Source organism: Pinus tabuliformis, chromosome 6 (genome assembly GCF_031772625.1).
Source record: "Pinus tabuliformis cultivar Carrire ecotype Pingquan chromosome 6, CPIR1, whole genome shotgun sequence".
Classification (NCBI taxonomy): Eukaryota; Viridiplantae; Streptophyta; class Pinopsida; order Pinales; family Pinaceae; genus Pinus; species Pinus tabuliformis.
The window spans coordinates 474151095-474223183 of NC_142292.1; the positions used below are offsets into that span (position 1 = coordinate 474151095).

Below are 72089 nucleotides of genomic sequence, written 5' to 3' on the forward strand. Positions count from 1 at the left end.
AAGGAAAAGATAAGGCTCCAAGGGAAACATCGAAAGCTAGAAAAGGTTAAAAAAGGGGGGGAAGGAAAAGCAAGACTAGGAAGAAAGGGCAGGGATCCAACAGCTACTGATCTTCCAGTCGTCATCTGTATTAAGATTGTTAGGCCTTCTTTCAATTTCAATAGCTTCCCTGAATTTACAGTGATGGAACTGCACAACCTTGGCAATAACCTTGGCCTCCTCTATACAAACCTGATGCTTGGTCTTTTCCGCATGCTTTGCTAACTCTGAAGACTTGGTTCTCCCATGTCTTAGGTCAGCTGCATGTTCTCTGATCCTCTGATGGATGGAGCACATTGTTTCCATGATATAGGGGTCCCACAATAACAAGGGATCAAGTAGACACCCTTCATGTCTTTAGGGTCAATGGGATCTTTCACCGATCGGAGGGATTTACGAATGGTGTTGAGGGGCCTAAAGGTTGAGGGAATATCATACTTCTTAAGGATCCGAGCAATCTTGTATGTGGTTCCCTGGACATAGGGAAGATGGACACCTAGTCGGCGTTCTTTAGGTTCTTTTTTAATTAAGGAATTTTTAGAGGCTTTAAGGAAAGCCTTCTGACCTAGGCGCCTAGTATAGCCATTCTCCACAAAGACATTAAGGAGATGGGATCTCTCCTTATCGATGCTCTTATTATCAGAAATCCTAAGGGCACGAGTAGGGAGGGTGTTGAGGACACCCATATTTTGAGCAGGGAAATGATGGGAATCGACATGAAGATATTGCTCAGTATGCGTTTTCTTCTAAAACTCTGAGTGGGAGAGTGAACCGTCCTTATTCTTAGATATAAGAATATCTAGGAAAGGGAGGCAACCATTGACCTCTTTTTCCATGGTGAACTTAATGGCAGAGGACTGACAGTTGAGGTGATTGAAGAAGAGATCCAACTCCTCTTGGCCATGGGACCAGATGACATTAGTGTCATCTACATACCTTTTCCACAGCTTGGGAAGGAGATGAGCCGAGGCTAAAGCTTTGGCTTCGAAATCTTCCATAAAAAGATTCGCAACAATAGGGGATAGGGGTGAGCCCATGGCAACACCACAGGTCTGTTCAAAGAACTCACCATCGAAACAAAAGAAATTGGAAGTGAGACAGATCTCAACCAGATGTGCGGTATCCCGATCTGTTAGGTGATAGATCACTTCCAAGGCCTCCTTTATAGGGATACAAGTATAAAGGGAGACCACATCAAAGCTGACGAGAATGTCCTCAGGGTTAAGCTTTATGTCCTTAAGCTCTTTAATGAAGGAAGCAGAGTCTTTCATGAAGGACTCTGTACAGCCAACCAAGGGCTTAAGCTTAAGGGCAAGGAACTTAGCAAGAAAGTAGGTTGGACCACCAATGGTGTTGACGATAAGCCTCAGAGGGGCCCCTTCTTTGTGAATCTTAGGTACCCATAGATCCTAGGAGTAATGGGACTGCTCTCAATGAATTTATGGGATAGGGAACTCACTGAACTACTGGACTTAATGGCGAGAGCCACCGTCCTAGAAATTTTCTTTAGAGGGTTCTTGGGTAGTTTTTATAATTTCCACTATTGTAAAGATGATCTAACATCTTCTTGCGGTAATCATCCTTGTTAAGGATGACCGCAACCCCTCCTTTGTCAGCGTTTAGAACGACGACATCTTTGTTTTGGTTTAAGGATTTAAGGGCAATGATTTTCTCATTGCTGAAGTTCTTTTAAGGGGGCTTAGCCTTTCTAAGAACGATGACACAATCCTACCTAATAGTGTCCTTGATATTATTCGGAAGATCTCTAATCCCGTATTCCACGTCGCAAATAATGTCATCCACCAGGATTTTTCTAGGGGCAAGGGCAGAGTTTAAATCTTTGCCAAGTCTAAAAACAGAAGAAAAAAAAGAAAAACTAGATAAGTTAACAACTTTATTATTTCAGGAGGGAGGGGTAAGAATATTCTGGTCCAAATTCATAACCTCACTGCTATGGTTATAATTGTTATTGATATCAATATCATTGCTAATATTAATGTTATTGTCAATAGATTCTATAGATTCTATGTCCTTGTTTTGATTATTATTATTATAATAGATATAGATATATTCTCATAATTATTATTATTATGGTTAATATATACAATCATTATTATTATCATTGGACAACATATTATCAAGCTTAGGCAAACTACGAGAGGAAACCTGCAGAAAACTTCGACCACGCAAAGAAGAGACCGCACCGTCCCTCAGGTCAGCAACACCAACGCTGCGGGCAAAGGAAAGATACGAGCGACTGCTAACATGCTGAACAGGAGAAGCAGAGGGAGTCGATATCTCAGGAACGCAATCGTAGATTGGGTTTTTATGTTCTTGTATTTTTCATTTGTACTGTAATAAGAAACTAATATGAACGTTAGAGTTATGTAACATCATGGTTGTTGAAATTCTCGTTCCAACCATTTATAGTTGTTTGAGATCGTTATGTCCATAGTTGAGATCCTCGTTTAACCTATTTCTTATTTGATACATAAAACATATTTTATCTCTTAAGTTTATTAAAATAAACTTATTTTTAAAAACTATATAAATTACTTACTTATTAAATAAACAATAGTTAAAAATTAATATTTTCACAGTTCTTTTTATATATAAAACTTTGATTAAACAAATTTACCACGTCAATAATATTATAGCAATTCCCAGATTTAGGTTTTACTCTTTTCCATTCTTTATATTCTTTCTAATAGAAATTTAACAATTTAACGTGTTGAGAGTCATTTTTTTACATTCTAGTACTTATTGTACAGGTTAACGAGAGTAAATTTAACTACTATTAAAATATATTTTTATATCTAATATATTAAATTTTATCCTATATTCTTTATATACATATAACCTTTGCTGCAGCCATCAAAATTGCTGCCTTAGTTGACAAAATTGCATCCAATTACACTTAAATATCATTTAATTCATCCATTAGCGACCATACATATAACAACAATACAAGTGAAATTATTCAATGAATCGGAGGCCGTACAACATCTAATTCAACCAATTAACATTTCCTAACTTGCACATGTATAAGTTGAATTCCATTGGTTTTTTTAAGGCAAAATAAACAATGAATTGCAGGCAATGCCAAAAAAGAACCAATGGAAAAAAAAAAATGCGAAAAAGCAACCCGATAACTAAAGTTAAACATGATTGCCAAAAAAAACATAAAAAACCAATATATAAATACATCATCATATAATTATTTTATTGTCAATTTGAAACAAAAAAAATTAACACAAAACATCATAACAACTAAAGAGGGGGACACTAAAAAAAAAACATGTAAAACCGATTACATTTCTTTGGCAACCTTCAAATACTTACAAATTCATAATATTAAATATTAAATTATTTTATATATTAAAATATATAAAATATCATTTCATAAAAAAATTAAAATCACATAATATACAATATAATATATTTAAGTAATACTAATTTAATATACAATATAATATATTTAAGTAATACTAATTTAAAACTTGTATCTATTTATTAATCAAGGGATTTTATTTTTTTTATATATAAATTTTTTATTATTTAATTATATATAATATATTAAAGACTGAATTTTAAATCACTAAAAAAATTAATATTTTCGTTTTAAATGAATATATATATTATTTATTTAATTTTTTAATTATTTAAAATAAATATAAACTTATTTATAAAATATAAGATTTATTATCTTTTATATGTATTAAATATTATTAATTTTTTAATAACAAACATTAATTCGCTTAAAATTTTTATTTTAAAAAAATTAGGTAAAATTAAATATAAAAACACAAATTTATATAATTGCTGAATTCATTCTAAATCAAAACAGATCCATTATTTTGACATAATACTTCAACTGCACATACCAAAACCATATAACCTAGTATCTTATAAACCTTATAGCCTAATATCTTATAAACCTCTTGTTCACTGTAGTAAAGATGTTTGCCTGAGCCCAAAACTGCTTAATCAACACAATACCATTGATGGAGTTTGGTAAAACGAATTAACTAGAATATCATTTGCATGGATTCTAGATTCCTCCTTGATCACAATAAACCATACCACTACCCTACCAGAAAGAGCAGCGAAACCAACTGCTGTCCCACTGAAGGCTTGTTCACTGTAATAAAGATGTTTGCGTGAGCCCAAAACTGCTTCATCAGCGCAATACCATGGATGGCGTTTGGTAAAACGAATTTACTTGAATATCATTTCCATGGATTCTAGATTCCTCCTTGATCACAATAAACCATTACCCTACCACAAAATTTACATCTTTCTCCAGAAAGAGCAGCGAAACCAACTGCTGTCCCACTGAAGGCTCTAATTCCTGGCAATCTCGGCTAATCTGTACAGAGAAAACACGTTTAGTAAGTCATCCTTGAATACTACTAGAGTTGTCCAGTGAGATTGACAAATAATGAGAAGATATAAACACCTGTACAGGTAAGTTGCCATTGTAGGGATGGACCAAATGTCGGGTCTTTCGAAAGGGTAACTCACATTGCTGCACACAATTTAAGATAAGTTTGTATCAATAATAGAATTATCTAATTTTGAATTTATGTTGATTATGATTTTGGGAATATTTTCGAATATAATGAAAAAAATAAATTAATTATTTAAACTTTATTAACTATCTAGATTTTTAAATATGGCTGAATATAATCGACATAAAAATGCCATAAATAAAAACCTACCTAACATTCCACTGGCTAAAACTGGCTAACCAAATAAAATTAAAAAAATCTACAATAAAAAAAAAATGTCTTAAATAATGAATCCACCATTCCACTTGCTAAGCAGAAAGAAAGAAAATTTAAACTTCAATAAAAATCAATTCTTAAATTTGAAACTTCCCGTTGACCGTTGACCATATGTTTAGCAAAGTGCTCACCACAAAAACTATAATTTCTCTTTTTCTTTTTTAAAGCTATAAATTTACATTCTTCATGTCTTTATTAACCATCTTTACTGGGAAACAACTTTTCTATTCATTTGTTCCTGATTTAGTGAGATCTAACTAAAAACACAGATTCGAAAAAACAACAATTTTCCTGTAACATAGATTGGTCAACTTGGTCTCTCTGCGTCAGTGTTTTCGCCGGCATAAAAAGCAGCACAAGGAAAAAGATAGTTTCTGCCACACATTTACCATCCTCCGATATGGCATTACCTAAGAGTGGACAACAGGGATAGGTTTGGGGCTCAGAAGGAAGAAATGAGCAGGACCTTTAGCTTAGGGATGATAACATGCAAGTAATAGTTAACGTTCAGAAGGTGATGTCGATCATTCATTATATTTGGCACGATACGATTCAGGAATCATACATCAAAATGGAGTCCATCAGCATCGTGCAAGCTTTGTTGGAAAAAAGGACAAATTCTGATAGAATTTTTATCTAGTTAATAAAGATAATTTATAATAAGTTTTGAGGATGTGATTTAATAGTTAAGTGGGGAGGTTTGTGGTTCAATGGTTAAGTAGGGATGTTTTGTTTTTACATTTCAGTTATAAAAGTTGTAATATAAAAAATAAATACAATACAGTGTTTATAAGCGATTGGAGATTGGAGGCGATTGGAGATTGGAGGTTTTCGCAGTTGTTGACATTGTTAGAGATTTCCACACTCACAAAGTGAGTTTGATTATTGTATTAGCCATTGCTATTATTTATACGTCCACGAGCCAAAGAATCAATAGTAATCTCCATCGACTTTTATTGACTATTGATTACCCTGCTGACTAACATTGAGCTTGTTGTCATAAGAACAAGTTTTGTCAACGTCATGAACAAGCATCGGGATTAATACTCTAACATTTCCCCTTAATCATGATGACCTAAACTTTAAAGTCTCTGATGGTCTCAGTGTCAACTAAAGCTTACAACAATACATTAAAAAAAAACTTGATAAAAGGGCTTTCATTTTTTGTTGTTCGTTTCATACAGCACAACCCTCTTCAGTGGACACTCAGTTGCAGGCACTCCTATCTACCAACTGTTGAGAATGCAACAAGATGATGGAGCTTAGTGGAAAGAAGTTGCCTTCTCTAAGTGGGCCCACAGGCTATTTTTGGCGCAAAGTCTATTTTTAGACATATGGATCATGGTCTATGAGTTGCAGTATGTTATTTGTGGATGATTGGTCATGTTGGTAAAAATTGATGGACTTCTATTTTTAGACATATGGGCAGGTCTCTATTTTTAGACTGTCAGGATAAAAATAGAACAGTCGAATATTATTGTCTCATAATAATATTTGGACTACAAACATTATCTCATCCTCTTAGAGCACTTCAGTTTGAGCTACAGATGTGGCACATGCAGCGGTCAGAAGGAAATACGCTTTCTTTGTGGGTCAGTTGAGCTATTGCATGCAGAACTTCAGTTAGAACTCATGTGGTTGAGTTTGGTGGAGTTAATTGTCGAGTTGATGGAGTTGTGTTCAGTTTGACTTGGTTGAACTAGTTGTATTTTAGTCTAACTAAAGAATACACTAGTGATGAGTTTTGTGAATTAAATATTAATTAATTCACTAATTATTAACTCATAAAGCAACTGAAGAATACATAAATTAACTCAGTGCATGTACAGTTCAATGGAGACAGGTATTAGAGGTTGAGATTGCTATCACTTGTGACTATAGTTGTGCACAAGATCTTGCACAATCAATGGGATTGAGTTATGCCAATGAGGACTGCGCAGTGTGGGCCAATACCAAGTAAATTATAGCCTGTGCTCATGTGATTTTCACTTGGGATTGTGCAGTGGAGGCAGGCAAAGCAGCGGAGGAGATTTGAACTTGTGACTTGTTCGGATCTGAGCTAGTTTTGTGTGTAAAAAGTGGAGATAGTATTGAGTACTTGTGAGGAGTATTGTACTATGTATTGTTACATGTTCTCAATCATTATAATATATAGATAGTGTGGGGTTTTCAGCTGTATGCTTTCCCTGGGTTACATACTGTGTTAATGTGTGCATGCGATTGATGTTTCATTGTTTTTAATGCTGCTAAATTGATGATCAACGTAGAGGAGATTATGTATTGTGCATGTATTCCGCAATAGTGTATAATTGGGATAATCTCTGTGAATAAGTGTTTATTATTCAAAATTTCTACATGGTATCAGAGTTGTTGATCATCAGATCTATTATTCAGAAAGTGTTTACATTTTATTTCTTCAGGTAGAGTCTGTAATCGGGTCAGGTAACCTCTGGATTCATCCTTCCTTTGGAAGGTGAGATATCCAATAAAATCCCTTACAGTCAATCTCTGTACGAGAAATACTTTGTTCTCACGAATTCTAGATCAGAGGCGGTTGACTTTGGAACTGGTGGAATTCAAATTTGCAGTAGTGTTTTCTTCGTATCAACGTGGCAATGTCTTTCAACGGATTGTGATTGGAGTATGCTCTTGAGGGCAGCTCAAACTATATTGCATGGAAGGACATGATGGAGGCACTGTTAGATGATAATGGGCTGAAGGAGTTCATAGAGGCTGAGGTCCCAAAGCCTACTGATACTGCGTAGGTTGATGCTTGGCAAAAGAAGACAACAAAGTGTCGAAGGATTCTGTTGGAGGGCGTGAAGGATCACATTGTGTCCAGCCTGCATGGACAGTGGTGCGTCTTTTCACATGACAGGAGATCGAGATTTTTTTTCTGATCTGGAGGACAAAGATCTTAGAGTGCACATCGAGATGGGCGATGATGGTAGATACAGTGCGACCGGTATCGGTACCATTTCCTTTGAGAGGGAGTCTGGTAAACCCTTCGTATTGAAGGAAGTGATGCATGTTCCAGGATTGAAGAAGAATCTTATCTCTGTGGCGATGTTAGAAGATAAGGGATATGATTTTGTTTTCAGCGAGGGAAAGGCTTTCCTGCGCAGTAAGGCAACTGGAGAAACCCGGAAGATAGGGGTTCGAGTGAGGAACCTCTATCAGTTGCATGTAGATGGTTGTGCAGCAATGGCATGCAAGGCAGAAGGATTGGTGAGCCGGGATGATGGCGAGCTGTGGCACAGGAGATGGGTCACCTTCACCATGGAGCCTTGAAGATACTGCAGCAGATCACTACAGGGCTTCCTAAAGGCACTCTTGCGCAGTCAGATCAGTGCAAGGGGTGTACTTTGGGAAAGTTTGTGAAAGCCACCTTTCACGAGAAGGATAGTCGCTCCATGACGATCCTTGAGAGAATTCACACAGACGTGTGTGGACCTTTCTCAGTAACTTCGACAACAAAGCGCAGGTATTATGTGATTTTTGTTGATGATTTCTCTCGTAAGTGTTGGATCTTCTTCATGTAGAAGAAGAGCGATACGTACTCAAAGTTTTGTGAGTTCAAAGCACTGGTCGAGAAGGAGTCAGGGAAGAAGGTGAAGGCTCTTAGGAGCGACAATGGTGGTGAATACATCTATGGCAAGTTCAAGGATTTCTGCAGTGCAGAAGGGATTCGAAGAGAGATCATAGCTCCCCATAACCTATAGCAGAACGGGGTTGCTGAGCGGAAGAACAGAACGATCGTGGGTGCTGCATGGGCGATGTTGCATGATCAGGGCCTACCCCTTCACTTGTGGGCGGAAGCATGCAATACAGCAGTATATGTGTAGAACCGTTGTCCTCACAGGATACTTGGCATGAGTATACCCGAGGAGGGTTATTCTGGTAAGAAGCCTGATCTTTCTCATTTGAGGATTTTTGGTGCTAACGTTTACATGCATGTGACGAAGGATGCCAGGAAGAAGTTGGAGCCGACTGCAGAGGTTGGGATATTTGTGGGGTACACTGATACATCCCAAAACTATCGTGTGTATTTGCTAGACAGTGGTAAGACTGTTGTGCGACGGGATATAAAATTTCAGGAGGAGAAAGCCATGAAGTGTTCGCTTGAGAGGGAGCCACACTTGCATGCAGATGAGGAGCTATTAGTTCCTAAGGATGAGCTTCAGGACGTGGATCAGCCACAAGATGAAGTTCATGGAGTGGAAGAGACCACTCATGCAGCACCAACCATCAGAGGGCGAAAGCGCTTGACAGAAGCTGAACGACTGGCTCAAGATGCAGAGAAAGTTATAGGACCACCTACAACCCAACGCAGGTAGAGAAAGTCACCCTAGCGGTACAATGGATACATGGCTCTTGTGAGCAAATGTGTTGTGACTGAGCCATCCTCTTTCGAGGAAGCTGTGGAGGATCCCACATGGGTAGACGCCATGGTGGAAGAGTATGATTCGATTGTCAGAAACAGTGCATGGGAGATTGTTCCTAGACTGGAAGGGAAATGAGTGGTGGGTTCAAGATGGATCTACAAAGTTAAGCAGGCAGTTGATGGGAGTGTGGAGAAGTACAAAGCAAGATTTGTTGCCCGAGGCTTTTCACAGATAGAGGAGATCGATTATGAGGAGACCTTTGCACCTGTCGCAAGGTATTCTTCCATACGAATGATTCTTACTCTCTCAGCACGGATGGGATGGCACATTCATCAGATGGATGTGAAGACTACATTCCTCAATGGAGTCACTGAGGAGGAGGTGTACATAGAGCAGGCCGAAGGTTTTTAGATCTTCAGTAGCGAGTCGCATGTGTGCAGGCTCAAGAGAGCGTTGTATGGGTTGGAAAAAGCACCACGTGCTTGGTACACACGGATATACAGTTATTTCACCGGACTTGGATTCTCCAAGAGTGAAGCGGATCCTAACCTATACTAGATTGTGGTGGACGGTAAGTTGCTTATCATTGTACTTTATGTAGATGATTTTATTCTAACAGGTGATGAGTTGTTGATACTTTCATGCAAGGATGATCTTGCTAAGGAGTTTGAAATGAAGGACTTGGGCCTCCTTCATTATTTCCTGGGATTGGAAATCTGGCAGCGCAATGATGAACTATTTGTTTCTCAGGGTAAGTATGCTGGGGAGATACTAGAGAAGTTGAACATGCATGGATGCAAGCCTGTTGATACTCCTCTTCCTGGAGGTTGGAGGAAGGAGGATGCCACTTCAGTAGAAGAAGTGGATGCCACTGTTTATCAACAGTTGGTGGGGTCGCTTATGTATCTAGTCAATACACGACCCGATATATGCTATGCTGTTAACCAGCTTTCACAAGCTATGGTTAAGCCAACCAAGCTCTTTTGGAAGGCAGGCAAGCATGTATTGCGTTATTTGAGAGGCACATCGGGATATGGATTGTGGTATAGACAGGAGGATGAGGTGAAGCTATGTGGCTTCACAGATGCAGATTGGGCAGCGAGCCCAACGGACAGAAAGAGCACATCAGGAGGGGTCTTCAGTATCAGGTCAACAACAGTTTCTTGGTACAATAGGAAGCAGAGATCCATGGCACTCAGTTCAGCAGAGGTCGAGTATATGGCAGCAAGTTTGGCTGCATGCGAGGCTATATGGATGAGGAAGATTCTGGTCGGGTTGTGTGGCTCTTACTTGGAGCCTACTGTGATTTACTGTGATAACCAGAGTTGCATTAAAATCTCAGCTAATCCTATATTTCATGACATATCTAAGCACATTGACATCAGGTACCATCATATCAAAGATTGTGTGCAGCGGAGAATCGTGTTACTTTCATACATTACAACGGAGGATGAGGATGTTGATATCTTGACGAAGGCGCTCACTAAGAGAAAATTCGAATACCACCGAGGCAGGATAGGGGTTGCTGATAATCCATATCTTGTTGAGAGGGAGTGTTGAGAATGCAACAAGATGATGGAGCTTAGTGGAAAGAATTCGCCTTCACTAAGTGGGCCCGCAGGCTATTTTTGGCGCAAAGTCTATTTTTAGACATATGGATCATGGTCTATGAGTTGCAGTATGTTATTTGTGGATGATTGGTCATGTTGGTATAAATAGATGGACTTCTATTTTTAGACATATGGGCAGGTTTCTATTTTTAGACTGCTAGGCTAAAAATAGAACAGTCGAATATTATTGTCTCATAATAATATTTGGACTATAAACATTAGCTTATCCTATTGGAGCACTTCAATTTGAGCTACAGATGTGGCACATGCAGCTGTCAGAAGGAAATATGCTTTCTTTGTGGGTCAGTTGAGCTATTACATGCAGGATTTCAGTTAGAACTCATGTGGTTGAGTTTGGTGGAGTTGATGAAGTTGTGTTCAGTTTGACTTGGTTGAACTAGATGTATTTTAGTATAACTAAAGAATACACTAGTGATGAGTTGTGTGAATTAAATGTTAATTAATTCACTAATTATTAACTCATAAAGCAACTGAAGAATACATCAGTTAACTTAGTGCATATACAATTCAGTGGAGACAGGTGTTAGAGGTTGAGATTGCTATCAGTTGTGACTATAGTTGTGCATGAGATCTTGCACAATCAATGGGATTGAGTTATGCTAATGAGGAATGCGCAGTGTGGGCCAATACCAAGTAAATTATAGCCCGTGCTCACGTGATTTTCGCTTGGGATTGTGCAGTGGAGGCAGGCAAAGCGACGGAGGAGATTTGAACCTGTGACTTGTTTGGATCTGAGCTAGTTTTATGTGTAACAGGTGGAGATAATACTGAGTACTTGTGAGGAGTATTGTACTATGTATTGTTACATGTTCTCAATCATTATAATATACAGATAGTGTGGGGTTTTTAGCTGTATGCTTTCCCCGAGTTACATACTGTGTTAATGTGTGCATGCGATTGATGTTTCATTATTTTTAATGCTGCTAAATTGATGATCAACATAGAGGAGATTACGTATTGTGCATGTATTCCGCAATAGTGTATAATCGGGATAATCTCTGTGAATAAGTGTTTATTATTCAAAATTTCTACACCAACACTCCATTGGAAACTCTATGTGATCTACGCCACACAAGCGTCATGGTTGGCACAACCCTCTTCAGTGGACACTCGGTTGCAGACACTCCTATCTGCCAACACTCCACTGGAAACTCTCTGTAATCTACGCCACACAAGCATCACGGTCGACACAACCCTCTTCAACAGACACTTGGTTGCAGACACTCCTATCTGCCAACACTTCGCTGAAAACTCTCTATGATCTACGCCACACAGGCGTCATAGTGGGCACAACCCTCTTCAGTGGACACTCGTTTACATATATTGATATCTGCCAACACTACACTGGAAAATCTTTGCGCCACACAGGGGCCACAGTTGGTACAATCCTCTTCAGCGGGCACTCGGTTGCAAACACTCCTATCTGCGAACACTCCACTACAAACTCTCTATGATCTACGTTGCCCTTCAGGCTCCTTGATTCACATAGCTCACAGGCTCGCTGCTCTGCCAAGGCAAACACTTGGCTCACACTTAGCGGCCTCACAACAGCTCACAACCCAAGCTGTGAGAACATTGAACACAAAAGCGTTACTGGCCTACAACGCCACAGGTTCACAAAAACAGAGGATGCTCTCTTCTACCAGAAAATATTCGACACCAGATCTTAGCATCCTCATCATACAACGCCACACCAAACAAAGGATTATGCATTGGATCACACACTGCAATTGAACATCACAACCTATGGCTGACCTCCATGTGCGAAGAAGCTCCTCAAAAAACCTCAACGCCCACCAAACACAATGAATTACTCCTTTGGAAAACAATTTCCTTGATTGAAAATACAACTCTCTAGTGCATAGGGCCCTATTGCGGATTTAATGAAAGCCACAGTCTCCTTAGCCACACAGAATAGCCTGCCCGCCTTTCTAATCAATAGGCTTCACAATAAATTTCAATGTTGCTATGGACTCTCACGCTCACACTTCAGCTTCTCCTCCTCTCAACACGTCTCTGACGCCTCCACTGAGCTCACACATACCATATCCTAATGCTACAAATTCACAAACAGTGAATTTGGAGCAACTTTGAAAACATCAAGTTTAGAGCAATGTCAATTTAAAGTTAACTGTTTAGCAGCGCTAACGTTGGTCGCTTCTCTAGGTGGCTCCTCATGGCTCCAGCGCTTTCATCACAACTTCAAAAAGAGCTTTCTTCACAACCTCAACACTACACATTTTTAATTTAAGAACCAAAGGTTCTCTCCACGTAATGGGCCTCTGCCTCCACTGCAATTAAACACAGAGATTCAACCACTTGACATAATTACTCTGCTTCCACCCTCACAACCCTCACAAATCTCGGCCCTCTGGAGTTGCAGTGACACAAACATCACACAGCTCCAGCGCACAACGCCCACTTAAAACAGCTCTTAGGGCTCCACATAGCTCAGTGCTCACACTCTCACAACACATTCAATTGGCCGTTAAAATTTTCACGCTGCACCAGTCATCCAAAACGCACTAAGGGTTCTCCTCCAAATGCATAACTAGGCAAACTAGATATTCCTGTTGACAGACGCTCCTTCGCCTTGGGCACAACGTTCTCTCGCTTCAATGCTGCGACAACTTCTCCACACACGAAGATCTACCCACAAATAAGCTTGACCTTGTGGGCCACTGCAACCTCTTTCAATCACAAAACTAATCACACACAGATCCTCTCTCCTCTTACTCACGGCTAATGCTCCTTTGGCATGCATAGCAGCTAACACTTGGCCATGTGACGAAGCATAACATCTCTACAACTAGGCATCACGACTTTCCAACTTGAGAGTACTCAACTCAATGGCTTTTCCATACGCTGTGAGTTCTCTAGACCGTTCTTCCACATTGGCTTCATGTTTACCCACCGCCACACCACAGAGCCCTCATGACTCCTCACACCTTACAACAGGAAGATCTACGACCCTTCTCCAGCATCGTCCATGTAGTGAGTCTTGTGATGCATTTTCAATGTCTGCAGATTCTTGAAAGCATTGTCACAACCGTTGTAGGCACACTTAAAGGGCCGCCTATTTTGGATCAGATCAATTGGCACAATCGCGATTTGACGATCCTCTTGATCCTCGTCGTCCCCACCCACCTTGGGACTCTGCGTGGATTTCCGTTGTGCCTGGATCTTCTTGCAGGTCGTTGTTTCCCTGCTACTCTACGGGTGGTTGGAACCCTACTTTAGACTGATAGTTCAGAAACCCATCCTCGGAAGTGAGGCATATGTCCTCGAACCATGATGAGGCATCTGCAAAAAGTGCAGGTCATCCTCCATGTTTTGCTGGGATATGAGGTTCTTGAGTGTGGAAACCAAGCTGGGATGCATCGTGGGCACGTTAAAGGCTCTATGTTGACTCACATGCCAACTCTTCAACAGAACACCGAGCCCTCAACTCTTCACTCCACCGAGCTTACTTAAACATTGCTCCGATACCATGTTAGAGGACTCATCGAGTGAGCTAGATTATTGCATTAGCCATCACTATTATTTATACATCCATGAGCCAGAGAATCTCCACTGACTCTTACCGACTATTGATTACCCCGCGGACTAATAGTGAGCTCGTCGTCATAAGAACAGGGTTTGTCGGCGTCGTGAATAAGCGTTGAGATTAATACTGTAACAAAGTGGGGAGGTTTTTAGTTCAATAGATAAGTGAGGACGCTTGGTCTTCACACCTAATTGATAAAAATTGTAATATAAAACATAATTAAAATAAATAAATATAATACAGTACTTATAAGTAGTTGGAGATCAAACAGTTGTTGATATTGTTAGAAATTTCCAAAATATTTAGGATAGACCACAAGTTTTTAGTCCCTAATAATGGATAAAGTAAAAATAATTACTTATAAAATGAACTAAATTCTCTTTAAAAAATCTCTCACCATACATACTTACATACTTGTGAATGATAGAGTGATTATTTTTAAATAAAAAATTAAAAAAATAACAAATTCTCTTCGAGAAATCTCTAACAATACATACTTGTGCATAATTCAATGATTATTTTTAAATAAAAAATTCAAAAAAATAACAGTACGAGTGTACTTTTCACATCCTCGCAAGATTGTTTTGTTTAATGCAATAGAAAAACTGCGCCTGACTGTTTAATGTATTGTACGTGCATGAATCACTGTATAAATGCAACTCCCTTCGTTGATTAGTTTGTCCACATGTAGAACCAATAGCCTCGACCTGGGTGATTCTTTTAGACGCTACATTTACGCGAACGAATTCATTAATTAGACTCGTAAATCTTGAGAGTGAATCAGCTTCTCGTTCATTTGACATTATTAAATTAGGTTCCATGGTTTATGAAACTGAAGTGTGATGTTACAATTGCAATTTTTTAAGTTTATTCCCAATGAACTTCAAATGATAATTCCAATAAAAATATATTTTAACATTCAAAAGTCATGTTATGTTTTAAGTAGCTATAAATAGTGTAGTTGTTAAACATTCAAAAGTCATGTTATGTTTTAAGTAACTATAAATAGTGTAGTTGTTTAGGTTAGGCAATTAAAAATAATATTAATTATTAAATATATGTTAAGAAAATAATAATTATTAGATATATGTTAAAATGCAAGTTAATATAATATTTTTAATTTATTAGGAGGGAAGTCAAATTGGTTACAAGGATTTTATAGTATATGTTGGGCAAGTGAATTAGTTAACAAAGGTAGTAGCTTCAAACTCTAAAATCAAGAAAATTTGATATGACCTATGTAATAAGAGGCTAATTTCGAATCACTTAGTAAATGCTTTTTTTAATCTTTTTATGGTATGGACTTCATTTGGATTTCATGTTGTGTATGCACTTAAACATGGTTCTATGAATATTTTGAGATTTCTAGGTGACAAGGGTGGTTTCTAAAAAGAAAACATTGTTGCTTTCCTTTCTCAAATCTTGATTTACCCCCTCTTCCTATGTAGAAGAGTCCTTACTCTCTCTCTGATTTTCATAATTATATTTTTAATAATCTCATTTTTTTTGTTTGAGATTTTTGCATAACATTTCGGTTAGGATGTTCAACTCTTCAATTTTATAATACTGTTGTGCTTTAAAATTTAAGTGAGTAGTGAAACCTTATCGTTAAAACCTTATAATTCTTAAAGCAAAAAAGATTGTTTCTATAACAATAACAATAATTTTATGCATAAGATCAATATAAAGTTGATTTGTTTTTCATTCTATTTAACATTAAATTTTCTATTTAACATAATAACATATTTAGAAGAATATATTAAAAATCACTATCCATATTAACAACTTTTTAGGTAGAAATAATATTTTTTATAATAATTTTTATTACCAATTATTTTTTCATAAAAAACAAATATTAAATAGAAAAATAAGTACATATTATTGGTAAAAGTATTATAAAAAAATGTAAATATTATAAAAAATATTATCTTTATTATATTTTTTTTTTGTTGTTTTGACCCAAAAACATATATCATACCAAGAACATTAATTATACCATGGAAAATATAATTTCAAATATATATATATATATATATATATAACCTATATTTTAAATTTAAATACTTAAAACTATATATATAAAACTAATATTTTATAGATTTATAAATTTATTAAAATTTTATTATTAATATAGTGAAAGATTATATTATATTATCTATTTTAAGATTGCTTCCAATTCTTTCGTGCAGTGTTTTAGTTTTTTTAAAACTTAGTTGTATATTGTAAGCCATTTAAGAAATATATATATATATATTTTATAGAGTATTTTAAAATTTTAAAATATTATTTTTATAAAATTAATTTAGATTTATTTTAACTCTTGAAAGTGTTTAACGTGATCAAATATTTCAAGGTGTAAAATTCTTTTTTGAGTGTAAACATGAGGAAAGATTTGCACTTTGACGGATTTGATCCTTCTCAGTGCTTGATAAATTTGGGGTTAAAATGGGTCTAGGTTGGTTTCAGTGGCACATGATGACACAAAATTTGTTGAACATTTAATTACTCTGATATTTTAAATATGTTTAAGATTAAATTGGTCACTTTAATTTTTAATTGTGTTCAATTACCTCGGTTTGTTGAGATGATAGAGACTATTAATAAATTTAACGATGAAAAATGATGAAGTAAAAATTTTGAATGCACGGTGACAATGCAACAATGTTGAATTGAATAATGAAGTCAATTATAAATAGTCTTCATTGTGATCAATTTCAAACTATTTCCTTCTTTCTTATTATCACCCCTATTAGTTTGTCATCTTTTCACATGTATGAAAAGGGCAGTTGAAATTGTAGATGCTTCAAATCTTTAGCTCGAGCTATTATAGTAGATGCCATACATTATCTCTCTTGCTCTCCAACATTAACAGTAAATTTCTTTGAAGTCAATCATTGAGACATATGGAATGTTAAATCCCATGTAAGTGTCAATAGTAGTTGTTTTGGTTGTAAATACGTTGTCATTGATGGAAAAGGAAAATCATTGATGATGTTGTCATTGATGGCAAAGGAAAAGAAATGATAACATTGTCATTGATGGAAAAAGCAAAGCATTGATGGCAAAGGCAACAAAGATGATAAGTGGTGTCAATGGTGGTGTATCTAGATCAAAGATACTACAATGGAAAAAGCAAAGAATACTGCAAGAAGAAAGAAGATCAACACACATATGGCCAAGGTGCTGCAAATCTCAGATGTTTGCAAGAAGAATGGTGAATAAAATTGTGTAGCTAATTTGTTAAGGCGTGTAGACTTTGGAGCCATCTCTTGTACAATATATCATCTCAAATACAGTTGAGACCCACTCAAATGGATAGAGCTCTGAAACATATTTTCAGTGGTATATGGGAGATCAGAAATGACCTCTTCGACTAAAAGTTATGACTAGTCAAATGAAGGATCCCCAACATCAAAGATTGCAGAGTTAAACTAGAGAAGAACCCCTTGGAACAAGAAAGTTTAGCATGTTTCCAAACATGGTAAATTCTTTAGCGAAGTAGCAAAATATAAGGATCAGGCGGATGTGGCTTGACAATAAAGCGACGGAAAAAATTTCCATTGGTCGTCGATGGAGCCCGTTAACATACATCCCTGGAAAATACTTCCCAGGAAGAAACTAAGAAGTGTGCATGGGTGATAAAGCCAGGAAGTCGAGAGTTGGGGAGCTAGGCAAACAGGAAGCTAGGAAGTTGGTAAGCTGAGAGTCAAAAGTCTAGAACTGGAGGAAAAGTGTGTAGCGCGGAAGCTAGGGCAGTTGCAGACTAGAAGGTACTTCCCTGGAAGAAAAGTATGCAACGCAAAGTTGGGGAGTTGGGAGATGAAAATCCAGGAAGTTGGGGGTAGTCGCAAAAACATAGGAGGACTTTCCTAGAAGAAAAAATCCTTGATGGCATGGAATACATAACCTGGAAGTAACTCCCAGTAGGATCTCAGAAGGCACTTACCTGGAAGAAAAATCCTGAAAAGAAAAAATCTTGGAAGGCTCTACCCAAGTGGAAAAACAAAGGGCCAAAAAGAGAAATAGCCAGGATGATGAGCCTAGGGAACAGGAAAGATGGCTGACAAGTGACAGTCCTTCAGGTGAAAGAGAACATGCCTAGGTCATGGTTTTGCGGTGTCTTATGTTTAATGAACCGAGGGCCTTCGAGATAATTACAAGGTAAAACACCACATTCAGATTGAAAAAGGCTTAACTCCTTCGCATGAGCAGGTCAACAACTATAAAGTACTTTGGGGCTAATATAAAGAAATTGCGGGCTATGGATGTATAGTCTTGATTTTTATTAAAATAATTTAAGCCATGGGCCCAAGAACATATATAGTGGAGGATCACTAAAAGTTAGAACTAAAGAAGGCATGAATGAGTCGGCAACCTAGAATGGAAGAAAAAATAGTGCAATGGCAAATTTGGTAGCTAAGCCAAACTTAGAGATTCGATAGAATTAAAGGACCTTTGCTAAAACCTATAGGAATTCTAGAAAGTAAATTTGAGTAGTTAAGTTCAGTTTCTCAAGCAGAAACATGTAAGGAGAGTATGATGACTTGAAGCGTAGATGCCTATGACTCAATTGAACAGGACAAAGGAAAAAAAATAAGACATTCATGCAAAGATCAACGTGGAAGATAACAAAATTCTTAATTCCAAAAATATCAGTCCAATTTCCTTTATAAGCATAAAAAAGAGTTTGCAAAGTTTGGGGTGTGTCCAAGAGCGCAACCATATTGGTTTTTAGAGCGGGAGGTTGTTGGTGCAACATGATGCATAATGAAAGTATGCATCAAAGGTGAATCAAAGATCAAATTTGATATTAGAAGCAGTGAATTGGTGATATGGTTTGAATGGTGTTTTTGTAGAGGATTTTATGGTGATGTTGCTCGTATAATTGGTGATTTGATCAGTAATTAATGTTTTCTAGTATAGTTGGTGTTTATCAGTAATCAGATATTGTTGAAGATGTTTGTATGGTAGTTTTGGTAAGTAGTTGAGTGTTAAAAATAGCAACAGTAAATTGCAATTTAATTCCTTGAATTCAATTTTGAATTAAATCGAAATTCTATTCTCATAGTAATTTGTAATAGTTAATTAAGTTAAATCAACTTAATTGACTTAGGAAATTTGAGTTGGAAATATATCTAGAGTTATGTAGAGTGATCCCTAAATTTTAAGGGTCCAGGTTGAGTTATTTTGACTTGTAATTAGATAGCTTAGTCTAACTGAGTTATATTCAGTTAAACTAGTTCTAACTATTGGAAGAACTAGTAAGAGGTCTAGTAGTGGGCACAAGCACTAGTGCATCCTTAGTACCACACCAGTTAACTGAAGATTCACTCATAAATAACTCATGCATGTCATTTTAGAGGAAGACCCAGTTGAGATTAGAGTTCAGGAACAATTTACTATCAGTTGTGTAATTTTCCAAGTTGTACAGATGGTGCATGCAATCATTTGAGGGCCTATTGATGGATTGCACAGTTATGGAGAGTGGATTTCCCAATTAAATACGGGTTACTTCTCTTAGGAATTGTGCAAGGAAGTAGGGGCTTGGCAAGCAACAGAATTGGCTAAGTGTTGGATTGAGCTGGCATTAGAGGAGTTTTGAGGTCTAAAATGTGCCTCCTAAGGAAATCATAAAATAATAGTGGAAATAATCAAATGATATTATACTACGTTATCAAATTTTAGAGGAAAAAAGTAAAAACTATTTTTTCAACTCGTATTTTCAACTTATCTCGTTATGGGTTTACTCAAATTTCGACTGGAAATAGTCGTTGGATGCAGAAATTGATTCCTCATCCAAAGATTACCCATGTTGCATAATTTCATTGGACCCTACTACACGAAAAATGGGAAATACATGAAAAACGTGATTGCAATAATGTTGTTTCATGTATTTATCATTTTTTGTGTAGCAGAGTCCATCAAAAGTATGCAACATGGGTACTCTTTGGATGAGGAATTAAATTTTGCATCCAATGAGTACTCCCGCTCGAAATTTGATTAAAACCTTAGGGAGATAAGTTGAAAGTAGGAGTTGAAAAAATTATTTTATTATTTTATTATTTTATAATCTTTTACTTTTTTACTCCAAAAATGGTGAATCATCCCCCATGGTTGACATCATCATTTTAAATCATATGGGTTCTTATAAAGTTTATTTTGGTTGTACATTTTTCTTAGGAGGTCCATTTAGACCTAAAAGTTCCCCTAATGTTTGTGAGGTAGAGAGATAGATTGTACTAGTGCAGAAATTGTTCGGGTTGAACAAGCATTGTATTTTATTCTCATATCTTCTGGTTAATGCAATATAGATAGTCAGGACTTTTAGCAGTTGTTTTTCCAAGAGAAATATTTTGTTATGTTTGCTTGATATTCTTCCTTTTCGACTTATTATTTTCATCGATAAATTTTGGTTTCCGCTGAAGAGTAGAGTAGATTCTTGTCTTGTGTTTTAGCATATCACATAAGTTGTTGAATCTACAGTAAAAATATACATGGCAAAGGAGTTTAAGACAATATAGAAGAGGAGAATTCGAGTTTGTTGTGCAGGTGAAATCGAATTTTCAAGTTCATACTTCAAAGTCAGCAATATGCCATTCTACGACTTGAGACTTGAGGATGCCCTAAAGGGTAGATAAAATTACATAGCTTGGACGGACATGATGGAGGTAGTGTTGGAAGACAATGGCCTCAAGGAATTCATAACTCATGACATTTCTAACTCTCAAAAATCTGATGCTAAAGATCTAGTTAAATGGAGAAAGTGTGTGGCAAAAGCAATAAGGATTATCCTTGAAGGAGTTCAAGATCACATTGTCTCGAGTCTCCACGGTAAGGAAACTCCATACACAATGTGGAAGGAATTGACGGACCTGTTTCAAAATATTAGTGACCATGGGAAGTTGGTATTGAAGGAAAAACTTAGAAAGATCAATATGGAGAAGGGCGACTCAATTCCAAAGTACTTGACCAACTTCACCCATTGTCGGGATGAGCTTGGAAGTGTCGAGATTACTATTGTCGAAGATGATACAGTGAGCTTAGCACTTCTAGGACTTCCCAAGAGCTGGTACAGTTACCAGGACTCAGTTATTTGGAGGGTGAAGCTACTAGATTGGGAGCTATTGTGGTCTGATTTGTTACAAGAAGAGATTCGGTGAAACACTAGAGACAAATCCTCATCAAAAGCTGATGATGAGGAGAATTGTGCCTTAGCGAGTAAGGAAAAGAAAGGTAAGGGGGAGTCATCCCATTCAAAATCAGATTCTTGTCAAGGAGGAAATAAGAAGGACATATTGAAAGTCAAGTGCTTTCACTGTCACGAGCTGGGACATTTTTCCACAAAGTGCCCACTCAAGAAGGCTGGTAAGAAGCCCTCAAGAGGAGCGGTGGGTGAGGCTCTTGACAATGGAGCTTCTTTCCATATGACCAGTAACAAAGAGTTATTCATTAAATTGGAAGAGAAGTATCTCTAGATGCATATCGAGATGGGTGATGATGGGAGGTATAGCACTACTGGCCTCGATACAGTTACCTTTTAGAGGGAGTCGGGTTCTCCCCTCACTTTATGAGATGTTATGTATGTTCCTAGTTTTAAGAAGAACTTGGTATTTGTTTCTATGTTGGAGGATACAGGCTATGATGTGATATTTAGTATGGGAAAGGTATTCCTTCATCACATAGCCATAGGATAGGTGAAGAGGATAGGGGTTTGAGTGAAAAATCTCTACAAGTTAGAGATAGAATATTGTGTTGCCTTGAGCACAAAAGCAAAGAATGTGTAGAGCCATGACATCGGTGAGTTGTGGCACAAGAGGCTAGGTCACTGGCATGATGGCACTTTGAAAATCATGCAAAAAATTTCTACCGGTCTTCCCAAGGGTACACTAGAGCAGGTTGACACATGCAAAGGGTGTACATTGGGAAAGTACACCAAATATTCCTTTCATGAAAAATATAGTCGAGCACAAGTGATCCTCGATCGAGTTCACTCATTTGTGTGTGGACTGTTCTTGATAACATCCATGGCCAAGCACATGTATTATGTTATATTTGTTGATGATTTTTCTCGTAAGTGTTGGATCTTCTTCATGTAGAAGAAAGATAAGATTTTTGCAAGGTTTTGTGAATTTAAAGCACTAGTCGAGAAAGATACTGGAAGGAAGGTTAAATCTCTCAGGAGTGATAAAGGTGGAGAGTATGTGTCGAATGAGTTAAAAAAAAATTGTGCATCAGAATACATTCGATGAGAATTGATAACACCTCATAACCCACATCAAAATGGGGTGGCTAAAAGGTAAAACATAAGCGTAGGAGCGGCATGAGTGATGTTGCATGATTAGGGCATACCACTACACTTGTGGGCTGTAGCATGCAACACAGTTGTTTATTTTTAGAACATAATCCCTCATCAATTTTTTGTTATAAGTACACCAAAAGAGTCCTTTTCAGGGAAGAAACCAGATGTGGGACACTCCAGGAATTTTGGTTCATAAGTCTATTGCCATGTAATCATAGATCCATAGAAGAATCTTGAGCCAACAACATAATTGGGGATATTTTGGGGTACACTGATACACCTCACAACTATCTGGTGTACCTTCCAGCCAATAGGATGACAATGGTTCGCATAGATGTAAAATTCGATGAAGAGAAGGCCATGAGATGTTACCTTGAGAGGGAGCTTCAACTACATGCAGTTGAGGAGCTTCTATCTCCTAAGGAGGAACGATGATGTGGAGAAACCATATGCAGAGGATCAGGGAGTGGAGACACCCACTCATGCAAATTCTTCCAAATATAGGAGAAAGCGCACTAGAGAGGTTTACAGGTTATTGCATGACACTAGAGAGAATGTGGGAGCACCTACATCACAACGCATGTAGAGGAGGTCACCGGAGAGATACATTGGCTACATGGCTCTGATGAGTGGATGGGTAGAGACTGAGCAATCCTCTTTTGGGGAAGAAGTGCAACAACTATTTTGGGTTGATGCCATGGTTGAGGAGTATGACACTATTGTCAAAAACAATGTTTGGGATATGGTCTCAAGACCGATGGACAAGTCAATGGTGAGTTCTAGATGGCTTTACAAGGTAAAGCAAAAAAAAATTGGTAGTGTGGAGAAACACAAGGCCAGGTTTGTGGCTAGAGGTTTTTCACATGTGGAGGGGATTGATTACGATGAGAATTTTTCTCCTGTAGCAAGGTACTCATCAATCAAATCCATTCTAGAACTGTCATCGTAGATGGGATAGAAGATACATCAAATGGATGTAAAGACATCATTCCTCAACAACATGATTGAGGAAGAGGTGTATATTGAGCATCCTGAAGGATTTGAGACCTTCAAAAGAGAGTCACATGTGTACTGACTCAAGTAATCACTGTATGGGCTGAAACAAGCACCATGTGCTGGGTACACTAGGATCGATAACTATTTCACTGGGTTGGGCTTCACCAAAAGTGAAGCAGATGTGAACCTTTACCATATTGTGGTTGAAGGTAAATTGTTGATTATTGTTTTATATGTCGATTATTTGATTTTTACAAGTGATGATAAGTTGATCAAATCTTGAAAAGAGGATCTTGCAAGATAGTTCAAAATGAAGGACTTGGGGCTCATGCACTACTTTCTGGGCATGGAAGTATGGCAAGGTGATGAGGAAATTTTTGTCTCTTAGGGAAAGTATGCCAATGAGATACTCAGAAGGTTCCACATGGAGAGAAGTAAACCCATGAAGACTCCTATAGCAAGTAACTGGAGGGAGGAGGATTCTACTTCTGGTGAAGTAGTGGAGTCTACTATTTACATGAAGCTTGTGTGTTCACTCATGTATTTTATGAACACATGACTGAACATGTGTTACGCAGTAAACCAACTTAGTCAAGCGATGGTTAAGCTGACCAAGTTGTATTGGAAGGAAACCAAACATGTGTTGAGATACCTCTGAGGCACTACTCAGTATGGTTTATGGTACATACATGTAGAGGGAGTGAAGCTTCAAGGCTTCACCGATGCAGATTTGGCAGGGAGTCCATCTGACAAGAAGAGCACATTAGGTGGGATATTCAATATTGGGTCAAAAACTGATCCCTACAAAAGGAAACAGAGATCAGTTGCACTCAATTCAGCAGAAGCAAAGTACATGGATGTTAATCAAGCAACTTGTGAGGCTATCTTGACGAGGAAGATTCTTGTTGGATTGTTTGGTCAGCAGATGGATCCAACTTTGATTTACTTTGACAATCAGAGTTGTATCAAACTCTTTGAGAATCATTTTTTTCATGATCGGTCTAAGCATATTGACATTTTTTATCATCATCTTCGAGATTATGTTAAGAGGATAATTATGTTGTTGGAGTACACTCCCACAGAGGAGCAGAATGCAGATATTTTTGACGAAGGCATTGTCAAGATGAAAATTCGAGTTTCACATAGGCAAGATTAGGGTAGCAGACAATCTTGTTCTTGTTGAGAGAGGGTGTTAAAAATAGCAACAAGAAATTCCAATTTAATTTGTCCTTGAATTAAATTGTGAATTAAATCAAAATTCTATTCTCATAGCAAATTGTAATAGTTAATTAAGTTAAATTGACTTAATTGACTTAGGAAATTCGAGTTTGAAGTCTATCTAGAGTCATGCAGAGTGATCCCTAAATTTTAGGGGCCCAAGTTTAGTTATTTTGAGTTGTAACTATATAACTTAGTCTAACTAAGTTATAGTCAGTTAAACTAGTTCTAACTATTGGTGGAACTAGTAGGAGGTCTAGTAGTGAGGTCGGACACCAGTGCATCCTCAAAACCACACCAATTAACTGAATATTTAATCATAAATAACTTATGCATGTTAATTCAAAGGAAGACCCAGTTGAGATTAGAGTTCAAGGACATTGTGCTATCAATTGTATAATTTTCCAAGTTGTACGAATGGTGCATGAAATCAGTTGAGGGCCTATGAATGGATTGCACAGTTATGGAGAGTGGATATCCCTATTAAATACAGGCTAATTCTCTCAGGAATTGTGTAAGGAAGTAGGGAATTGGAAGGCAACAGAATTGGCTAAGTGTTGGCTTCAGCTAATTTGTGAGGCAGAGAGATAGATTGTACTGGTGAAGGAATTGTTCGGGTTGAAAAAGCATTGTATTTTCTTCTCAGATCTCCTATTTAATGCAGTATAGATAGTCAAGGTTTTTAGAAATTTCTTTCCCTAGAGAAATATTGTGTTATGTGCGATTGGTATTCTTGTTTTTTTGCTTATTGTTTTCATCCATCAATTTTTGTTTCCGCTAAAGAGTAGAGTAGGTTATTATCTTGTGTTTTAGCATATCACGTAAGTTGTTGAATCTACAGTAAAAATCTACATTGAGGTGACAAATTTACTTGTTTATGAAAATAGAAGTGGTCTATTGGTTCTAATTCGAAGATGTATGAAATATGGATCAATGGGGCCAACAAGTGGTAGCTTTCATTCCAAGGGAAAGAGTCCCTTTCAACTGAGGTTGGTAAATAAGTAGGGGAAAGAGTCCCTTTCAAATTTTTTTGATAAAAAAGCGTGGGAAATATTCTCTTTCAAAAACTGTTGATAAATTTGTAGGGGTAGTAGTCCCTTTCAGTGAAAACTAATAAATGAGAAGGGGTAGAAATCCATTTCAGTGAAGATAGATAAACAAGGAGGGATAGAAGTTATTTTCAGTAGCAGTTACTAAACCTACAAGCAGTGGCTTGTAGAGAATTGATGTAATCAAGTTGTAGCTTGTATTTTCCAAAGTAATAAAAGGAAGATTCATTTCTTGTCGTTATGTTGCACATATGCTTGATGGCGATAATGATGTTATGTTTTATACGATTGAGTTGTGATGTTAATTAAAAGAGTGGTTACTAAAGTAATTGAAAAGTATAATTTGTGAAGAGTTTTATGATTTGGTCACACTATTGATTCAACCCACTATTACTAGTGTCCTAGTTTCCTTTTTTTATAACAATTGGTATTAGAGCCACTAGGTTCAAGACTAGTTTATCAACTATAAGGAAGACCAAGGATCATGGAGAAGTAGGACTAGATTACCTAAAATCGAGTTCCATTTTTGAATGGGTCAAATTATATAACTTGTAAGGTAAGAATGAGAATCTACTTGCAATTTATTGATTTGGATGTATGGTTATTTGTAGAGAATGGAGTAATAGATGGTGATGTTGATGCGCAATCTAAGGAAGAAATCTTGAGAGGGTTTTCCATGTCATATATTGAAAAATTAATCTATTGTGATACTGCCAAAGAGATATGGAATGAGTTGCATTCCATCCACGATATAGGCATACAAGTTGCATGTGATGTCAAGGGGCTTCCCTTGGAGGATGGAGTAGTAAAATATTCAAAGAGTATTAAAGACCATGAATCAAAGGATGATTATCTTATATCAAGAGGCCAAGTTATTGATCAACACATAGATGTTTTATAGGATATACAATTTGCAAGTAAGTTGATTTTCTATTGTTATTATAGAAAAAATTTCCATTTATCTTCAAGTTGTTCAATTTCAAGCACTAGTGAAATAGAGAGTTGCTCATCTAGTTGTAATGAAGAAGGAACTACCTTAATAGCAATAGCAAATCTAAACATTGTTCAAGTAGAAAATGGGTGCACCTCTAAAAGAGAACAAGATAGAACATCTCATGTGCCAGGAGAAGAATCCCTAGAGTCAAGGTAACAAACTCTTGAACAAAATGTGAGTGAAATAGACACTAGTGGTGAATAGACTGTATTGGAATATATTGAAGAAAATATCTATTTGGAAAGGAAGCTCATATTAGCCCTTAAGGAGATCAAGAATCTTAGAGCCATCAATATGGAGTTGGAAGTGTAGAATAGAAAATTAAAGGAGCAATTGACCAGGTTTTAGAATTTTGATCCATTGGAAGAGATCCAAACCATCAATTGCCACCCTCATGAGGCCAAGACAATATTGGAAGATGACAGAGACTATTCAACAACATTAAAAGGAGCTACCAAATTTGTTAAAGAAATATCTAACAACACTAAGAATTCAACACAACACTAAGGAAACAAAAGGACTTCTAGGAAACAAGTCAAAGGTATGCAACTCCTCATATGTTTCTGTTGTGGTAACATAAGGTACATTTCCTCTAACTGCCCAGAGAGGAAAAAGAAGTTGTAGCAACATAAGTGGTACAATCTATTTCAAAAATGGCCATGAGTTTCTCAGATAAATTCGAACAACCATGCACAAAGATCCTTATCCCCTCAAAGGAAATATTATCAGTGGTCCAATAGCACTAGGAGAGAGAGTACTAGCCTAAGAAATTGGATGAGCATAAGATTTGGTAAGAATAATTACTTTTTCCCCCTTCATGAATAAACTTGAATGCTACAGGTGTAATAATTATGGGAACAAAGTAGTTGCATGAAAACTTGGAAAGATTCACCTGCTTTCCAGAACAAGTCAAACATAGCAAAGAATCATGTGGAAATCCAATAAAGAATATTGTGTAGGAGTTGTTTCAACACTCATAAGAGAGCCAAAATGAATGGTGTATGGAAGCAACATAGACTATTGTTTGGATTTGAAGATGTTTAATAGAATATTAGTAGAACAGAGCCATAAATTCTTGAGGCGGATGTCTCCCATATAATTTGCAATAAACAGAGACTCCAATCAAACAAAAGGAGCAACAACTTTGCTAGTTCTTCATTGCAGAAGGTAGACACATACAATGAGAAAGAAGAGTAAGAGGTAATTTGCAGATTAGGTTTAATTGGTGCTACCAAGAGGAATAATTAATGGTTTGGTAGGAAGTCACTAAGTCAAGAAATAAGACTATACCATCGCAAGCAATCATCTCATGTTGCTGACCAAACTCCACATGCCCGTGTCTAGAATAAAAAGGGAGATAATATACTCAGGGGGAGTAACTTCCTTGTTACTCTTCATTAAAAAGAAGAGGTTGGCTTAAAGAGAAGCCAGAGAGGTTAGATGAAAGGAGCATAAAGGAAAATCTCTAATATTGCATCTAAAGGTTAAGGGAAGTATGTTATTTTTGTTTTTTTCCTGACTTTATAAAATTGTTGAAGAAGACTAGTGTTGTTGAGTATTGTGTTCTTGTGATTTATTTAATGTTGTTGTTAAATCATATTGAGAGTATAAGTATATATAGATGGTGATGACATAATAGGGATGTGTTTACTCCTAAATATTCCCTATCTTGTGTAAGCATGATCACAGATTCCTAATGTCAATGAAGGAGCATAACCACAAGAGGAGTATACTCAAGTTGAGATTCGAGTATCAATTTATTCCATTAATAATTGGTACCATATTTGGTATCAGATGTTTGTTACTTAAGGAAAAGCATGGAATAAAGAGGCTAATGGTGTTTCTTGCATATTAATGTTGCCTGAATGATCAATTTTTGAGTTGTAGAGATATGGTTTGATTGCTATTTCTTTTAGACTATTCCAATTAGGAATTGGTATCAAACATCAATTTTTTGGAGAGAATGCGTATTGGTGAAAAGAGCATGATCATAGGTGGAGAACACTTAGTTATCAAATGCTCAACAATTGGTATCAATGGCATAAATTTAGCACTTGGTATCAAAGGTACTATCTATTGGTATTAATTGTCATTAATTTTTGTGCAAGTGTGGTGTTCATGTTGTCCATATGAGATTTTCCGTCCAAGTGTTGATGAAATATTCCTTTATTTGAATTATACTATTGTTCATGTTGACTAAAATATATATTGTGAGTGTACTGCCATTAGAAGTCTTTAAACCAAGAATCTATGCCAAGCTATTGATCTAGGCATGCATTTGTGAGAATCCATTTATGCTTATCAAATAAGAACTTCTAAGTGTTGCAATTTGTTATTAATCAATTGACAAGTTGATGGTGTTAATCATGCAGAGGATAGGTATCTATTATTACTAGAGGTCAAGTGTCTATGTCTAGGAGAAGGAACTATTATGAATGTAAGCCTAGCTGAGACTTAAACCATCAAGCGTTAGTTTCCTCATAGCTTAGTTGTACAAGCATGTTTTGCTTTAGCAAGAGATCTTTCTTGACTACTTGAGGCAGAGATTGGGAGTAAGAAATCCTCTCCTCTCAACTCAATCTTCTTCACAAGATAAAAATAAAGTTGCTTAGATCATATCAGAGATACTTGGAGTTTCCAACATAAGAAGAAGTGGTTGACAGGTCCACGTCATCATAAAGACAAAGGGAGGTTGTTCATTGGGGGGGAATGTTGGTATCATTTCCATTGATGTCAAAGGGGGATAGGTTTATAATCAAACAAAATATGGAGTATAACTTTAGACTAAGAGGGATAATTATTGGTGATAAATAAATGGTGAGAAGTATTGGTGATAAATAAAAAGGAGAAGTACACTAGCATAAGTTTATCAGAGAAATAGTACACAAAGGAGCAACATTCAAAGGAGGATAAGGCAAAGAGTACACTTATATTTGCTTGTTCCATTATGATGTTTTATTCTTTGATCATAGTGTTTCCATCAATGTCAGAGGAGGATATTGTTGGAAATATGTTGTCATTGATGGAAAAGGAAAAGCATTGATGATGTTGTCATTTATGGAAAATAAAATCATTGATAGAAAAGGCAACAAAGATGATAAGAGGTGTAAATGGTGATGTATTTAGATCAAAATTACCGCCATGGAAAATGTATAGAAGGCTACAAGAAGAAGGAAGATCAACACATGTATAGCTAAGGTGTTGCAAAGCTCAGATGTTTACAAGCAGAATGGTGAACAATAGTGGTGGAGTTAATTATTTTAAGGTGTTGAGACTTTGGAACAATATCTTGTATGAAAGATCATCTTAGATGCATTTTAGACCCACTTATATGGTTAGCACTCTGAAATAAATTTCTAGTGGTATATAGAAGATAAGAAATGGCCTCCTAGATTAAAAGTTATGGCCAGTCAAAAGAGGGATCCCTAATGTCAAAGGTTGCAAAGTTAAACTCGAGAAGGACCCCTTGGAGCAAGTAAGTTTGGTGCATTGAAAAACATGGTAGAGTTGTTAGTAGAGCAATAAAATCCAAGTATCGAGAAACCTTAGAGGTGTGAGCCTCTCTTATCAACTGCAATTGATCACCTCTAGGAACACATAACATATCCAACATGTAGAGTAACCAATCGAGGAGATGGTAGTCCATCGTGCTATCTCCATCGTGCATGACTCTGAAGCTACAACTGTTGATACACCTCCTTGAATTTCTCATCTTCTAAATATGCCTCTCTGTATGCATCCTGGGTGAATGGATCTATGTGCATAAGAGTCCCCAAAGCTGTGATCTTTGATGCGGGTGACCTTGAAAGCATTTTGACCAACTTGTTTGTGCTTCCCTTTTTATACTTGATCACCAAATGAAACTATTGTAAAAACCCCATCCACTTGTAATGACTAGTCTATTGTAGCTTACTATTGGCCTACAAGTATTGTAACAACTGGTGATCTATGTGGATTATTGTCTCCTTTCCCATCAGATAGTGCTTCCACCTCTTCACAACTTTCACCATGGCATATAGCTCCATATCGTAGATAGGGTAGTTAACGACTGCCCCATGAAATACTTAGAATGGTAGCATACATGTCTTCCTCCCTACATCAAGACAACTCCCATAGAATAGCCACTTACATCTGTCTCCACTTCAAAGAGTCGTTGCAAGTTTGGTAATGCTAGAACTGGTGCTTGGTTGATCTTCTTATTTAGCTCTTTGAAATCCATTTACTAACCTTTTCCCCGCTAAAAACTCTTGCCACTTGCTATTATGGCATGGAGCAGTGCTACTACCGCTGAAAATGAGGCTATGAACTTCTTTAGGTACTTTGTTTCCCCAATGAAACTGCTAGCCTCATAAACATTAGTAAGCACCAACCATTTCATGATGGCCTCCATCTTGGAAGGATTTATGTTCAACTCTCCTCCACTGATCACATACCTTAGATACACCAAGGATTGTTGTGCAAACTCGCACCTCTTGAGGTTTGCTAGCAGTTGGTGCTCCTTCAATGTTTCCAGCACCTGCCTCAAATGTGACATATCCTCCTCCCAGGTAGCACTATATACTAGTTTCCAAATAAACAATAAGAAATGAATATATAAAAGGGCACAATACATCATTCATTAATCTCATAAATGTAGTTGATGCATTACATAGGCCAAATGGCATAACTAGCCACTCATACAAACCTTGTCAAGTATTGAAGGCAGTCTTCCATGTATATTCTTCTTTGAATATAACCGGTGATATCCAAACTTCAATTCCTTCTTGGTGAAGTAATTTGTTTGCTACAACTAATCTACCAGATCATCTATCCTAGGTAGGGGGTATGCGTTCTTGAGCATGATTTTGTTCAATTCCTTGTAATCTATACACATCCACCAATTCTCATCCTTCTTTGGCAAAATAATGATGGGTGACCCAGATGGTGATGTACTTAGTCGAATGACAACTTGTTCTAGCAATTAATGAAACTATTTATTTACCTCACTTTCTTCTATAACAGACTGTCTGTACAACCCATTATTTGGCAATGGGGAGTCTAGCAATAATTGGATCTCATGCACCACTTCTCTCTTAGGTGGTAACCCTTTAGGCTATCGGAACACATCCTTGTATTTCTGTAACAACTCCCCATATATATATATATATATATATACCATGGTTTCCTTGCCTTTTATTGACTCCTTTTCAGAGTGACTTTCTCTTAAAAACAATAAAAATTCTTGTTGTAACTTATCAATTTATTGGCTTGATTGACACTTACTAGTGAGACTTTCGACTTGTCTTTGTGCGCGTTGATGATGAACGATTTTCCATCCTTGACGGGTCGATACCAGTTGGCTCTTCTCATGAATATTGCATCACACATGTACATGTATGGAATCCTAAACACAACTCCACATACATCAAGGGGAATCACATCTAGGTCTACGTCATCAATAAAATCAACACTTCTAACAAATCTAATTTTATGTTGTTTTGTTATCTTCAACTTTACTTCCTTATTTACCTGTGCCAATGGATATGGGTTTGGATGATCATGAACTTCTAGCCCCAACTTCTTGACCAAATTTTCTGCAATGAGATTCACTTGTGATCTCGAGTTAAATAGAGCATCAATCTTTCTCTTCTTGACCTATATCTTTATATGAAAGAGTTTGGTCATTTCTTCCTGTTGCTGAAGGCTGCTCAAACTCATCTCCTTCTGTAATGAAGTACAAATGATCTTCTCATACACATCTAAGCTTCTTTCAACTTGGTTGCTCGAATCAATGGCCACAATATTCTTCTTCTTATTATCTTTCTTATTGTTCTTCAGGTTTAGCTCTAGATGCAAATTCCATCATTTTTTCTTTGTATTGCAAGTGATGTTGTAGCGGTTGCTAGGACATTTGCACTTGGTGTGTTGTGGTTGTCGTCTTCTTATATTTCCCCCTTTTTTCTTCTTCTTTCCCTTCTTAGAAGCTTCTTGTTGCTCCTTATGCTTCAATCCACTTTATTGTGCTCTCTTCAAACCTATGTTCTTCATGTACTATTCCTATACGCAAGCCTCATCCACCGATTTGGGCTTAAACAACATCAATTTCTCACGCAGATGGAAGTGCATAGCCCCCAAATAATTGAGGAGTACATTTGAGTCTTTTGGAGAGATATCCTACATTATAGTCATCTTCCTAAATTCCGTGGTGTACTCCTGCATGGTTTGGCCCAACTTTTGCTTAAAGTAATGCCACTGGATCCACTGGTCCTCCACATAGTCAATGGGATAAAACTGTGACTTAATGAGGTTTTGAAATCCTTTGACTCATTCACTGGTGGTTTGAAAGTGGAATAGGGGATTTCTTATTTTCTTTTCAAAATCAAATGAAACAAAAACTAGGACCATGTTGATGCTTTGCAAGCATGAAAAATGGTTCTTCATAAGCAACATATTTGTTTAGTGTCCCTTCAAGCATGAATTATTTCTTGTGTGCAAGTTAATCATAATGAAAATAACACATATAATTTTTGTAGGTATAGAGAAGAGAAACACTAGGTTTGATGATGGAGTTCACCCCTCCTAGGCTACATCTTCGGGTTTGTTAACATGACTAGACCACTCATATTTCAGTGTAAAAATGAAATGCATAAAGTATGCTGATGGAAATGTGGTTATTGCCCCTTCAAGGAAATGTTCTCCTGCAGCGAAATCCACATAAAAATAACATGATAACCTGCAATCAGCATGTAAACTACAACAATGCAAGGAGTCTTCAACAAAGACCCTAGGCTTCATCTGAAAATGAGAATACATGCCAAAAGAAGGACATAATCCAAGCTTCCCTCAACTTGAAATAGAGAGAAAAATTTCCAAGAGCTGAACCCTGCAAGTATCAGCTACTACAAATGAATTATGAAGGTGAAGAAACCCCTACAAGGTCTTCTTCATGCTCAATACCCCCAGGAAATCCTACCAAACTCTATTTGATCCATACACCTCTTAGACTCCAACTTGAAAATAGGCCATCTATATGTGCTCAAAACATAAAATCGAGGTCACCAATGGATTCAGAGCATCCAAAAACCTCTAGGTAGCCTCTTTTTGAGCTCAATTTGGTGAAAAACTCAAAAATTTATGAGCTACAAGCTCATCCATGAATTTCATAGTTAAGCATCCCACAATTTCAACTTTCTCGCTACTTTCCCTACAAATCTATCCCGAAAACCGCTAACTGATTGACAAATTCACCCTATGTAGGTGCAATTTGTTGGACCATTAACTCGCCCTCTAACTCCTTAGGGCCAAAAATTGTGGACGTATGGGGCAAAGGGTAAAGGAACCACGTGCCCTTCCCGTCAGGCCCCTTTTCCTTCGACGTTAGGTCACATTAGGTGCATATTCCTTGGGGCTTCCCCCCCTCAGCAAGCACCTTTCTGCTAGCTCCTTTTCCACGCGCTGGTGGTCACATAGTGGGTCATACAACCTGGGGATGGCCCCTTGTGGTTGGCCCTCCAAACTATGTCATGCTCCTAGTCATGATGTATGGGCATATGGCGATGTTAATGGCCGCAAACATTGGGCTAGCCCTAGCCCCATGCCCCCCATCCGCGATCTTGTGGCGCAAGGGTGGCCAGTGCTAGTGCTTAGCCCAACTGCTCACCAAATTTGCATTTCATCAAACTTAAATATGACCATTCAACATTCTTTAAAAAAGAAACATGTTGGCGCAATGGTGTTGGCCCTTGGTTGTTTGGTGTGAGGTCTCGGTTTCGATCCACAGGGGTTCTTCTCGGCCTCCAAACAAATTTTGGCCGCCATGAGGATGCCACGTGGCACTCCCTCATTGGGCCACCTCAAGAAAATCATCAACCAATGAAATTCAACCAAATTCAAACCACTAAGATTCTGCCACTTGTCAACCATCCATTGGCCGATGATGGTCGAGTCAACGGTATGGACTACTGACTGGGCATCCTTGCAACTCAAATTCCAAAAAAAATTACTTATTTCCCAAAACGATCATAACATGATTCTGGGAGCATCTGATGTCAGATTTGAGTGAAATGAGTTGCATTGGATTCATATCAGTGAGCTATTCGATTTGGCACTGGTTTTAAGAAGTTATAGGTACTTTCATGTTTAAGCCTAAAATTGATCACCTGATCACACCTCCCCACTAGGAAAGTTTGGACTCCAAAATTTTTACTTCCCTACTTCATATGAAGAGGCTAGAAATCAAAAATACCGAACAACTCAATCCAAATTGCAAAATTTTCAATTGGTGCCCATCAAGCCCCAATAAAAGCACGACAAACTTGGTACATTCACTAAAAATTCCTTGAACATGTGGACTTATAAAAAGCCAATATGTACATCAATGAAAACACCTACTTTTTGAACATAGTGACAATGATGTTCACTTTACAAAAGTACCTAAATAGGTACTGACAACAAGTATTTACAAACAACGTAAAAAACATTTTTACAACAAGTCTACCCAAATCTTGCCTCTCCTAAGCTTTTAGGTTCTTTTCTTGCAAAAGAAAGTCGTTATGTTTGATTCCTATAATTTCATTCATTCTTTTAACCATTACTAGGTGTTTCTCGCACACATATACACAATGGCCATAAGCATAACAAAATGTACAAGGGTATTGATTCCAATTGTATTCAAAATTTCCATGCATTGGAACTTTATACCCGTCTCTGGAGTTGCAACTTCGACGGTTGTCACAAAGTGGTGACATATCATGATCAGATGTTTGATGTAATTCAATCCTTTTGGATCATTCTCCAAACTCTCTTCGGCTATATCCCAATCCTTGTTACTTTGGTCTTTCCTAAACCATAATTGAATTGGTAATGACTTGACCAGTTTTTCCAAGACCTCCACCTTCATATCCCATCTTAGAGAGCAACCTCATACCCATACCCTTGGTATGTTGCTCAAATGCCACAAAGCGGTTACTGATTACCTCTTTAAACTTGTCATGCATCCTTTCTTCTTTTGATGATGACAATGGTGACTAACTTGTAGATGAATCTAACCATCCACTTTTGTCCACTGCCATAGGGTGTGCTTCTTGGATATGCTTGCAAAACTCACATGAATCTTCTTCTACATATGGTCCAAAACCACTATTTGAACCATGAGCACATACTGGCTTCATCTTAGAGGTCTATTTTTCTGGTGCAGGAGGAGCACTTTCTGCAACTTGCTACAACACAAAGTGCACGTGCCTCTTCTCCTCTTTAGTTATCTCCAACATCCTTCTCAACTCTATATTCTCCATCTGAAGAGACATATTTCGCTCTTCAAGCTGTTGAATACTCTTTTTGCTTCCCATCTTGCAACTTGGTCAACTTGTGCTATGATACCAAACTAATCTGAAAGTGGAATAAGTGATCTTTGCCTCTCTTTCCAAAATCAAATGAAACAAAAAAGAGGACTGTGTTGACACTTTGCAAGCACGAAAATGGGTCTTCATAAGCAACATATTTGTTTAGTGTCCCTTCAAGCATGAATTAATTACCACGTGCAAGTTAATCATAATGAACATAACACATAATTCATGTAGGCATAGAGAAGAGAAACACAAGGTTTGATAATAGAGTTCACCCCTCCTGGGCTACATCTTCAAGTCTATCAACATGACTAGACCACTCATATTTCAGTGTAAAAATGAAATACATATAGTAAGTTGATGACCATGTGAGTATTTCCCCTTCAATGAAATGTTCTCCTGTAGAGAAATATCACATAAAAACAACATGATAACCTCCAATCACCATGTAAACTACAAAAATATAAGGAGTCTTCAACAAAGACCCTAGACTTCATCTGAAAGTGAGCATACATACAAAAAGGACATAATCCAAGATTCCCTCAACTTTACTTAGAGAGTAAAATGTCCAAGAAGTCAACCTACAAGTATCAACTACTGTAAATGAATTCTGAAGGTGAAAAAACCCTACAAGGTCTTCTTCATGCTCAATAACTTCAATAAACTCTACCAAACTCTGCTTGATCCATACACCTCTTATCCTCCAACCTACAAAAATGCCATCTAGATATGCTCAAAACATAAAAATGAGGTCACAAATGGATTAATAGCATTCAAAAACCTCCAGGTAGCCTCTTTCTGAGCTCAATTTGGTGAAAAACTCAAAAATTTATGAGCTACAAGCTCATCCATGAACTTGACTGTTAAACATCCCATAATTTCGACTTTCTGGCTAAATTCCCTACAAATCCGCCCCAAAAATTTCTAACTAAGCGACATTTCGCCCTCCGCAGGTGCAATTTTTTGGGCCATTAATTCACCCTCTAACTCCTTAGGATCGAAAATTGTGGAGTATGGGCCACAGGGCCAAGGAATGGGCTAACCGCCCACCCTTCCCACTGGGCCCCTTTTCCTTCGGAACTGGGTCACATTAGGCGCATATGCCCTGGGGTTGGCCCCCCATTAGCAAACACCTTTCAGTTGGCTCCTTTTTCACGTGCTGGTGATAACATAATGGGTCATACAACTTGGGGTTGGCCCCTTGTGACTAGCCCTCCAAACCATGTCGTGCTCCTGGTCATGACATATGGCCATATGACGATGTTAACAACTGTGAGGGTTGGGCTAGGCCCTAGCCCTTAGCCCCCCACCCATGGTCCTATGGCACAACGGTGGCTAGGGCTAGTTCTTAGCCCGATTGATCCCCAAATTTGCATTTCACCAAACTTAAATACGACCATTCAACATTCTTTAAACAAGAAACATGTTGGGGCAATGGTGTTGGCCCTTGGTTGTTTGGCGTGAGGTCTCAGTTTCAGTCCCCAAGGGTGCTTCTCAGCCTGTAAACAAATTTTGGCTGCAATGAGGATGCCACGTGGCAGCCACTAGTTGGCCCACGTGGCACTCCCTTATTGGGCCACCTCAACACAATCATCAACCAATGAAATTCAACCAAATTTGAACCACTAAGATTCTGCCACTTGTTAACGAGCCATTGGCCGATGATGGTCCAATCACACTACCATGTCATGGTCTAGAGAGCAGTATGGATTTTTGAATGGGCATCCCTGCAACTCAAATTCCAAAATTTTTAGTTATTTCCCAAAATGGTCAGAACATGATTCTAGAGCATCTGATGTCAGATTTGAGTGTAATGAGTTGCGTTGGATTCAGATCGACGATCTCTTCGATTTGGATCTGGTTTCAAGAAGTTCTTTTCACTTTCATTTTTTAGCCTAAAATTGATTACCTGATCAACAGGAGGTTCTCCCTCCAACCTCATGGTTTCCATGTGGCTCTCCCACCAAGTCAGTGCATGGCCCTCTAATTTTAGTTGCACGAATGAGATCTTTTTCCCTTCCTCGATCTGATGGACATTGAAATAAACTTCCAGTTGCCACAACTAGTGGTTCAACTTTAGAGCATCGATCTCACTGTGTTATGACTTTATATCGAATTTTTCCTCCATTGACTGTGATTAGTTCATGGCACTTGAACTGGGTTGATCTTTTGCAGGTCCTTTCTTTGACTGATTCTCCATTTCTCCCCAATCTTATGATCCCCGTTCTGATTTGTCCTCTACATTTGAACCCACATCTTCTCCAAATATCCCGGACTTGTTATTGAAGTCCTCCATGAGAAGGCTTACATTCCAGTTGATATCTATGACTTGTTGATCCCACTACATAAACTCGACCTCTGCAGGATCACAAAGTTCGTTTACAGATTCGGCAGCCATGATTAGCGTTTTATGATTTTCGGCCATGCCGATCTAGATCCTTGTAGTCTCCACAAAATACCCAAAGAAACCTTCTTTGATACCAGATCATCCATAAAATGCCATGGATATTCCACTGGATAGTTCGTCACAACTGATCTGATAATATTATATTAAAAATATGAGATTCTACAGTATTACAATTTTATTAAACTTTAAGATCTGTAGATTTAACTGTAATTAGTGCATGCATGCGAATGAAAATTATGCAGAAAAGTAGAGAACGACAAAATAAGCTCACACACACATAAGGCACAAGATATTCTCTCCGGGAAACTCTTTCGGGAGAAAACCTAGCTGGAAGGTGAGGTCACTTCACTCTCTTTCTCTGTCTGGAAATATGACTGCAAGTACAAAGAAGTAATATCTATGGTCCGTGGGCTACTACAGTACACGAATCCTCTCTATTTTCTCTACCTCTTATCTCTCGAGGCTATCTTTGCTCAGCTATGAAACAAAATTATCTCGAAAGAATGGAATGCTTCTTCCTCCTAGTGGCTCGGTTATAACACAGCCCGATAGCCTACTAGAGGTTAATTTTGGCTACATCAACTCTTAACTAGAGTTAAAATATAGACTCTTCTAGAGACTTTTACAACATAATCACGTGGATAGCTCCTTTTCCATGAATAATGAGGATTGACGCGTTATCCTCCCAAACTATAAGTGTGAAAACAGGAAGGTCAACTTCTGAGTGGCACTACTTTTGCATACAAACTCTGATTGATGTGTTTCTTATGTCATTGGAAATATCTCTATGTGTTGAATAACATGAAATAATGTCACTTTAAATAGGAAAATTTGTATCCCAAAAACGTCATTTGATGCCTCAGAACACTCTCTGAAGGTTTCAGACCTCGTTTTACTAAACTACGTCCCGTTGGTAAAAATAGTCTCGTGAGCTGATTCCTCCACCTTTTCCACTCCAAATGCATCAAGATGGATGTCAAGCGATATAATGATCTAATCTATATCACTATTGGGATTCATATCGCAATGTCTTTTTGTCTTCCAATTCCCTTTATTTTGTTATTTCGAAAATTTAGATGGGTTTACCTAATCCCAAAGATTAGGTGTCAACAACTTTGAAGAAGCTAATGAACATGTAGAATGGAGAAATGAAATGAAGGAAGAATGTGATTCCAGAATGAGAAATGATACTTGGTAATTAAGAAAATTTCGTAAAAATAGTACTCATAGAATGTGAATGGTTGTTCAAAACCAAATTTAAATTCGATGGAAGTGTGGATAAATGTAAATCAAGATTGGTTGCTAAAGATTGTTCACAAAAATACGGAATTGATTATGATGAAACATTTGCAGCTATAGCTAAGTTAAATACAATTAGATTGATGATTTCTTTAACTACAAAAAATAAATGGAAACTTCATTAGATGGATGTTAAGTCTACATTTTTAAATGAGGAACTAAAAGAAAAAGTATATCTTGTTCATCCATAAGGTTTTGTTAAAAAGGGTCAAGAACACCTTGTTTGTAAATTAAAGAAAGTTTTATATGGGTAACAAACTACCAAGATCATGGTATGAGAAGATGAATTATTTATTTCTTCAGAAAGGTTTAATGAAAAGTCAAAGTGATCTTAATCTATATATCAAAACAACTTAGAAGAGTCATGTTATTTTGATTTCCCTATATGTTGATGATTTTATAATAACAGGAAATGTTTATAAATTGATTAATGAAGTTAAAGGGCATGTGTGACATGTGTTTGAAATGAAATACCTTGGTGAATTGCATTTTTGTTTAGAGCTTGAGATATAAATAGAAGTTGAACAAACATTGGTTAAACAAAGCTAATCGAAAGGTTCAAAATGGATCAATTTAAATCAATGCTAGTACCTTTAAAAAATAATGTTGAAATATACAATGATGATGGCACAAGAGGGGTGGATGGCACATCATATCATCAATTAGTGGGAAGTTTGAACTATCTTGCTACAACCAGGCTAGACATTACATCTTTAGTCAACATTTTGAGTCTTCTCATGGCCAAGCCTCTTGAAACCCATTGGTAAGTAGCAAAGAGGTTCCTTAGGTATCTTAAGGGGACTGTTGATTATGGCATTAAATATATTGATGCTTTTGAAGTTACGTTGTAAGGTTATTTTTATTCAAATTGGGTCAGGAACCCGAATGACAAAATATCAACTTCAAGCTATGCATTTAGTCTTGGATCTAGGGTCGTGGCATGGAGTAGCAAAAAACAACTAATTATTTCTTTATCTTCAACTAAAGAAAAATATAAAGTTTTGTGTAGTGTTACACATGAAGCAGTTTGTTTGTGGCGAATTCTTGAAGATGTTGGAGAAGTATAGAAGATTCCAACGATTATCAAATGTGATAATCAAAGTTACATCAAATTGGAAAACCATCTCGTGTACCACGCAAGATCAAAACATATGGAAACTCATCAATGTGGTTGACATATTTACAAAGCCTCTATTGACACCTAATCATCAGGATTGGGTGAATAAGTGTAATTGATGTAAATAAATAATAAGAAATATGAATAGTCACTAGGAGATGAAGTGAACAGTCTCTCCCTCATGTATATAATAAAGACCAACCTGGATGAATAGGAACGAATTGATTTTGAGGAGTTACTGCCTGGTCTGACATGGTATCAGAGCCAACTCCCAAAATTAGCTTTTGTGTAACTCCTGGTGTTAGCTTCCTGCCTATTTTGTAGAACTCACACCTCTGCCATGCTCCTGAGGCCTGAACCCATTGTCATATGTGTTTTATATTCCCTCTAAACAGTCGGCCTGCTCAGTGGTATCGCTGGAATCGCAGTGACAGCTGTGGGATATGAACGCACACCTTTCACCCTGTGCGGCTCTGACACTTCCAATTTTTACATTGAGGGAACAACGCAGCAGCAAGGAATGGATATTGTGAGGCTCTGCAACATTGAATGCTGCCATATGCGTGGTTAATACGTTGCCTCTGGTTGTTCATTAACATGTAATACCGCATAGGTCCTAGTTATCGGTGTTGTGGTGCCATTGTGGCTCTGAGTCACACTTTGGAAGTCTCTACGCCCTCCTCGCTGGTCTTTAAGTTTTATTTAGCTATATACTTTGTGGCCATGACTGCTAGTTTATTTTTCAGTGTCTATTTAGTTTATGATGAATTGCCCCGCTGATTCATATGCTGTTCATTTTAATACATGTGATGCCTATTCTTCAACTGGAGAATCCTTCTCAATTCCCAGTAAGGTGAAATAACATGCGCCATACCTCCAAAATCTCCATGCCATATGTTACCATACGCTCCATAAGCTCCATACACTCCATACGCTCGGTCCATACAATCTCCCCCATCCACACAGTACAACCTACAAAATGTAATAATATCCGAGTGGCTGGGCATCATTGGAGCCTCCCAAAGGTTCAGGTTTCAAGGAATGATTATGTGTGGCATCTGTGAAAGGCAGACAAAGCGAATTCGCAGATTATGAAGCAATTTTTTCCATACTCTGGCGCTGATTACTATCTTTTATAACCTACAAAAAAAAAATTTGATGAGGAAGAGATTTGAATTTTTTTTGAGAGCGCATAGCAGATCTGAATATTTCTTTGGGAAATGTTTTATAATAATCAATTTTCATTTATTATTGTTGGGCTTCATCTTTAGCATTAAAGACAAAGATAGTACAAAGCACTATATTGAGAGAATGCAAAGGGACGGATTCTTTTCCAGTTGGTATCACACTGATAGTAAAGTGTTTTGAAGACTCCGCCATATGATTTCACAATACCTCTGATATATACATCAAAACTATATTTTACTACAGTGCATTTTTTTTCTCTTTTAAACAGCAAGTGAAAATTGTTTTACTAGTAGAAGAGTGATTTTTTTCCCATAGTATAGAGATCTTACAATGCATTCAATCATATCTATTGTGGTAATAGTTCTCACTGGCAAGGAGAACTATCCCGAGTGGTCCCGAATGATAAAACACACCCTCATTTTCAATGAGTTGTGGAAAGGAGTGTGTGTTGGAGACGGAGACAAAGAGTCAGAACAACTTACCTCAGACAAAGAGTTCACCATTTGGGGAAATAAGAACAACAAAGCCTATGCATTAATTGCAGCATCTGTAAGTGAAGAGGTGAGTCGCCATATTTCGCCATTTTCAACTGCTTTCGAAGCCTTACAAAAGCTGAAAGAACTCTATGACTCACATTCTGCACTTGAAGTTGTTCAACTCATGATTAAACTCTTCACTTTTGAATTACAAAATAACGATCCTCTTGCTCTTTCATCCGAAGTAAAATCTATAATGCATGATATCAAAACCACTAAGGTTGAATTGGATATTCCTCTTATCGCTTTTCTCAACGCATTTTATCCTACTTACTCCAATTATTTTGAGTCATTGCAAGCAAATGGAAATCTTAAAGATATTACCTTTGACTCTCTTGTGAAAAAATTTGTTGAAAGAGAGAAAGCTTTTGGAAAGAAGACAACCCTTGAATATTCTGAAGAGGCTGTGTACCTTGTTCATAAAGAAAAGAATCTTGCACAAGATTCTTCTTGAGGAAGAGGAAGATATTTCAAAGGTGGGGGGGCAGATACTTTCAAGGAGAAAAGTGAGATTTGCACTGCATACGCTGCAAAAGAAATGGATCACATGATGCCTCTACATGCAGGTTACCTGGGAAAAAATTGAGCAGCAAAGAAACCAACCCAAAGGTAAAACTAATGACACGGACAAAGGTAAAGCACTTGAATCCACTCATTATGTTATGGCACAATGTAATATCAGAGTAAATGAAGATTTATTTAATGCTTCACTTGCTTCTTGGAAAAATGATTGGTTGCTTGATTCAGGAGCAACTTGCCACATGACTGATAGAAAATATTTTTTTGAAGAATTTATTGACAATGTTGATGGAGCAGTATACTTTGCAGACCAATCAAAACTCAATCCATCAGGGCTTGGCACAATCAGGCTCAAATTTCCTGGTCTTCCAGACTTTCTTTTGCATCATGTTTTATATCTCCCACAGCTGAAGAGAAACTTGTTGTCCTTGGTCCACATCCGCCAACAAGGTCACTCCATTCATATGTTTGATGGCAAGCTTGAGGTGAGAAAAGCATCTGACCACTCACTTGTCATGAGGGGGATAGAAGAAGAAAGGCTTCTCAAGCTGCAAGGTACCTCTGCTCGTGCACAACATTTCTCATACAATTCTCATTATGAAGAAGGTACACTTCCATCAAGTTTATTATGGCATGCTATATTTGGACATTTGAACTATGACAACCTTCGCTTGTTGAAGAAAAATGGTGTTGCTGGTTTGCCTACAATTCCTAGGAAACTTAAGCAATGTGATGCTTGTATTCTAGGAAAGCATAAAAAACAGTCTTTTCATGATTCACATTCAAGAGCACATAGAAAACTTGAACTCATTCATTCAGATTTATGTGGTCCAAAGCCTGTTCCTTCTGCAGATGGAAATAAATATATGATGACATTTATTGATGACTACACCAAAATGTGTTGGGTTTATTTATTGAAGAACAAATCTAATGCTTTTCAAACATTCAAGAACTTTCATGCATGGATTGAAAATGATGCACACTCTCATATTGGTTCTATTCGCACTGATAATGGAAAAGAATATACTTCAAATGAATTTGAAAACTATCTTCGCCAACATGGGATTAAACATCAAACAACTGTGCCTTATAATCCCCAACAGAACGGTGTAGCTGAAAGAATGAATAAGACAATCTTAAATATGGTGCGCTCCATGATGTTTTTCAAAAATGTAAAATTGATGTTTTAGGCTGATGCAATTCTATGTGCTGTATATATAAAGAATAGATGTCCATCTAATGTTATTAGAAACAAGACTCCATATGAAATGTGGTATGGGCACCCTCCTTTGGTAAAGAATCTCAGGGTCTTTGGTTCCACCTGTTATGCCTTGGTACCAAAGGTACATAGAAACAAACTTGGTGCAAGAAGTCGTAAGTGTATCTTCCTGGGGTATTCAAACACCTCCAAAGCATACCGTCTCTATGATGAAGTAAATAAAAAGTTTGTTGTATCTAGAGATGTAATCTTTCTTGAATCATCCAAAACTGACAATGTTGTTGAGCGACAACTTGATCACTTGGATAGATTTACAACTGCAAAATCATTTCAAGAATTTGATAATCAGATTCCACATCTTGAAGGGGGGATTCCTATACTAGATCAACCTGTGGAATCTTCTTCTGAATAGCTCTCTCCCGTGCATGAAACTCCAACAACGGATGATACTTTAAGTGATGTGATTGATAGAACTGGGAAACTCAATCTTGATTCAGTCCCAACTCAATCAACAGAGTAGCCTGGACCATCTGAGAAAGGTCCCCCAAAGTGGCTAACAAAGACACTTGAAAGTGTTCATCCTGATGAGGTTGGAAAGACAGGAACTAGAAATTCAAACCGGAAAAATGGAGGTGATGTCGATGACTCTGATTCACCTGTTGATATGGATGTTTCTTATGATTGTGAATTGAATTTGTCTACAAATTTCGAACCAACTTCCTTCAAAGAAGTTGCTTCTCATGATGAATGGAAAGAAGCAATGCAAAAGGAGTATGATGCCTTGATAAAGAATGGCACTTGGAAACTGGTTGATCCTCCATTAGGAACCAAACCAATTGGCTGCAAGTGGGTCTACAAGAACAAGTATAAAGCAGATGGCTCACTTGACAAGCACAAAGCTAGGCTTGTGGAAAAAGGTTTTGCACAGAAGGAAGGGGTCGATTATGAGGAGACTTTTGCCCCCACATCAAAATGGGCTACCATCTGGACACTCTTTGGCCGACCAACTCAGAACGGTTGGAAAGTCCATCAAATGGATGTAAAAACTGCTTTCTTGAATGGAGATCTAAAACAGAATGTTTTTATGTCCCAGCCTGAAGGATTTGCTGTGAAAGGACATGAACATAAAGTATGCAAACTTGTGAAATCCTTGTATGGCCTTCAACAAGCACCGCGAGCTTGATATGAAAAACTAACTGAGCATCTTCTGAAACTCAATTTCAAACATTATGATCTTGATGATGCAACTTTATTTGTCAAGAAAGTTGGAAAAACAGTTGTATATCTTGTGGTATATGTAGATGATCTTTTGATGACAGGGAACAATGAAAGCTACATTGCATCCATAAAGAAGGAATTAAGGAAAGGTTTTGAAATCACTGATTTAGGCTATGTTCATTACTATCTTGGTATTGAAGTAACTCAACATTCGAAGTCCATATTTCTTTCTCAAAAGAAGTACATTGGAGATCCATTGAATAGGTTTGGCATGACAGAATGCAATCCTCTTACTATTCCAATGGAACAAAACTTAAAGCTCACATCCATTGAAGGAAAAAAATTTGAGGATGTAACAAAGTATAGACAGTTTGTAGGAAGTCTCAACTACCTAACTACTACCAGACCCGACATTTCGTTTACTATTGGAATCCTCTCTAGATTTATGCAAAAGCCTTGTGAGGGACATTGGTCTGCTGCAAAAAGAGTTCTAAGGTACTTGAAGGGAACTCAAGACTTTGGAATCAAGTATACACAGGTGGACGACTTCAGCTTGATTGGATACTCTGATTCAGACTTCGATGGAGACAAAGAAACTGAGGTATCTACTTCAAGTTATGCTATGAATCTTGGATCAAGAGTTGTCTCCTAGAGATCACGCAAACAATCAGTTCCAATAGATTCCACACCAGAAGCAGAATATGTGGCAGTAGCTGAGGCAACAAAAGAAATTGTGTGGCTCAGAAAAATTCATGAAGATTTGCAGGTAAAACAAGTACAATTGACTCCACTCATGATTGACAATAACTCGACAATAAAGCTGGCCAAGAACCCAAAGTTCCATGATCGAACGAAGCACATCAATACTAAATATCATCTGATTCGACATCATGTTGAGGCCAAAACAATCCATCTCCACTATTTTTCCAGTAATAAGCAAATTGCAGACATCTTCACCAAAGCGTTTGGAAGAGAAAAGCTTGAATGATTCAGAACGATGTTTGGACTCACCAACATCCCTTCATATTAAGGGGGGGAATGTCGACACCTAATCATCAGGATTGGGTGAATAAGTGTAACTGATGTAAATAAATAATAAGAAATATGAATAGTCACTAGGAGATGAAGTGAACAGTGTCTCCCTCATGTATATAATAAAGACCAACCTGAATGAATAGGAACGAATTTATTTTGAGGAGTTACAGCGTGGTATGATGGCCTCTTGCACGCGCAAAGTATGAATTATTTAGAGTTAAGTTAGGTGTGATAGAAAACACACTTCTCCATTAAGGGGGGGAGTTAGAATAATGGAATATAATGGAGAAATGTCTCGTTAAGATTCTCTGTTTTAAATAGGTTTTAAATCATATTTGTGAGAAGGTTGTTCAAACTCCACGACTCATTTGTAGTCTTATAAATGTATATGTTTTCTAGTTGAATGAAGCAAGTTATGTTAAATTTTTGCCTACTTTCTCATCTCTCTTCTTCACTACTTTGTCTTCCTATATATATATATGAGAAAACATAAAGAATATCAAGATATTCCCTTATAAATATTTACTATGCCACATAGTAATAAAAGCATTTTTGAAATTATTTTTAACATATATTTTATTATTCTATTTTATATTATTGAGAAATTTAAATTTGTATTGCTATCTTATTTATCAATATCTTCTCAGTAAATTTAAAAAATATAATTTAAAAGCAAAAACGAAATTAATATACACATTATAAATTTTAACAGAAAAATTATATATATACACAAAATAAAATTTAAATATATATATATATTTTTCCCTAATTCTGGAATGCACTTAATTTCAGAGTGGCAATAATTTATTATGTTTCCGGTTTTACAAAACAACCTAAAATCAAACTAGTCGTGTATGAGCCACATGTAACACTCTACTAAATGTGATCATGTTGCATGTGAAAAAATTATATTAGATGGTAAATGTATACAAACAGGGGTTAAAATATCAAGCTGCGGTCGTTACGTAACTTATAACTCATTTCTCGCAGAACACTTCTCGCATAACACTGGATGGAAACAAAAAAAAAAACTATCGAGCAAGAAACTGCCTTGAATGTCGGTGAACTTGTATTTGACTCTTAAATCAGGTGAGAGGTTTGGATCAGAATTTTTAATAGAACTTTGTAAAACACGTTTTGCGAAAAACTGTTTTAAAGAAACACGTTTTTTGAAAAACGTTTTCAGTGGGAGGAAAATTCAGTAGAAAATTTTGAAAATTTAAGTTATAATGGTTAATTTTAGTATTTTGTGTAATTTAAAGTGTTTAATGGTGCCAAATCTAATTCAAGCTATAACAAGGGATTTAAACGCTACAACCCCACAGTAAAATTTCTTAAAGAAAATCTAACAAAATTCCAGCCAAAAATTCACCGTGGAGTGAAATTGTGACTCTGTTAGACAACACCTTCACGAAATAAGAAAAACTGGCTAGTTAAATTATATGAAAAGTGACCAAATGTGTGAAAATGTGATCCTGGCAGAACATCCCAAAAGTAGTAATAGAATAAATAATCTACTGCTCACCTTTAGCCATGTTACGGAGAAGTTTTTGCCGAAATTTATAAAATAACCATGTCCATCGTTCCATGTGGCCTGACCAGCAACGCCGCCTATTTTGGACGCCATTGTTGCACATCCCTACCAACGAATTTGGGCATTGAAATGTTAACTGTGTTCGGGATGTTTCTAAACCGCCTCCATATCACTCATGACTAGGTTATACTTACATGGAAATGATGGGCCTGGTTCACAGAGAATATCAGAATTACGTTATCAAATCGATGAAAAGCTTCATTGAGAACACTCTCATTTCTGGGCTGAGTTGCCCACATTCCTCGTTCAACCGAGAGTTGTAAATTTTCTAGATTGTTGCTCTTCATAACAAAATACCTGCATCAAAAAAATGGTAGAAATAAATATCTATATTATTAGAGATGGGCATGTAACAAGTGCACATATAAGTGTTCAACTTGGTCTAAACAAATTTACACAGTAAATTAGAAAATGCAAATGTAGAAAACCTTGAAGTTCCTTGTGGCAGGCTCCAACTTAAGGAATTAGGTATCCTCTTGGTTTGGCCGTATCTGGATTTAATATTATTGGATGCTTTCTGCGTTTTAATGATCTCCAAAACATCTTCCACAGGAGGCGGTGGACCGGGAAGCTTGTTATGCTTGTAACGACAATTAGGTCCATTGGGACAGAAACCAAAGTTATACCTGCATTTATACGAACAGATTAACCTCATTTAGAATTCCCAAACTAATCAACGAACAGATTAACCTCATTTAGAATTCCCAAACTAATCAACGAACAGATTAACCTCATTTAGAATTCCCAAACTAATCAACGAACAGATTAACCTCATTTAGAATTCCCAAACTAATCAAAATAAAGCGAAACGTGTCTTGCAGAAACCTATTATAACTCGTTTAACTTGTTTTAACTTGTTTAAATATTACTTACATGAAGCACTCTTGGGCAACTTCGTCTCTTGCTAAGCAATGCTGGTGATTGGAACACTCTTCGTCTCTAGAGTCATCACTACACAAATTCTGGGACCATTTCCCACATACCATCTGCTTATTGTTTTCTGCTTTTTTGTGAGAATAGTCTGTGGCTACCCGCAAACTCTCATGCTCCATATCACCTTTCTTCTTATTGTTGCCGGCTACAACCCAATCTTATGTCAAGTTTTAACCTCCCTATCAGCGTTCTTGTTATTGTTGCCCGCTACAACTCAAGTCTGCTTATTTCACAAACCAATCTCCTACTATTAACTATGTTACCGTCCGTGTCCGTCCAGCGGTAAATTATGTCACTATCGGTATTTGTAGTATGTACTGTTATATGGAGAGCTCAATTTTGGCGGCCACGATGGGTGAGCGTGGAACTAGATATGCAACCCTCATGCACCATTCAATGCTGATCGTCCATCGCTTGTCCACGATCACATTATTTCATCCATCACGATGGTAATTTTTTGGTTGGAAAATAATGGAAATTTTAACATGATTTAGATAAAATTTGACAACCTTGTTTTGGAAATTTTAATTAGAGTTATATATAGCTTAAAGATTTCTGGCGCCCCCAACAAAATTCAAGGATGCAAAATTACTAATCAAATACTCCGACAATCAATTTAGTGTAAAGAAAAATGGTTTCCGGAATAAATGGCGGCGAAATTGCAACGGCTTCAAAAATTATTCACCTTGCAGAAAAGTACGGTGCCTTACAGGTTTTGCATACGGACCATTAATTCATCTCACTTTATAGTTCATGGTTTCACGCTGGATATTTATTGGAGGGTCACCTCATAGGTCACCGTTTCACTCATGATATTTATTGGAGGGATTGGGATTGTGCACAGTTAGAAAATCATAAATCGTGGGAAAATTTTACGGAGGGAATGGTAAAGGGCAAGGTCACATCTTAATGTAATAGTACAGTGTGTAAGGAGATGGAGAAATTGGTTCCTTGAAACCAATAATATTCTGGGAAGAGTTTTTAGCGTAAAGAAATGGAGAAATTGGTGCCCTGACACTGATAATAGTCTGCTGACTTCGTCCGTATGCGGGCCCTCAATCCTTCCTTTTCGGGGTTCGCTTTCCGACCCGTTCAAATTCTGTCTGGCGGGCCCCCGTCTGTCCCCCTCTAGCGTGTACCTTCCTGTTTTCTCTCCTAAGCCACCCCTTACATTAACTCCTCCCGCTATCCTTCAACAATTTCAAATTGGTTATTTCCTTGCACGAACATTCAGACAGACTCTTCAAGGATAGGAGGAAGAACATTCCCATCAGAGCAGAATCCCCGACCGACCAGTAAGTAATGCCCCTCCCGCTGCACAAATTTCTTCTCTCACTTGAATTGTGTCCTATAGGCTTGTAGAGATGTCGTTCCACAATGGAAGAGTCTTTACCTCTAGACTCTGCTTCGTCGAAAGCTCTAATGGCCTTATGGCGATCCCACTCTAAATCCCAATTTTGTGAAGACATTGGTGTGAAAAGGCATGTGCTCAAAGTCTTGATACACAACAATAAGAACACGTTAGGGAAAAAATAATGATTAATTGCATACTTATTTATGATTTTCGAGCATAACAAACACTTTAGGCAATTTGCTCTTCTTGCTCTTCTAATTCCTTTATGGGCATGCATATTATGTAGTAGAACAGACTAAACTGGCCACTGTAAGACTCATAGCTAGCAATGGGATGCATTCAAAGTAGTATTTTTCAAAGAACAATATCAAATCTAGATCAGACATTACACATGAGATCTTATTTCACTGATGTCTGGATTTTAGTGTATGGATTGATTTATATTACACATTCTAAATAATTTCTCCACGATGGTACTTGAGAATCCTAATCGCTTTACATTTCTCATTCACAAATCATTATATGGAATTGAAATATTGTTTCTTAATTTTTTTAACTTTGACATGCGTCGTTGCCCATGAAAGCCCTTGTTGTATTTGTATGGCATGTATCAGCTGTTTAATCATTTTCAGGTTATGTGGGTTAATCATGTTTTAGATGGTTAATCATTTGCAATCTTTATGCATAACCAGACTCTAGATTACAAGTATGGGGACACCAATATTGTTGCTATTGGTCTTCATGAAATATGGTATGTATGTACACTGGTAGGGCTATCCGTAGGGCGTGAGAAGTATAGATCACAATGTGAGGAACTGAGACTGTTCAGATTATAGCATTGTGTGCATGTGCTTGTCTATTCTTTTCCCTATTAGTATATCACATCAGAAAGGCTATCAAGAAGAGAACATATTAACATTTGTAACAACTTGCTGGTTCTCGACGGAATGGAGCAACATCCTTAAGGAGTTGAGATTAATATATCATATATGGAAATCATATAGGTGTTTTGGAAAGCAATGAAAAATTATAGGGCAGAAAATTACGAGGCTGGTAGTATCGCAGTCATTGATTAGGTGGTAGAATTAATATAGCCAAAACCTCAAGTAGAATGGCCATTGGTTCATGTATGACATGGAATGTTGCAAGCACTGTTAATATGGTTCAAGAAGTTAATGGTGGATCACCTATGATAGCACACGCTGCAAAAATGTTAGATGCAGTAACGATGGGTGACATCTAGTAGAGTATTACACCATACATTCTATTAGATTGTGCATAAGACAACAATTTTATATTGACATTTCAAAGATTTTCTATCAGCTCTTTGAATTTTTCTTCCCATGCTTCTAGTTTGATTATTTTCATACCATTGAGAATTCCAGATGTTACTCTGAATCTTTCACCCTGTGCAATCATGAACTCATCTTGGCATTTCTAGAGGGATTTTTCTAGAGGATTATTTAGAATGATAATGAGAACAATGATTAGAAAACTTGGAACAGTTGCCCATCCAACCAACCCAAAACTCAAAAGGGGTAGTGGTTGATAGCAGGCCCATATTTTCAACAGAAAATCTTTTATGCATTTAACAAGTTTTTGACCTTCTACATTAGTGAAAACAGAGACAAATCAAGACAGGGAAACATGTTTTTTTCTCACAATGCTCTCAACTCAGTGCATTTGCCTATCTATGGAGGGATGCATCCATGCAACCTGTTCTCATGAAGATCTTTGCAGACTCGCAATACACATTATTGCCTAAACAAAAAATTTGATATAACTCAATGGAATTCTAAATAGGCCAAAACATAAGTAATTTCCAATGTAGAGGTGGAATCAGGACATACAATCTGTGCATCTTGTTCAATTATGCAATAAACTAAACCATTCGTTTCTTAAATCCAATCACATTACCTCATGCTTGAATTCTGACTCAGCCAAGTTTTTTTTGAGATATTGAGCAAACTCGAGCAATATGTCTTCGCCTGCAATTTTCACATCCCCATCCAACATGGAGATTGGAAACAAATCAATGGAATATTCTTCTCAATTGAAACTTAAATACTCACATCGTTTTAGGTGGAGATCAGTTACATTTCCCATTGGGAGATCTGGTATATTAATGGCCATCAGTCGTTATCTCACAAGTATCAGTAGGTTGCACCTTCTGATTATCAATACTATTATTTAACCATGATCCCCTAACAACATGGATTCATTTTTCCTTGCAGGTAAAACAATACCTTAGAAAAAATCGCGTGGAAGACATTTCATAGCAAACCTTAAATTTGAATACATCTTCTAGGAAACTACATTTAACTACTCCTCACAAGGAAGCAACAATGTGTAATCATTAACAGACTTGAGGTATGACACAATGATGTTTGAGGTCGAATTATAAAATTTGAATGGTTTCATGGGCTGTAAAAAGGACAAATCTTTCCTAAATCAGTTTAACAACACATACTCTGATAAGGGCTAAATGAACTTGATTTGATACTCATATACATGCATATATCTCTAAAGGATATTATTATACTTGTCAAAAAAATTCTATGTTGCTATATATGTTGTAAAGTATTAGATTCAATACTTATAACAAGGAATGTATTTGTTGACCAGATTAATAATTAGTTATGTCTCCCTCCTTGTTCATGTCTAATTAGTGAGAATATAAAGTATATTTCCTATTTGTATTGATGTTGTTTCGAGAAATAGGGAATTACTAAAGAAGCCATATATTTATATGGGCATGTGATAATGCTACAACCCAAGTATGTGTAGATGACTTGTTTTTGCTAGAGCTGACAGTGACATGCATTGTTTGTGGACAAAATTTAAGAGAGAATGTTGATTTATGCACGTTCCATTTAGGGTTTGAAAAATTAATTTTATTGATGATAAGAGAGGATTTTTGACAGCTCAATTTCATTGAAGAGTAGAGAGTATTGTTGGGAAGTCATAATTGTTGAGGTCTGCTGAGTAGAGAGTGTGTTGGTGCTTCTACTTTGTCCAACTAGAGTTTGTTGTTGATGTTGAGAAGAAGTAGTCGACTTGATAGACTTTATGCTTCTAGGGTTTGATCTCTTGAGTAGAAGCAAAGGTTTTCTCATTGATATAGAGACAAAGTTGTTGCAGCACTACTAAGTTGTTGAGTACTATTGGATTGACTATATAGGGTTTAATCCTTGTGCAGTGAGAGGTTGTGTTGTTGTTGATGTCCTTCTTCCATATTGACAGGGTTAGCAAGTTGTTTTATTTTATTTATATTATCTTCAGTAGAGGTGGATCCAAAAACAAACTTTACATACCTTACTGCTAGAAAATGAGGAAAAGTTTAGGAAGGCCTATTTTTTATGCATGTAACACACCAAAACAAAAAGGACATGTAGGCAAACACAATTGATTGAATGTTATTTTATGTCTCTAAGGAGATGTATAAGACATATTTCGTTGAATTTTTGAATGTATAAGCCAAATAAATGCCTACTTGTCTGATATGAATTTATTGTTGTTTTATTTTCGATGTCTTCTAAGCATAGAGAATGGTGGAAAAGTGGACATTGTGCATCGAAGTGTCTTGTCGTCCAAATCCAGGTCAAGCCACCGTTAAATATGTGCTTCATAATGCGGAAACAAATCATGTGGTGCATAGAAATATAGAAGTGCATGGGAGGACAATGAATAACGAAGCATATTATATTGCCCTTGTTGAGGGCTTAAAATAGGAAAAAAATAATGTTGTGAGCGATATTGTAACTTTTACGAACTCGCAACTCATATGAAATCAGATCAATGACATCTATGAAGTTTGAAAAGAGAATTTAAAACCGCCTCACAAGATAGCAATAATGTGGAGATCTCAGTTTCAATCTTTTAGCATACAATATCATGCAGACATTCATATGATGTCCACTGATATATTGATGGAAGAAATGTCAAGTGTAGATGTAGGTCCCAGAGATGACATCGGGTCACGATTTATTGCAAGAGAAGTCATTAATCAGCATCAGCATAAGTCCCTAATATGTGAATATATGTTATTGTTATCATTTCCCTTGGGGCCAAAATGCCATGGTTTGTTCACTACAGAAGAACCCAATTATATGTTCTTTTTCCGAAACCTACGATCATTGAGGTGTTTTTTATGGGTGACAAGTTTATGAAAAATGTAATATATTCCATGCATATGAAGAAATGTAATATTTGCATGGTTCACGATATAATAGATGAATGTTTTGTATGTTGTAATTATTTTTTGTTGCGTTATTTTACCATGTCTCATGAACGTTTTCAACCTCCAATTTATTATTGTTGTGCAAAGGACAAATATTTTGCACTAGGCATTTCATTATTCAATGTTGTCATAATGATCATGTAGGTAGTATAACTTTATTTCTATGCATTGCTATTTGTCTTTTCGTAGAACATTGGAGAGCTTGAATGATGGAATGTTATAATTGCTTTCATTTTAAAGAAAATTATTCTTCTCATAATTCCATGTAGTTAATGATTTGAGTTTCATATTTATGTTTCAAATTCTTAGTGTGTGTGTCTGTTTCAAATTTTTTCCCTTTGCATTGGTAGGTACATTCTTGGGGCACATATATATGCTAAAAGACTAACAATTTCAACCTTATGTTCTGTAAAATTTCCATTATAAGCAAATGTTGGAAATCTCATTACTCAAGTACTCAGTTACTGGACTGCTGAAATACTTTATTTATATAGAAAATATGAAGTACATGTGCGTACTTCCAACTTATCAAAATATGGAACAATTTTAAGCTCTCCTAACCCTAGCTAGGGAAACCAAGAAAACACTAACAAAAAACCCTCCTGGCTAAGAGTCACACCTAACCAAATTCGGTCAATCCACCGAGAATCCTCAACAACCTAGCATCATCAACCACAATGACATTCATGGCATGAATGTTGGTATGTGGGAGATTAAAGAATCTAAGAAGCTGCATTTTCTCTCACAACTTGTTTGAGAAGCCAATTTGCATGTTGTCTGCAATTTCTGTGATGTCAATGACCCATTCATATATGGATTGAGGGGGATCCATTGAAGAAGTTGTTGGATCTATAAGATAACAATGTAATTTCCATCAGAGAAAAATAATAACATGTGAAGTAATACATGCATCAGAATATGTAGTACATCAATTAGGAGTCTTGTCAAATGCACCTTGACTGATGTGATAAGTAGAGCGATGGTGGGTCGATCTATGTTCTTCAAGTGAAAGCACAATATTGGGATGTTGTAGCTCTGCAAACATTCACACAACACATTAACAACATCAACAACAACCAGTGCACAAAGTTAATAGGAAAGACATAGCAACAAACCTCGAAAATCACCAATTTGTGTGATGTCAGTGACCCAATCATGTTCGGATCAAGGGGGATCCATTGAAGAAGCTATTATATCTATAAGATAACAATGCAATTTCCATCAGAGAAAATAATAACATGTGAAGTAATCCATGCACCATAATACAAAGTACATCAATTAGAAGTCCCATCAAATGCATCTTTATTGATGTGATAAGTAGAGCGATGGTGGGTCTGTCTACGTGCTTCAAGTGAAATCGTAGTATTGGGATGTTGCAACCCTGCAAAATTTTCACACACTACATTAACAACATAAAGAACAACCAATGAACAAAATTAAGAGCAAAGGCATATGAACAAACCTACAAAACCACCAATTTGTGTGATGTCAGTGACCCAATCATGTTCAGATCGAGGGGGATCCATTGAAGAAGTTGTTGTATCTGTAAGATAAAAAAGGAATTTCCATCAGAGCAAATAATAACATGTGAAGTAATACATGCATGAAAATACAAATTAGATCAATTAGGAGTCTCGTCAAATGCACCTTGACTAATGTGATAAGTAGAGCGATGGTGGGTCTATCTACATGCTTCAATTGAAAGAACATTATTGGGATGTTGCAGCCCTTCAAACATCCACACACTACATTAACAACATCATTAACAACCATTGCACAAAATTAAGAGCAAAGACATAGAAACAAACCTAGAAAATCACTAATTTGTGTGATGTCAGTGACCCAATAATGTTCAAATCAAGGGGATCCATTGAAGAAGTTGTTGTGTTTGTAAGATAACAATGAAATTTCCATTAGAGAAAATAATAACATGCAAAGTAATACATGCATCAGAATACAAAGTACATCAATTAGGAGTCCCGTCAAATGCACCTTGACTGATGTGATAAGTAGAGCGATGGTGGGTCTATCTACGTGCTTCAACCGAAAGCATGCAACCCTGCAAACATTCACAAACTACATTAACAACATCAACAACAACCAGCGAAAATTAAGAGCAAAGACATGGCAACAAACCTGGAAAATCACCAATTTGTGTGATGTCAGTGACCGAATCATGTTCGAATCGAGGGGGATCCATTGAAGACGCTGCAGTATCTATAAGATAACAATGAAATTTCCATCAAAGCAAATAATAACATGTGATGTAATACATGCATCAAAATACAAAGTACATCAATTAGGAGTCTCGTCAAATATACCTTGATTGATGTGATAAGTAGAGTGATGGTGGATTTGTCTACATGATTCATCTGAAAGTACAATATTTGGGTGTTGCAGCCCTGCAAACATTCACACACTACATTAACAACATCAACAACAACCAATGCACAAAATTAAGAGCAAATACATAGCAACAAACATGGAAATTATGACATTTTGATCTAAACATATTGATATCATCTCCCTATAGAACTTACTTGGGATAGTAGAGGAAGCATTGTTGGAGCGAGGACGACCATGCTTGTTGAGGTTTTGAAACTAAGATGGTTCATCTTCGGATGAAAGGACATTCAAATTAATATCCAAGATGCCACTTTTTTTCTTCTTTTATTTTTCTTTTTAGGACTAAGGAAACTCTTTTTCCTCTTCAAAGATGACACATAAGCACACAACCCAAGGGTGGAGTCATAATCCATAATATGAAGATCATTAGCATCATCCACAATTTTTTTAGCCAAATCAATCATTTTGTCTTTCTCATAGTATAAGGAGGATTATTCCGAAATAGGTCTAGATAGGCAAACAACTACTCTCTCAAAAAATTAAGTTCTTCAACATTGTCATCATCCATATTAGTTGTTCTAGTATTTGCATCAAGGTTTGGTGCCTCTATACTTATCTCAGGAGGGGCATTCAAAGTATTGGGTGTGGTATCAAGATCCAATAAAGGGTTTGAATCAATTAAGGATGAATGCAAGCAATCTACCTTTACGACATGCTTGCAAATGTTGCCATGAATAGACCATGGGAAATCGCAAGTGATAAAATTTGTATGATGCCATATGATAAGATATTCCTTATCAAGTTTACTTTGACTCCTCACCCAATAAGCATGCGATAGCTCTCATGAGGCCTACAATCATTGTCTATAATTATTCTAGACTTTTCCATTTTTATTTTTTTTCTGCGTAAAGGCTATTTCTATTAAAAAGGAGAAAATATATGTACAAAGAGGTCAAGACCTCAGAGGGGGGCTGAAGCCAGCCCTCAACCAGAAATTCTGATACACACAAAGGCCTTTAACAACCTTTCCGGGATTGGGAGACCTTGAAGCATAATTTATGAGTCCCTAACAGACAAAAGTGTAACCCAGAGCTGTGTTTAACACTACAATACTATCGCTGACTATGGCTTTGCTGATAAACATCTTGCCTTGACAACGATATGCAAAATTAGACCAAAAACAAGGCTTGCTGAGCCATGACCTGTTATAGTTCATAGGACTATAATGGCGCGCACCGATACAAAACCAAGAGCTGAAGCAAAAACAGAGTTGGCAATATCCAGAGACGCATAACAGAAAAAGAAACAGAGCAGAAGAGAAATTGCCATCAGTAGGCATTGACCCAAATTCATTAAACATGTTTAGGAGAGTCGAGAGCATCCTTTTCCACCTGGCTAGGAGAGCCAATCCACGTGACGGTCGCGTTGTCTGCATCTCCTGTGTCGCCGCCACCTGGAGGAGTCTCCAAATTCAGAATGCCGCCAGGAGGATGTTCCGGCTCACCTGCAAGCACATTGCGCTGAGTAGAGTCCACCGGAGGCTGAGGAGCTTCAGGCACATTACCTTCTTCCTGCATGTTGTCACCATTGAACACGACACCAGCCACCTCTCCCTAAAGAACACTATCATCCTGAGACTGAGATGTAGTGGTGTGCGCCGAGCTGCTAGGCTTATCCTCCTCCTCAGGAAGGATTATAGTAATACTGGCTGATAAAACGGGCTTATTGAGCCTACTATGGAATTTGAAGCGGGTTGTTTGGAAGGAGTTGTGCGGGAGAGGCCTAGCATGACCAGAAGGCGGAGAGGACGGGGAGGTAGAGGCTAGAGGAACAATGTTCTGGGGAGCAGGCTAAGAAGCACGACCTCGATTGCCAGTGGTGCCTCCACGGCGAGAAACTCCACGATGACAAACCATTTCCAAATTAACTGAGAGACCAGGGAAGGGAATTCAGCAGGACCAAATGGGAAAGGGCTGAGCGCAGGCGGACCAGGCCAAAATCAGAAACCAGATGAGCTTCCAAGCAGCCTGAACGAAGCAAGGGTGCGGGAAGAATAGCAGACGGAAATAGAAGGAGCCGAGGAGGGCAATTGCATGAACCAGAGACCAAGCCATGGTTAAATCACCTTGCGCTGCCTCTCGAGTTGAGCGCGCATTAAATACCAAATGCGTGACCATAATTCTGTACCCTGAAGAATTCATATCAAATGCGGTGGGTTTGTGGGATCCGCGCCCGCGAGCCAAGTGCAGGGACAGCTGTCGGTGGGGAGTTATTCCTCCATAAATGAACTGCAGTGACACCCGCAACCACGTATTCTAGACTTTTCCATTGATGATTCAAGCTGTATCTATTTCTTGTGGTTGTTTAAATATCCTTCTTTTTTCAGAATTGCCTTGAATCGATAACATGGCTCAACATTTTTTATGAGAGTATATAATAGCCAATCCATCCTACAAGAACATTTATTTCGTCTATAACATAGAAAGGTTGTCTTGAGACAACCGTGGTATGATTCCACAACATTATTTTTCTCCTAGTTTGCATGAGGAAAATCTCGACAATCTTTAACCCACATCCCTTGTTGGAAAAACTCAATTAGTAAATATATCTTTTCCTGATGAAACAAAAAATGTACAAACAGAAGAAATAGTATAAAAACTTACGAACCTTGTCATCGACAACCCAATTCTTGTGGAAATAGTCCAAAAAATTCTCCTCAGTTGCAAATTTGGTGAAAAATCCATTGATTTCATTATCCACTTCATGACTAGAACAATATTTCATGATATGACCAAGTTCATTGAACTTCTCTTTTGGTTTTTCTGAGCTACTGACCAACTGATTTACATTCTTTATCCATGCCCTCCTTATGTGCCAAATACACAAGATCACTTCACATTTGGTGATTCTCCTGCCACATTTAATTCATTTTAAGTGATAAATTTTTAGAATGAATGCAACTTGCAATGTCAAATAAGAATATTGATTAGATATCATTTTTGGGATTCAAATGCGTTAAGTAAGTCATTCATCTATGACCACTTCCATGAGAGGCAGTCGTAACTGACTAATTTCTCAGGATTTTTGAATAGTCCACTTAGCACTCATTGCATCGAGTGATGCTCACAGGGGTGAAGAAGTGGGATTTGAACTAGTGAAATAAATCACATAGCGTCAATCATCACTTCCGGGGCTTGCACTAGGTAACCAGGACTTCCCGGGAGGTCACCCATCCCACATTGCCTCTGGCTCAAGCGCGCTTAACTGTGGAGTTTTCCCCACAATCAAGCCTACTTAGCTTGCTACCCCATTTGCAAAAGCTTAGCAAGTGTTGTGCCTCATGAATCATTCAAGTAGAGTTCCCTTCTCTCTTTTGAATTAAGTATTGGGGGTTTTCGCAGTGCATTATATTAGATATCATTGATGTTACCTCAAAGCAATGATTTCAGCCATAGCATCATCAACTATGAAGGCATTGACCTTCCAATTAGGACAAAGCTGAAAACACCTATGCATGAGGTTCTCCAGCGATAGTGCTATATCTTGTGATGTATTACGTGACATCACCACCCAAGCAACTAGTACCCCACATTGTTGCTCAACAAACATCACTAGCGTGTACAACTGATACATTCAAATTTCATATTAAATAAAATAAAGTTAATTTTAAGTCATTAATCCTATTGAATCATTATAACCAAAATGATTTTATTATAACAATCATTGAAAAAGATACTCACCCCATATTTATTTGTATTGAACGCTGAGTCCATGGCTATCAAGCTTTTATGGGATAAATTGACCATAATTTCCAACATCCATTTAGTTTGTATTTAGCTGTAAAAGGGATCTCTCCACCATTGGGATTCTGGTAGAAGAAGAAATCATTATGGCGTTTTTGATACAAGAGATTCACACTCATTTCATCTTTTCTATGAAGTTGATAATTTTCTTTCGTTAGACGATTATAGATGTTTACAATATCTTTTTCGATTAAGAAAAAATACCTATCTCGAGCTGTAGCATCTATGTTAAGATATTTCTTAATATGCAGTTTACAAATAGAATCAAATTGGCAATTGAAGAAAAAAGAAACTTTGTAAAAAATAAATCTTGTCCCTTGAAAGTCTTGGATTCTTCTTAGCAATATCATCATATAAAGTGTTTTTTTGCCATGACAAGGCCATCCTTACCCATATTCATGATCATTTATGTTGTATGGTATTACTGCTGTGTCGGGATCCTAAACTATAACCTTCATGATAAAATGGAAATGGAAACCCCTCTTTTTGGAAATTGAATTCCTTGGTTTGGTTTTGCATTATTCTCTCTTGTCATCTGGACCATATGAGCAATGATAACTACAAAATAAATTTTGAAATGTCAACACATCTAATAAATGAGAAATCACTATTAATATCAACATCTAAACAATGCTTTTCTAAAATACTTACAGTTCCCATCGTAAGGAAGCACTGACCCTTGTGCTTGGGGATTTTCTTTTTCGATGCTGGAAGGAACATGGACCATCTCAATTCAATTCCTCTCCTTTAATAAAATCAATAATTCTTTCTTTGGAATTTTTGCAACCCGATCAATATTCATGTTTTTCTTGTATATTTCAGACAAAACCAAATCTTTACTAGAAAAAATAATTTTCTCTTTAGGGTATTGCACCTCAAGACCCATGATTGTCTGCTATTTCTTTCCATGTTTTCTCAATGTCTACAAGAAATGTCGAAACATATTAGGAAGCTGAATGGATGCAAACCTATAGCATAGGTCAAAACACACTTTAAATCAAGGCTCCAACACTATTAAATTAATGGAAATGTCAATATAGAGCCAAACAAGCCCTAAGGTGCTAGGACAAACCACGCCAAGTGATTCTTCCTACAAGCTCTGTTATTTTTTGTTCCTCTGTAATTTGAGTCCCACCAGTTTGAGGTCTAAATTGAGATGTGTTAAGTAGTAACTTTGTTCTCTTGATCAATTGTGTTAGTAGATGGAATTCATTGAAATTGATTGGTATTCAATAAATAATACTATAGTGGTGCCTAATATATTGCAGTGTGTTTCATATGATTCACATTTTAGCTTCATGATTCTTGGATTTTATTAACATTTTTTTTTCTTGTTTGCTCTATTAAATCCCATGGACATCATAACCAAGTTGACCAACTGATCAAGGCAATAGCAGGATTTTTCTTAACAACCATCTTGGGAAAGATAGATGGTTTTTTTCTGAATAGTAATAGAATTTCATGTTCTGTTGAAACATGTACTGAAGGTTGTTGAGTCTTATTTGGTGACTTAAAAATCAGATGTGGTTTTAGTGCTCAGTTTCTCTTATAATATGATTTACTAGTTATGAGGCTAGAGGGGTTAGATTATTTATTTATTTCATCATTGCTAATCATATATCTTGTTGGCAATGTTAGGCCAAACTCACTTTTCTTTCCCTAAGCCTTGCAAATCTACCTCAGAAAAACACTAGAAAATGATTTTCCAGTGCCTACATGAAAATATTTATATGCATCCACACTATCATTATACAATAATTTATTCTTTACATGGTGAAGATAGTGCTTACCCATATCCACAGGAAGAAAGTAAGCTATAAATCATTCTTCGTAACATAAGGTAACCATCAAGTAATTGGTACTCGCATAAAAAGTTAGTTAACAAGATTTAGAAATTTAGTTTGTTAATGTAAATTTGGTGTGCATATCGTTTTGATACCTAGAAAAGAGTGAAATTGATAAATAAAAGGATAAGTTGAGGGCGATTGAACCAAAACAGTTCATTTGTTCGCTGCACACTTGGGGTTCCTTTAACGACAACATGCCTCTCTTGAATTTCTAAGGGAAACTCTATTATTATAACTTGTATCTTTGTTACAATAAACAAAACTATCTGTACATTGTGGATATCAAATGACAATAAACCCAAAGAACTCAAACAAAAACGTTGCCAAGATTATTAAATCCTATCATCAGAAACTCAATGTCATAGTAGTCCAGGGATTTTGTGCACTTACAAGGGAACTAAAGAGAGCCAAAAGTATGAATACCACCCTACTCAGAGAAATAAATCCAACCAAAAAAGAGGATGCATATGTTAAGTGTAGATCAGTTTAGATCACTTATGGCAGTTTTCTCAAAACTTTTGGTGGGAGTGACTAGCTTGGGAGACTAGACAAAGGTCCTCATATTTATAGTGAATCTTTCATGAGGAGATATATACAGGATGTAATAGTGCATAACATGTAGAATTGGTGATTCTATAAACCCCATTCTCAAACTTGATTCCATGAAAATAATTTCCTACCAAAACCAGATGATGCAATCATTCCCATCGTATACAACAATCATGTATTACAATGTGAAGGTGTATGGCTTGGTTTAAATTGAAGGGTGTAGTGAGTCACAAATCAAGAATTCAATGGTATAGTCTGGGATCCAACCTTGGTGGTAGTTTATGTAAAAGATCAATATGAGTAGCAAGTCCATTCTATAAACGCAAATTGACACCCCTTAAGTATACACAATAACCTAACTTTTGAGTTATCCATGCGACTACTTATTACAGGTATCTCTTTACTCATTTGAAACCAAAATCTAAATCCAATAGACTACAATTTCTTCTCTTCAGTGATTGGAGCATCAAGATAAGCTCCTAACCTGATGCCTTTTGGTCTTTTCTCCATAACTAGCAGTTTAGGATGGCATTTTTCATTTGCATCTTTGGGCTTATAGAAAGTGTAATACAATGATATATTTTCTCTTTTAGGTTGTGGGTGAGAAAATAATTCTACCATGGTCTTGTTAGGATCTAACTCTATAGCCACAATTTCTTCCACCTCCATCTACGAGTGTAGATTTTCAAATAGTTTCTTTTATGGTCTACTCTCATGATCATTTGGCCCTATTTTATGATTTACCTTTATTACTACTATGAAAAAATGGGGATCATACTTCCAACGCTTGTATAAGGGAAACTTCATCTCATCCATGATTATTGTAGCCTCCCTACCACCTTTCTTGTTTGAGAAGGCATATCCCCCATGGAAATGGGATAAGTGATATGACTCTTCTTCTTTCACTTCAAAAAACATGGTTCAATAATATACAACAATTGCCTTACATATTCTAATACCAAAATCATAGGAATAAGGAGCATGAGAAGCTTATAATAAGCCAACTCTGAACCATACATTTTGATATGTTTTAAGTATTCGCCTGAAAATAATGCCCCCCTCCTATGGTTAGTGCTCACTTGAACGTAGAGATTAATTTTTTCGGCCATCCATCTCAGATCCTTACTTGTTATGACTAAATGATGTATATATAAACCTAATGATGTAATTGATTAGGGAAGAGTCCTTCTCATCTTTCCTAACCCATGGTATCCAATCAATACACCTAGTTAATTTACCATCTTGAAATAGCTACAAATGTAGGTGGTCCAACAAGTTGTTTTGGTAGAATATGAAGAGGTAAATGAGGTAAGAGGGATATTGGAAAAGCTTCTCGGTCTTCTCAACTTACTAATTTAATTGGTCCCTCATGCTTTTGGAAATTGATTTAGCATATTGAAAATTGTAAACCTAGTGGCTCTGAAATCTATATAGGATGTCTAGCATAGCTTCATATATATTAGAGTTGTAATCCCTCCCCAACATGATGGTTAACAGAGCCACCGACTTTTGGAAACACTTGTGAAAGTTCTGGGTTCTATACAAGATGGGTTGGTTTGGTGAAGGGCCCTAGTTATGCATTAGCCTTAAGAGTAGGCTCTTCCTCTGGTTATTTTCTAGGGATAGGTACTGGTTTCTCTATTCCTCAAAAACCTTGCCAAGATTATTAGCTCCTATCATGAGTAACTCAATGTCATAGTAATCCAAGGATTTTGTACACTTACAACTAAGGGAACTAAAGAGAGCCAAAAGTATGAATACCACCCTGCTCAGAGAACTAAAGCCAACCAAAAAAGAGGATGTTAGCTTAAACAACATCGAAAACTCCTTTTAAGAATACACAAAATAAAGGCATTGGAGGCAGAGATAGAGTGTTGAAGAATTACTATACACATTAAGAAGAAAAAAAATTACTTCAAAAACCCACAAGGGAGGACTGCAGATAATGCAATGAAGGGTACGTGTTAGGTAAAAATGAAGAGGAGGTTTTCAGAAAAACCAAGGGGATGGAAATAAAGTTTCTTACATCAATTCCATGGGTAGAAAAAGAGGACCCAAATCTATAGCTTCACTGTAACCGGTAATAGTCCGGTGACTTCATCCGTATGCGGGCCCTCGGTCCTTCCTTTCCGGCGTTCACCTTCCAACCCATTCAAATTTTGTCTAGCGGGCCCCCCCTGTTCCCCTCTAGCGTGCACCTTCCCATTTTCTCTCCTCCCTCACCCCCTACATCAACTCCTCCCGCTATCCTTCAACAATTTCAAATTGGTTATTTCCCCGCACGAACATTCAGACGGACTCTTCAAGGACGGGAGAAAGAACATTGCCATCAGAGCAGAATCCCCGACCGACCGGTAAGTAATGCCCCTCCCGCTACACAAATTTCTTGTCCCCTGAATTGTGTCCTTTAGGCTTGCAGAGATGTCGTTCCACAATGGAAGAGTCTTTACCTCTAGAGTCTGCATCCTTGAAAGCTCTAATGGGCTTATGGTGATCCCACTCTAAATCCAAATTTTGTCAAGATATTGGTGTGAAAACACGTTAGGGAACAAAAGAATGATTAATTGCATACTTATCTATGATTTTTGAGCATAACAAACACTTAGGCAATTTGCTCTTATTTCTCTTCTAATTCCTTTCTAGGTATGCATATTATGTAGTAGAACAGAGTGAACTGGCCAATGTAAGACTCATAGCTAGCAATGAGCTGCATTCAAAGTAGTACTTTTCAAAGAACAATATTAAATCTAGATTAGTACATTACACATGAGATCTTATTTTACTAATATCTAGACTTTAGTGTATGAATTGACTTATATTACACATTCTAGAGAATTTCTCCATGATGGTACTTGAGAATCCTAATTGCTTTACATTTCTCATTCACAAATCATGATATGGAATTGAAATATTGTTTCTTAATTTTTTCAACTTTGACATGCGTCGTTGCCCATGAAAGCCCTTATTGTATTTGTATGGCATGTATCAGCTACTTAATCATTTGCAGGTTATGTGGGTTAATCATGTTTTAGATGGTTAATCATTTGCAATATTTATACATACCTAGACTCTAGATTACAAGTATGGGGGCACCAATATTGTTGCTATTGATCTTCATGAAAAATGGTATGTATGTATACTAGCAGGGCTATCCGTAGGGCGTGAGAAGTACAGATCATGATGTGAGGAACTGAGACTATTCAGATTATAGCACTATGTGCATGTGCTTGTCTATTCTTTTCCCTCTTAATATATGACATCAGAAAGGCTATCAAGAAGAGAACATATTAACATTTGTAACAACTCGTTGGTTGTCGACAGGATGGAGCAACATCCTCAGGGAGTTGAGATTAATATATCATATATGGAAATCATATAGGTGTTTTGGAAAGCATTGAAAAATTATAGGGTAGAAATTACCAGGCTGGTAGTATCATAGTCGTTGATTAGGTGGTAGAATTAATATAGCCAAAACATCAAGCAGAATGGCCATTGGTTCATGTATGACATGGAATGTTGCAAGCACTGTTAATATGGTTCATGAAGTTAGGGTGGATCACCTATGATAGCACACGCTGCAAAAACGTTAGATGCAGTAACGATGGGTGACATCCAAGAGAGTATTACACCATACATTCTATTAGACTGTGCATAAGACAACCATTTGAAATTGAAATATCGGAGATTTTCTATCAGCTCTTTGAATTTTTTTTCCATGTTTGTAGTTTGATTATTTTCATACCATTAAGAATTCCAGATGTTACTCTGAGGCTTTCACCCTGTGCAATCATGAACTCATCTTGGCACTTTTGGAGGGATTTTTCTAGAGGATTATTTAGAATGACAATGAGAACAATGATTAGAAAACCTAGAACAATTGCCCATCCAACTATAACCTAAAACTCAAAAGGGGTAGTGGCTGACAGCAGGCCCATATTTTCAGCAGAAAATCTGTTATGCATTTAACAAGTTTTTGACCTTCTACATTAGTGAAAACAGAGACAAATCAAGACAGGAAAACATGTTTTTTCTCACAATGCTCTAAACTCAATGAATTTTCCTATCTATGGAGGGATGCATCCATGCAACCTATTCTCATGAAGAGCTTTGCAGACTCGCAATACACATTATTGCCTAAACAAAAAATTTGATATAACTCAAGGGAATTCTAACTTGGCCAAAACATAAGTAATTTCCAATGTAGAGGTGGAATCGGGACATACAATTTGTGCATCTTGTTCAATTATGCAATAAACTGAACCATTTGTTTCTTAAATCCAATCACATTACCTCATGCTTGACTTCTGACTCAACCAAGTTTTTTTTGAGATATTGAGAAAAATCGAGAAATATGTCTTCGCCTGCAATTTTCACATGCCCATCCAACATGGAGATTGGAAACAAATCAATGGAATATTCTTCTCAATTAAAACTTAAATACTCACATCGTTTTAGGTGGAGATCAGTTACATTGCCCATTGGGAGATCTGGTATATTAATGGCCATCAGTCGTTATCTCACAAGTCCCAGTAGGTTGCACCTTCTGATTATCAATATTATTATTTAACCATGATTCCCTAACAACATGGATTCATTTTTCCCTACAGGTAAAACAATACCTTAGACAAAATCGTGTGGAAGACATTTCATAGCAAACCTTAAATCTGAATACATCTTCTAGGAAACTACATTTAACTACTCCTCGCAAGGAAGCAACTGTGTGTAATCATTAACAGACTTGAGGTATGACACAATGATATTTGAGGTCGAATTCTAAAATTTGAATGGTTTCATGGGCTGCAAAAAAGTCAAATATGTCCTAAATTAGTTTAACAACACATACTCTGAGTAATAATTGGCTATGTCTCCCCCCTTGTTCATGTCTAATTAGTAAGAAGATAAAGTATATTTCCTATTTGTATTGATGTTGTTTCGAGGAATAGGGAATTACTAAAGAAGCCATATATTTATATGGGCATGTGATAATGCTACAACCCAAGTATGTGTAGATGACTTGTTTTTGCTAGAGCTGACAATGAGATGCATTGTTTATCGACAAAATTTAAGAGAGAATGTTGATTTATGCACATTCCATTTAGGGTTTGAAAACTTAATTTTATTGATGAGAAGAGAGGATTTTTGACAGTTCAATTTCATTGAAGAGTAGAGAGCATTATTGAGAAGTCAAAATTGTTGAGGTCTGTTGAGTAGAGAGTGTGTTAGTGCTTCTACTTTGTCCAACTAGGGTTTGTTGTTGATGTTGAGAAGAAGTAGTGGACTTGATAGAATTTATGCTACTAGGGTTTGATCTCTTGAGTAGAAGCAAAGGTTTTCTCGTTGACATAGAGACAAAGTTGTTGTGGCACTACTGGGTTGTTGAGTGCTATTGGATTGACTAACTAGGGTTTAATCCTTGTGCAGTGAGAGGTTGTGTTGTTGCTCATGTCCTTGTGCCATATTGACAGAGTTAGAAAGTTGTTTTATTTTATTTATATTATCTTGAGCAGAGGTGGATCCAACAACAAACTTTACATACCTTACTGCTAGAAAATGAGGAAAAGTGTAGGAAGGCCTATTTTTTATGCATGTAACACACCAAAACAAACAAGGACATGTAGGCAAACATAATTGATTTTATGTCTCTAAGGAGATGTATAAGACATATTTTGAATGTTTTAATGTATAAGCCAGATAAATGTCTACTTGTCTAATATGAATTTATTGTTGTTTTATTTTCAATGTCTTCTAAGCATAGAGAATGGTGGAAAAGTGGACGTTTTGTATCAAAGTGTCTTGTCATCCAAATCCAGGTCAAGCCACCATTAAATATGTTCTTCATAATGCGGAAACAAATCATGTGGTGCATAGAAATATAGAAGTGCACGGAAGGAAAATGAATAATGAAGCCTACTATATTGCCGTTGTTGAGGGCTTAAAATAGGTAAAAAATAATGTTGTGAGTGATATTGTAACTTTTACGAACTCGTAGCTCATATGAAATCAGATCAATGACATCTATGAAGTTCAAAAAGATAATTTAAAACTACTTCACAAGAAAGCAATAATGTGGAGATCTCAATTTCAATATTTTAGCATACAATATCATGCAGACACTCATATGATATCCACTGATATATTGATGGAAGGAATGTTAAGTGTAGATGCAGGTCCCAGAGATGACACCGGGTCACGATCTATTGCAAGAGAAGTCATTAATCAGCATCAGCATAAGTCCCTAATATGTGAATATGTTATTGTTATCATTTTACTTGGGGCTATCATGGCATGGTTTGTTCAGTGCTACAAAAGAACCCAATGATATGTTCTTTTTTCGAAACCTGCGATAATTGGGGTGTTTTGTATGAGTGACAAATTTATGGAAAAATGTAATATATTCCATGCATATGAACAAATGTAATATTTGCATGGTTCATGATATAATAGATGAATGTTTTATATTGTATAATTATTTTTTGTTGTGTTATTTTACCATGTCTCATGAACATTTTCAACCTCCAATTTATTATTGTTGTGCAAAGGACAAATATTTTCCACTAGGCATTTCATTATTCAATGTTGTCATAATGACCATGCAGGTAGTATAACTTTATTTCTATGCATTTCTATTTGTCTTTCCGTAGAACATTGGAGAGCTTGAATGATGGAATGTTATAATTGCTTTCATTTTAAAGAAAAATATTGTTCTCATAATTCCATGTAGTTGATGATTTGAGTTTCATATTTATGTTTCAAATTCTTAGTGTATGTGTCTGTTTCAAATTTTGTCCCTTTGCATTGGTAGGTACATTCATACAAAAGAAAGTAGGTACATTCTTGGGGCACATATATATGCTAAAACACTAACAATTTCAACCTTATGTTTTGTCAAATTTCCATTATAAGCAAATGTTGGAAATCTCATTACTCAAGTACTCAATTATTGGACTGTTGAAACACTTTATTTATATAGAAAAGATGAAGTACATGCGCATACTTCAAACTTATCAAAATATGGAACAATTTTAAGCTCTCCTAACCCTAGCTAGGGAAACCAAGAAAACACTAACAAAAAACTCCTCCTGGCTAGGAATCACGCTTAACCAAAGCCAGTCACTCCACTAGGAATCCTCAACAACCTAGCATCATCAACTGCAATGACATTCATGGCATGAATGTTGGTGTATGGGAGAATAAAGAAGAAGAAGCTGCATTTTCTCTCACAACTTGTTTGAGAAGCCAATTTGCATGTTGTCTCCAATTTCTGTGATGTCAATGACCCATTCATATATGGATTGAGGGGGATCCATTAAAGAAGTTGTTGGATCTATAAGATAACAATGTAATTTCCATCGGAGAAAATAATAACATGTGAAGTAATACATGCATCAGAATACATAGTACATCAATTAGGAGTCTTGTCAAATGCACCTTGACTGATGTGATAAGTAGAGCGATGGTGGTTCGGTCTATGTTCTTCAAGTGAAAGCACAATATTGGGATGTTGTAGTTCTGCAAACATTCACACATCACATTAACAACACCAACAACAACCAGTGTACAAAGTTAATAGGAAAGACATGATAGCAACAAACATGGAAAATCACCAATTTGTGTGATGTCAGTGACCCAATCATGTTCGGATCAAGGGGGATCCATTGAAGAAGCTATTGTATGAATAAGATAACAAAATACTAACATGTGAAGTAATACATGCACCATAATACAAAGTACATAAATTAGAAGTCTTGTCAAATGCACCTTGACTAATGTGATAAGTAGAGCGATGGTGGGTCTGTCTACGTGCTTCAAGTGAAATCACAGTATTGGGATGTTGCAACCCAGAAAACTTTTGCACACTACATTAACAACATAAAAAACAACCAATGCACAAAATTAAGAGCAAAGGCATATGAAAAAACCTGGAAAATCACCAATTTGTGTGATGTCAGTGACCCAATCATGTTCAAATCGAGGGGGATCCATTGAAGAAGTTGTTGTATCTGTAAGATAAAAAAGGAATTTCCATCAGATCAAATAATAACATGTGAAGTAATACATGCATCAAAATATAGAGTAGATCAATTAGGAGTCTCGTCAAATGCACCTTGACTAATGTGATAAGTAGAGAGATGGTGGGTCTGTCTACATGCTTCAATTGAAAGAACATTATTGGGACGTTGCAGCCCTTCAAACATTCACACACTACATTAACAACATCAATAACAACCATTGCACAAAATTAAGAGCAAATACATAGAAACAAACCTAGAAAATCACCAATCTGCGTGATGTGAGTGACCAAATCGTGTTCACATCGAGGGGCATCCATTGAAGAAGTTGTTGTGTATGTAAGATAATAATGAAATTTCCATTAGAGAAAATAATAACATGTGAGGTAATACATGCATCAGAATACAAAGTACATCAATTAGGAGTCCCGTCAAATGCACCTTGACTGATGTGATAAGTAGAGCGATGGTGGGTCTATCTACGTGCTTCAACTGAAAGCACAATATTAGGATGATGTAGCCCTGCAAACATTCACAAACTAAATTAACAACATCAACAACAACCAATACACAAAATTAAGAGCAAATGCATGGCAGCACACCTGGAA

The 72089-nt window shown here is 36.9% G+C and overlaps 1 protein-coding gene across 1 annotated transcript; it reads right to left on the bottom strand.

Annotated features, from left to right (window-relative positions):
* Positions 1 to 4312: 4312 nt before the first annotated feature.
* Positions 4313 to 49452, bottom strand: LOC149259363 (30-kDa cleavage and polyadenylation specificity factor 30-like). Its single transcript, XM_089453970.1, has 6 exons — positions 49274 to 49452; positions 48829 to 49026; positions 48535 to 48697; positions 48332 to 48445; positions 4499 to 4567; positions 4313 to 4408 (listed from the first exon to the last, which is right to left on the bottom strand). Exons 1-6 carry the CDS (start codon positions 49450 to 49452, stop codon positions 4313 to 4315), a joined length of 819 nt encoding a protein of 272 aa, XP_089310096.1.
* Between the last annotated feature and the right edge of the window lie 22637 nt (positions 49453 to 72089).

Excerpts from the sequence above, each read along its gene's own strand:
- LOC149259363 (XM_089453970.1), bottom strand. The coding sequence starts at position 49,452 with ATGGAGCATGAGAGTTTGCGGGTAGCCACAGACTATTCTCACAAAAAA. Across the intron at positions 48,698-48,828 it reads CTGCCACAAGGAACTTCAAG|GTATTTTGTTATGAAGAGCA; the intron begins GTTTTCTACATT and ends TTTTTGATGCAG. Across the intron at positions 4,409-4,498 it reads ATGGCAACTTACCTGTACAG|ATTAGCCGAGATTGCCAGGA; the intron begins GTGTTTATATCT and ends TTCTCTGTACAG.